Consider the following 72,089-nt stretch of genomic DNA (forward strand, 5'->3'; position numbering starts at 1 on the left):
CAAGTAACATGTAAAATATTTTTTATATTCAAAATTTAATAATAAAATAAAATATTCAAATGTCAATGTAGTAGTAAATAAATAAGGGTATTTTTATTAGTTTAGTTTCTTTTAAACTCATGCTTATATATATATATTAATATTATAAATAATATTAATAAGTGTTTTTGCAGCATAAAACACATTGTATTCTCATATAAAGAATATGGGTTTGAACTTTGGAAACGACATTGTAAAGAGGCTCAATCACAAACTTGAACATGAATTATAAAACGAACATAAAAGATAAAAATAAATATAAATATAAACGTATCATATGATGATATTAACAATGTTTATAAACATAAAGTATCATAAACATTACATATAATATCATTTAATGTAATATGATAGGTTTTCTATAAAAAAATTTTATGAAATGAATTTGGATTGTGTTATCATTATGTACAAATAAAATTAATTATTAAATTCAAATAAAAATATTTCTAACGTATAAAAATTTAAGAATTGAATTAGACTAAATCAATCCGATTAAAATATGTCATAAGTCTATGTATTTTTCATAAATTTAAAATTTAGTCATTGTATTTTTATTTCTAGGATTTAGTCCTCTACATTTCAAATCTCAAATCTAAATGTTAATATTTTTAAACTTATTTTGTCAAATTCAAACTCATTATAACATTTTTTAGTTATATTACTGCCAAGTGAGTATTTTTTTAATTTTAAAATATCACACCAATCAATTTAACAGTGCTAATAGCTAGATTTGAATTTAAAATTTGAAAAAGTAGAGAAATTAAATTTATGAAAATAAAACTATATAGACTAAATTTCAAATTTGTAAAAAGTATAAGTAACTATTACGTATTTTAGCCATCAATCCATCCCAAATTTATTTGAAGCGAAAATAATTCGAGCTCCAAAAAACTGATCCCGAAAAGGTTATTCAAATTTGAGAAGATTCAAGTCAAGAAAACTAAGCCCAAAAAATCCGAACACAAACTAGCTAAAATAAAAATAATCCAAAAACATCACCATCTGAACTCGCTGACCTGTCTGTTTGCCACAAAAAATTTCAGTTAAGAACATAAAAATCACAATCGCCAATCATTGCATGAACATCCACGATAAAGCAAATCGAAATCGTTGGCAGCTAGCAACCGATAAATGTTTGGTGTTAAAAGAAATACGCACTATACCTCTGGCTCCAATTCGTAAAAATGGTTGAAAAGCACCCAATCAGCTTCGTCAATGTTGGAGAACTGATCCACAAGCACATCAAGCCAAGCCCGATGCAATCCATAAATAGCAACAAAAGATGGTAACTCCGAAACATGAAGCGGAGGCATTGCTGGAAGAGAAACATGAGATCCTTGGAGTGGCAGCTGAAGGTGTCCCTTATAAACATGGTAATACACGCTGTTAACGGCACAAGATTGCGTAAAAAACGCGGCCGATAATATCCCAAACTGCTTCGCGACATCAAGTGCCCACGGTAACACAGTATCGTAGACAAGGGCATCAACAGGATGAGCAGTATGGCGAAGTTTCTTGATTAAAGCTGCTAAGCTCTTGGGGCCTACGTTCCAGAAAGTTGAGAGATAGGCATAAGGGGTATCCGCCTGCTCAAACCCGCCTTCATCGAAGCCGTCAGATATGGTGCAGAGATCGATGGAGGCGGATGAATCGAAAAACAAGGACTTAGAGAGGAAGACGGTGGGTACCAGGGTAGCTTTGACGCCTTTGGAGTGTAAGCGTTTAGCGAATTGGAGCATGGGGTTAATGTGACCTTGACCAGGGAATGGAAAGATCAAAACATGAGGCTTTTTGGCGTTGTTTTGCATCCCCATTTAATCTCTTTTTCGGTATCAAATTGCTCACTACCACTATCAGCTGCTATGCTCCTCAAAGCAAGAAGTATGTTCTTATTTATATAGCGATACCGAACATAGATCATAATCCCTCATTAATTTTTGTTAAAAGAAGAAAAGGAAAGAAATTGAGTGGCAAAAGCAAAATACAGGCTCCTCGGTTAAATTTGCAGGTGCCTGCGTCCACAAGCAATATTACGTTCTCCTCTTTGCATGGGCCACCAGGTGAAGGTCCCCCAACACGAATAGATTTCCCTCACCCCGATTGCGTGGCACTTTTGGTGTCTTCCGAATGTTTTTCGTCCACAAGCCTGCCTCTTAATTGAGTCCCAATTCCCTGCCCACTCTAAATTTTGACACTTTAATTTTTTTTTTTCTTATTTTGTGTTGTTTAATTTTGTTAACCAAAAATTTTAGACAAATAGTACTGGACATATTGAGTGGAGAAGATAGATCCAGAGAAGAAATTAAATTAAACAGTAGACTTTGAGACATGGGTGACGCTTTCCAAAAAGAACTATTTGCCTCAACACAAAGTTGCTAAAGGGTTAAGACAAAGGTCTTCCCGGGATACAATGAAACTTTTGAATTTCCTTTAATAAGCAAAATTGGGGTATTCCCTAACTCTTACTTTAATTTCTGAAAATAAGATTGATTATAATAATATTTGTGAGTACCATAGACCCTCTATTTATATGCAGTGAATGGATCTTATTTTGAAGAGTCACAATCCTTCATGTTAGACATACGTCTTAGAAGAAATATATCTCATGGAAATGTATTCATTGAATGATAAATCATCACTTTCTAAATTTGAATAAGTGCTCATCCATAATTAAATTTGCAATCTACAATTTTCAATAATCCCCCACTAAATTGCTAATTCTAGAAAATAAGTACACAACGATTATGCATAAAGAAGAGTGTCCGTAGATTGAACCTTCCTTTAGTGCAAACTGTCAAAGTATCAACAAAGTGAATGGTGGTTAGTTGCTTGAACCATCACTCTTAAAGTCAATACCGAAAAAATTTCACACATAGCCATTAAGTACTAGAGTAAGAGTTTAATTTGCTTTAGCACCGTTATGGCCATATGCTCATCCCGTTTCATGAACATGTACGAGAGAAAACCATAAAGAAAATCTCGTTGATGCAACACCACTTCATGTCAATATAGGTGGATTTCATGACAATTAATGTCCATCCATTAAGAGTAAAACTCATCCTCTTAAAATATAAACACTAAATCCTGATCCTTAGTGTATGTTGTCATTCGATAACTTGTTTTTACCCTTTGAACCTCGAAACTAACTTTTTGCTAGAATAAGATAGGATTTCCATTATCAATGACACGATTGGAATGGTTTTAATCCCATTTTAGTGATGGTACTCTTAACCAAAGCCCTTGACAAACCTTTTGTCAATGGATTCGCTAAATTGTCAATTGACTTAACATAAGTAACAATTATCACACCGTCCCAAGTTAATTTCTCACATATTCATGTCTCAAACTTATATGTCTAAACTTTTTTTATTTTACGTCTTATTGTACGCTCGAGACATGGTGGATTCACTATCGTAATATATGGAAATGGTGAACCTACATTGTGGCCACAACTTTATATCTAGAAAGAGATCTCTTAGCCATTTCGCTTCCTTACTAGTAGCCGCCAAGGCTATAAATTCAGCCTCCACAGTTGAATGTGAGATGCAAGTTTGTTTTTTAGAGGCCCAACTAATGGCTCCATCTCTGATCGTAAAAATCCATCTCGATGTGGACTTATTGTCATTTAGACTTGTAATCCAACTTGCATTCGAGTAGCTTTCTAGTACCGCAGGATAATCACTATAGAATAATCCCAATTTTTTTGTTTTCTTTAGATAGCCAAAAATCCTACAAATTCTTTTCCAATGATCGGTACTAGGAAAATTTGCAAATCTCGCCAATTTGTACACAAAAATGCGATATTAGATCTAGTGCAATGCATTGCATACATTAGGCTTTCAATTGCGCTAGCATACTCAAGTTGCACTATAGCCCTGCCATTATTCTCACTTAACTTGAAGTTCGAATCGTATGGAGTGTTTCAATCCTTGATATTCAAGTGTTTAAACTTTTCCAATACTTTCTCGATGTAGTAAGATTGGCTTAGTGCAAAATTCCTTTCATGCTATTTCACCTTTATACCTAGAATTGTGTCTACCTCGTTGAGATCCTTCATCTTAAAATTCAAGGCTAGATATTATTTGGTCTCACAAACACCTTTCATATTCGTCCCAAAAATTAACAAATCATATACATAAAAATAAATAATTACACCATACCTATCGGCGAATTTAATATAAATACATTTATCTGCACTATTACTTAAAAAACCATATGATAAGATAACCGAGTCAAATTTTTCATGCCACTGTTTAGGTGCTTGTTTTAAACCATATAATGACTAGATCAACTTACACACTTTATGTCCATTCCCAAGAAGCACAAAACCTTCTGATTGCTCCATGTAGACTTCCTCTTAGAGATCACCATTCAAAAAAGTCATCTTAACATCCATTTGATGTACATGTAACTTATGAATAGATGCAAGTGCTATAAGAATTCGAATGGAGGTCATTCTAGCCATTGGTGCATAGGTGTCAAAATAATCTAGGCCTTCCTTTTTGCTTAAATCCTTTAGCCACAAACTAGCCTTAAAGGTTAGATAACCCCTATTGGAGTATTCTTCCTTTTAAACACTCATTTACACCCAATAGGCTTCAATCCTCAAGGAAGATCAACTAGAATCCAAGTATTGTTGGACAATATTGAACTCATTTCATCATTGATCGCCTCTTTCCAAAATGCCGCATCCCTAGAAATCATGACTTCACCATAGGATTGCAGATCACCATTCACATTAAAGATTATGAGGATTTTCCTAATTACTAATTCTATACTTCCCTCAACAAGGAATGCTAGAGATTGCGAGGAAATGAAATCGAGACCAAAGTCCTTTACTTTTCTCACTCTTTGACTTTTCCTCGGCTCCGTATCCTTATTGTCACAAAGACTTCTTTTGGTTTGATCACTCATTGGTTGATATTTTTTTCTGAATCCATTAAATTATCGAAAACCTTATTTTCAATGAATAAAACATCTCTTATTTCAATTATCGTATTTGACACTAAGTGAAGAACATGATAAGCTTTAGAGTGTTGGGCATATCCAACAAATGCACCTTTAAAGGCTCTTAGTCCTAACTTTGTTCTCTGTTGGTCAAGAACTCTATAATAAGCCAAACACTCCCACACTTTGAAATAATCTAAGTTTGGCATCTTACCCTTCCATAACTCATATTGAGATACTTTAAATTTTCTCGATGATATTCTGTTTAATGCTTCACCCCATAAATTATATGGAATTATAGCATTTAACAATATCGAGTTAACCATATCCACTAAAGTACAGTTCTTTCTTTCTGCCAAACAATTTTGTTGCGGAGTATAATGTAACACCCTAAAAATTTATTTTTCGGCTTTTGTAAATTTTTGGCACAACTTGTATTTGCTTTAGTGGTTAAGTGTTCAAGGTGTGTGTGTGAGATCCCAAGTTCAAGCCTTGCATTTGGCAAATTTTGGTTATTTTTGGAAGTAAGCCTTAACTGTGTTCAATGGGCTTATATTAATTCTTTTTACTTTATATTAATTCTTTTTACTTTCACATCAGAATGAGGCTACTGGTTTGAGTGGTAAGGGGTTGATGTGTTGGAGGTCTTGTGTTCAAATCCCTGAGCGAGCAAGGATGTTATTTTTGCTCGTTTGACAGAGAGAGTTTCGGGCAAACAGAAATTCTGGGTAGTGGGTTGAGTGGAGAGATTTGAGGGATATGGGGAGTTGGGAATTATCATGATTAATTTCTTTTTGTAAAATTCCCCTTTCTTCTCTGCCATTTTTCCTTTGACTCTCTTTCGCTTCTTGTTCACTTCTGTCGACTATTGCACCTTCATTCTTGCTATATTGGTTTCCTATGTGTGTTTGGGTAGGTAAGGCTTTATTTTGTCTATAACTCACTTTTTTCAATTTTGATTTGGGGGCTCCTGACGTTTGGCAGCAACATCTCACATGGATTAAGGTTTTTCTCGTACCATTGTGTAATCAACTGTTTCGAGGCTTTGAGGTAAGCTTTTCATCGTTTAAAGGATATATTTCTCGTTTCGGACTCAGTTTTAGTTCGATTGATTAAATGATAAATTTAGTGAAATTGGTCAATTATAGGTTCTGGAGTGCTCGAGGACCATTTTAGCTTCAATCGAAACTAGGTGTGTACCCAAAATGCAGAAAACGAGATTTGGAAAAAAGCCGAAAAAGCATTCTGTCGACGCCACACTGGTGTGTGGTCGCCCGTGTGGTAGGCCGTATAATGGAACACGGCGTGTAATCGACAAGCCAAGCCATGCACGCATGAAACAGTCGTGTGACGGCCAGGTAGGCCATTTACGACACACGGGCTATACCGATTTGGGCCATGTGGGCCACACGAGCTTGTGAGACCACATAGGCATGTGGGACCACACGGGTAAAACCACATAGACGTGTGAGATTCTGGGCTAGGCCGTGTGTGCCACACAGGCGTGTGGGCCCACACGGGCAAGCCACATGGGCATGTGAGCCCATGTTTTTAAAAATTTTCTTAAGGTTAACGGGTCGACCAAGTTGACTGTGAACCTACTATAGGGTTGGTAAGCATTACTTAGACCCTTAATTACGTAAACTGTCTGTATGAAATCTGAACTGAGCATGTATGCTGATCTGGATGTATGGACTGTAACTGCATAATAGCATGACATCTTTTGTATATTGCATTGCATCGGGTTGGGTTATTGTTATTTGGAGGAAGTATCCGAAAGGCTATCAAGCTCATTATCCGGCGACTCTCTCGCAAATTTCGACTATGTGCAACATTTGATGACAAAGATAGTGTGTAGGGATAAGTGAGTTGATTTAATCCCCATATGGAGTGTAAGGATAAACGAATATGGTGTGTAGAGGCTAGTAGGTAGGATTCTGATTTTCTGTTATTGCATATTGTATCTAATTGGGCTAAGGCCCAAACTGAACCTATAATGGGCTCAGGCCCAGCCTATGTCTGACTGTATTCTGATGTGTATCTTATGCATATTTTTATGGAGATTACACATTGAGTTTACAAAAACTTACCCTTTCAGTTTAATCTGTACAGGTAATGCCCGGACTTGACGTATCAGCGCAACGGAGGACTCAACGGTGGCCACACGTAAATTTTAGACTATTTTTTATAAATTTTCAGATTTTATTACTTATTTGGGGTTTTGATGTAACTTATGGACTTTGGACTGTCTAGCTTTAAGTTTTCAATTTCTCAATTGTTTTACGATTTATTACTGTTAAGCATGATAAAACTCAGTTTTCACTAAGATTAAGTGGTATGTTTTAAAATAAGTGTTTTTCAAAGCTTCCGCTAAAAAGATATGATTTTAGACATAACGAATAACATGTATTTTACTTCAAACTAAGATGAAGGCTATTTTAACTGGAACGGTTTAACTCGACAAACTCATTTTCAACTTCCATTTCATGCGACATCGCCAGATTCGGCCATAACGTCTAGGCCGGGTTTGGGGTGTTACATATAAGGCACAGAACACTCATGTACCACACATTATTCCTTACAAAATACATTAAATTCATTTGAAAAATATTTACCACCTCTATCACTACGAAGCACTTTAATTTTCTTACTAAACAACCTTGCTAAAAACCTTTTGATTTGTGTATCATCTCATTTATAGTGGTGGAGATTTGATTTTCATGCAAGCCTATGGTAATAACTTTTCATGTTTGACTATTGAGTACTTAATTGTTGAACCTTAAACACTTTGAGTGATTTGAGTGAATCTTTAGTAAAGATGTCAACTCTTGTTGATTTGGAATTAAAGGTAATTATTTAAATAAAGGGAAATACCTATCATTTTATGATTAAAATGCTCAACTTGGATTGTTTGAAACCTTGATATTTTTTTAGTTGAATTCTCAATGTATGATTATTTTTAGATTTTTTTCAAAGCATTATTTGATAAGAATTATAAGTTGAGAAGAATTAATTTTAATTGTGAGTTGAGGATTTTGCTTGAGGACAAGCAAATGCTTAAGTGTGGGGATATTTGATAAACCTCAAAAGTAACATATTTTAATCCCATGCTTGGCATATTTTTGGATGATTTATCGTAAGATTTAGTAGATTTGATGCTCATAATTCTTTAATTTCATGTTTTATATCCAGATGAGCATAGGAAAGCAAAAAGTGAAAGAAAAAGGACAAAAATGGACAAAATGGGTTTATTTCAATGTTTCACATGGCCTAGACACTTTCACACGAGTAATCCACACGGTGTGAGACACATGGGTAGGCTACACTCCCGTGTGTCATAGTCATGTCGACTTACAACCATGTCAGAATTACACACGGCCTGAGCACCATCACATGGGCGTGCCACATGGTCGTGTCCCTGTCGAGACCTATTTTAATTCTACTCGAAAAAGGCTAATTTAGGGCTATTTTGGGCATTCCAAAGTCTATTTAAACACACGAGAAGAGGATCAAAGGGGAGACACAGAGTAGAAGGCAGAAAATACTCGAAGACAGCCATTGGAATCAGCTCGGAAGCAGGATTTACTTCAAGACTAAAGATCTCCATTCAATTTCTACCAAATTTTTGGGTTTCTTTATGTTTTGTTGTTTTCCTAATTTTGAGATGTTTTCCCCCATCGTTATAAACTAAATTCCTTAAATACCTAGGGAAGATGAAACCTAAGACGAATCTTATTATCTTTTGAATTATATAATAAATACTTGTTCTTATTCTTAATTATGAGTTTTAATCATTGCTTTAATATTTCAGGAAATTAATTCGGGTTTTGATATGCTTATTCAGTGGAGCAAAAGTCCCAGTTTAAGAGTAGAGTAGATCTTCCATAATTAAGTGGAGTTAATTGCAATACTAGAGATAGGACGACATAAATCTACCGGATTAGAGTCAAATCTAATAAGGGAATGCATAGATCGAGTTAATGCGACAATAGGGGTTTTAATTAGAAAGAGATTTCAATTAATCAACCTAGAGTCAGTTGTTTTTAGTCTCCAGAGAGATATTAACATAAGCTAGGGATTTCTACGGATTAAGTCAAGTGAATAAATCGTCTAATTCAAAAGTGATAAGTGAAGTCTAGGTGGATTCTTCCTTGGGTATTGTCTTCCCCATTGGTTTTCCAAAAGTATTTTCCAACTTTTATCTCTGTCGTATTCTTAGTTAATTAGATAGTTAATCTTAGTTTAAAAACATCCCTTTAATTCTTGGCTAGATAATAAAAAGATAGTAATTACTAGTACTTTTAGTCTTTGTGGATACGATATTTCCGGTCTTACCATAACTATACTATTGTTCGATAGGTGCGCTTGTCTTAGTCAAATTTTTAGTCAGTTTAGCGATCATCAATCACTTTCTAAATTTGAATAAGTATTCATCAATAATTAAATTTACAAGCTATAATTTCCAACAAATAAAAATTTAAAAAACAAATTTTGTTTTATAGAGCTTAAGGCTTCGTTTAGGGCGGCGGTGCGGTGCGGTGCGGTACGTTCAGCTTACTTTTTGTTTCACGCTACAGTATCGTTACAGTATCTAATCTCATCGCCACCGCTATTTTTACACTAACCGCAGGGAAACGCACTGCCTATCCAAACTCACCCTAAAAGGTAATTGAGGTTTACTAATTCTCTTTTACCCAAATTTACGACTCTTTTATAATTTTTATATTTAAATAAAATTAACTTTTTTGATAAAAAATAAAACTTTCTTTATGAAAGAAAAAAATAAAATATTTTTAAAAGGTTAGAAATAAGGAATATTTTTATTAATAATTTGACCCTTCTTATTTTTTTCAAATTACCCCATTTTATTTCTTTAATGTTTTGGTTAAAGTTGTAAACTTATGTAGAAAGATTAAAATTATAAATGCAAAGAAAATAAAAATAAAATCTATCCATAATTTTAATTTATAGTACATAAATAAGTTGAGTTTTACTATGATTCTTCAATTAAGTAATGAAACTTTACAAAATTTCATTGCTTTGAGTTCTGAATGCATAAAAAAAAAAAAAGTTTGTTGCTTATTTATCATGCATATGGGGTTGTAATCAAGAGCCAAGTTCAAATATTGGTAAGTTTGACTTTAAGCTTAACCAAAAATCTATTTTTAAGCTTTGATTCGATTAAAGATATAATCAAGCTATTTGAATTCGAGCTCCAACTCAATTAAGTTTGCATATATTTAAGTTTGAAGTCAATAATTAAGCTTAGCGGAAATAATATAATAAGGGTAACAACGTAATTTAATAATATAAAATATTTAATATATATATATATATGAAAAATGAAAAGCTCGCTAAGGGTTGCGAGCTGTTAGAACTAAGTATTACGCAGCTTGAATTCAACTTGATCAATAGCTAGAGTTTGACTCAATAATTATCTAATTAAGTTTGAATTTTTTTTCAAGTCAAAACTTTAGTAGCTTGCGAGTGCTATTGTCTCATTTATACCTTAGTTGTAGATTTAATTTAAGAATTGTCTTGTCAAAATCTAACTTATTAGATTATTTAATTTTTTTCTATAAATTAAATTAAATTAAATTCTGTGTTATTTATTTAGTATTGTAATTTTTATTTTTGGTTCTATCCATTTTAATTCTTCTGGTATTAATAAAAAATTTGAAAATTGAATTATAATTTAAATCAAATAAAGTGAAAAAGAATAAAAGAAGATGTACCTGACCATTTTTCCGGACATTAACAGTTATATTTTCCACAAAACTTGATTTTCATGGTTTGGTAGTATTTCATTTGAATTATAGATCCATCTGAAAATTCTTGAATCTCCAAACTATTGTTCAACTGATTTGTTTTTTTTTTTTCTGAAATGTTTTCATTGATTTGGGTGTTATGATTTTTGGAAATTTAATCTGTAGTATTTTTTTGGTGAAATAAAAACATTATTATATTTAATTACATAGAATAAGACTGAGAAATATTGATACTCCTTTCCTTGTCTGTTTCAGAAAATTCTAGTATTTCCTTTGGAGGGGCCTTAAATAATTGTAGATCTTTTCTTTTTTTTTTCTTTTTTTTTGTTAAGGTTAATTTAACTAAATGGCCTGTGCTTTGATTGTGAGCCTTAAAATATATCTTAATATTTATTTATTTTTTAGATAACATATAATAATTTTTTCTGATCAGAACAGAATTTGAGGAAATATTTTAATCCCTCGTGAAATATATAATTAAGCAAAACCTACTGTTTCAAAGAAAAGAAATTGACATTAAAATGAATGAAGTAGATGACTAATAGAAAGTCAAAAAAGGAAATTCAAGAGCTACAATGAGACACGCAACGGGAAATCTAGTGCCGGCAACACGTATTTTCCTTATTTTTAATAATGGCTTTTTGGACTTCTGATTTAGTATAGTATACATAGGGTACATCCTAAAAATAAATTAAATTTAAAAAATAATTATTTTTATTTATTTCATATTATATTTTAGTTTTTTATATTTGAAATATTACGTTTTAGTCACTTACGTTATTATTTTGTTACGAAGCAGTTACTCTGCCGTTAAGCTCTGTTACCTCCTTAACGGTAATTCTACATGACAGTCCAAATGAGTTTTAGATGTTAACTTGGATATCCAATTGAGATGAAAACAATTTTTTCAGTCAAAATGGGAAAGAAAACTAAAACAAAAAGGAGACTAATGATTTTTCTTTTCCAGTTCAAAGTGTAATTAATTTAAAATATTTGATTAATTAAATTTATTTAATTAAAAATCTATTCTCGTCCTTGGGCATCCAAATTGGCATTTAAAACTCTTTTGGACTACTACGTAGGATTGTTGTTAGGGAGATAACGGAGCTTAACGGTAGAGTGACCACTTCGTAATAAAACGATAACATAAATAATTAAAACGTAACATTTTAAACATAAATGAGTAAAATGTAATATGAGACAAACAAAATTGGCTATTTTTATAGAACACATGTTGTACCATGTTTTGATAATAGTTTAGTAGGTAAAAATAATTTATTGGTCAATAAAACTTTTTTAATTGATTTTTATTTTGATAACCATAAGTTATTTTTGAAAAAAATTTCATGAATAAATTAATTTTAATATTAAATTAACATGAAATAAGTCAAATATTATTATATTAAAATATTTTATTTTTATTTTTAAAATATTTTAATTTATAAATGTTCTATATAAAGTATGAATATAGTTTAATAATATAAATAATAATATTTGTTCAAATTCTATTTAGCTTCATTTATCCCTTTTAACTCTAATTTATCATTGTCTACTTATTTATTTGACTAAATTAGGTAAAAATGTCAATTTAAAAAAAAAAAGGAGGGAATAGGTCAATTTTTGTGATATTTACCAGAATATGCAGATTTTGGACGTGTTTTCATTTTCTATCTCTTCAGCCAGGTTTAGGGGTTTTTTAAGGGGTTTTTTAGGGTTTTTAGGGTTTTTAATGTATTTTAGGGTTTTGTTAAGGTATTCTTTGGTTTGTAGGGTTGGAAATATGGGGAGATCAATTTATTTGTGTTTGTGTTTGAGGTGGACATTATGAAAGTTCAAAGGTATATTTCAGTTGACGGTGATGCGATAACGTTAGGAGACTTATACATTTCTTCTGTCTTGCTGGGATGGATCCATTGCCTTAGAAGCCCATTGCATTGCAACTCAAGCTTCAAGTTCACGGTGTGCATAAAACACCAAATTTATAAAATAATTTTTAAAGCACGGTTTTACTACAAACGTATAGATCAATTGTAATATTTATAGTGTTACAATGGAACACTGGAGTATTCCAAGGATCGAACACAAAAGAGATGACGATTAAGTGATAAATAGCATACATGATAGAGTCTAAGCGGCTACTGATATGATTTTGTACTACGACAATTCATAACTAGAAAATATTGCAAAAAAATTAAATATGTTTATCTAAGGATTAAATTGCAAAGAGTATAAAACTAAGGAGTTATCCAATAAATAGCTAATGGTAGTTGGTTGATTTTGATGTGGTTCATCGGTCCTCGAATAAGGGACTTAAATCGTTTAAATTATTAAGTGACTTCCATTTTATCTTCCAATCTCAATTTTATCGACTTAAATGAATTAGCTTCGATTTATCTTCTGATCTCAACGATTAATCCGAGACTAATGAACGGGTGCGTAACAAGATTACCTTCCAATCTCATTTGCCTATATATTCCTTTAAGGGCGTCACTTCCTCTAAATTTTTAAATCTATTCGATTTAGTCCAATTTATTACGATTTAGTCCTTTATCTAAAAATTTCAGCTTACTCACATCCCCATTAACCAATCCCCTAAGGTTTAGTTACCTATTACTATATTAAAGCTAACAAACATGAAAGAAACAGCTATGAAAGCCATTAATATAAACTTGAACAAAAAGATGAAAGCTTTGGTTTTTAAACTTAATAAACTTAAATGAAAAGCAACTAACACAAAGATAAAGAAATAAGAACATTAAAGATCTACCGAATAGATCAAACTTAACATTTCAAAGTAATCTGACAAACCCTAAGTGCATGTCACATATAATCGAGTTCAAATGATAAAGATAAATAATGTGAAGTCCATGAAGATCCGAACGACACATTCCAAAAATTAAAATCTACAAAAACAAAATAACAAGATAAACAAAATGCTTAAGCTCATATAAAAATAACAATCAACTTACCTCAAATAACAAATAAATATGTAAAACTAACATGAATAATCATATTACCTAATACATGATTTACATTGACATTAAAATAACAGGGTAAGCATTACAAAATGCTCAGTAATCATTACGAAATTGACATAAAAATGTATGAATGTGGATGAATACAATTCAAGGGGTACCGAATGAGACACGCAACGGGAGTAGGCATGCAACACGTTTTTCTCTTATTTTTAATAAAAACCTTCTTTGATGTTGAAAGACAAACAAATAATGGCCTGTATAGAGCGAAAATAATTTATTCATCGATAAAATTATTTTTTAAAATTAATTTTTTTTTAAAACATAAATTATATTTTGAAAAAATTCATCATTAAATTAATTTTTATATAAAATTAATTTGAATTAATCCAAATATTATTTATATTAAAATAAATTTTAATTTTAATTTATAAATGTTTTGTAATATAAATTACAAATAATTTAATAGTATAAATATTAGTATTTATTCAAAATTTATTTAGTTTTATTTATCCTTTTCAACTCCAATTTATCATTATCTATTCTCATTTATGTAATAAAGATAACTTAAAATTGAACTTTTATTATTATTAAGCCTATATAAAATATTAATTATTATAAAATGAATTTTGATTGTTAAAATAAATGTTCCTATAATAATTTCTAACATATATAATTTATGTTCTTTTATTAAAATAACTTTCAAAAATTAATTAAAAAAATATCAAACAACATATAATATTTAATCAAAATTTTCAAACAATTTTTAGAGAATCGTTTTAAGTGACAAAATATAACCTAATTCTTTTATCACTTTCAATTATAGTTAAATCGATTTGTCTTTTTACTTTTGTATTGTGATCATATTCAAAGCAATATAAGATATTACATGATAGTTAATTATTTGTATTATATATAGGAGATCCAGTCTTATCCACTTTAACATGATAAGCCAATAAAGTCTGGTATATTAAAATAGCAAACATAGTCATTAGATCAGCACAATTATAACACCCTAAACTCTGCTTAAACGTTATGACCGTAATTTGCAATGTTACATGATACTGTTTTTGAAACCTTGTTGTTATGATGAAAACATTCCATATTATTATCTTTAGTAAACCTTTGTTAGAATTTAGGAAGTTGTCTTTATTCATTTAAAACATTTGTTTTGAAACATCCCTCGTTGCGGAAGCTTTAATAAAACAGTCTAAGTGATCACGCGTTTAGAAAATATTTTAACTTTTGAAAACCGAATTTCCTACGAACAGTAGGTACAAATCCATAAAGTAAAAATAAAAATAAAAACCCAAATTTAAAACCAAAGTCCCAGAGGGTCCTTAAATTACAACCCAAATAAACAATAATAATCAAATTATAAATTGTAAATTGAAAACCATAAAGTCCAAAAATTACTGTGGTGACCGCTGAGTCCTCCGTCACACTAATCCGTCTAAGTCTGGGGATTACCTGTGCATATTAAACAAAAAGGGTGAGTTTATGTAAACTCAATGTGTAATCCCACAAAAACAAACAAACAATCAATATTCATAATGCACAGTTGAATAGTCTTGGGCCTAAGCCTTTTTTAGTATCAGTGACAGTTTGGGCCTTAGCCCATCTCAGTACAGTGTCAAAAATGCAGTAGGGCCTTAGCCCATCAAAGTATCAGTAGCAGTAACAGTTATGCAGTAGCAAAATCCTACTCAACCAACCTCTACACACCATCTCCGTTCAACCCTATACTCTATGTGGGGATATAATCAACCCACCCATCCTTACACTCCAAGTAGTACCGAATGCGGCACAAAACAGTAGTTTGCAGCTGAGTTGCCAGTAAATTAGGCTTAAAGTCTTTCAGTACACTTCCTTCGAATAACAACCCCCAACCCAATGCAATGTAACATACAATTGATGATATGCTGTTATGCAATTTCAATACATATATTCAATTCAGATATTAACATGCTCAGTACCAATATCATTCAGTCAATTTTACACATTTAGGGGTCTAAGTAGCGCTTACCGACCTTACAGTAGGTTCACAGTCGACTTGGGCGACCCGTGCAACCTTAGAAACATTTCGGTAAAAATGGGCTCACACGTTCATGTGATCTGCCCGTGTGGGCCGACACACCCATGTGGCCCACTCGGTCCAAATTGACCTTGGCCGTGTAATCCATTTTTAATGTAACCCATGCTAGCTAAATATTCATGTATGTTTTCACTATTTACTTATATGCTCATTCAAAGCTGTCTACTTATGTCATTGTCGCTAAATTATTTATATCTTGTGCTATAGAATTCCAAATTAAGATTCGCTTAATATTTTTGAAACTAGACTCAAATACCTTTCTACCATAAAATTTTCAGAATTTATAATTTATCATATAAGTATAGTAAAATCTTCAAATTTATCCCTATTCTACTGTTTGACAGCTTCAACCTTTACTTATTAAAAATTGTTTATCTCTTAGAACGAAATTTGGATGATGTTTCCGTTTGTTTCTCTTGAAAATAGACTCATTAAGGATCTTAAACCCCTAATTAATTTTTTTACAATTTTTGATGATTTTCCAAATTCAGAACAAGGGAACCTGAAATCATTCTGACCTTGTCTCACAAAATTTATTATATCTCATAATTTACAATTTCATTGCATACATTGTTTCTTCCATGAAAAACTAGACTCAATAAAATTTAAGTTCATATTTTATTCAACCTCTAACTCAATTTTCACTATTTTTGATGATTTTTCAAAGTTAGATTACTGCTGCTATCAATACTATTTTAGAGCAAAATGTTGATTTCCAAGTGTATAACACTCTTATTTCCTTTCTCTACATTTTTTTTTCGCATCATTTTTTCGTATTTCTCTTATTTCTCGATAGCAAGCAATTTTGACTTTTCACCGAATCTCATTTTCTGCGTTTGGGGTACACACCTGGTATTGTTTCTGATGCGTAAGCACTCTTAAGCCTCCAGAACCTAAAAATTGACCAACATATCTCCAGATTAATCGCTTAATTCATTTTTAATCAGCCAATTTTGGAAGGAACTTGACTAAAAACCTAACAAAACCCTTACCTCGCTTGAGCAATAAATTCGCACAATCACAGCGTCGATTCAAAACCACCAGCCCCTTGATTAACTCCTAAAAACCAAAAAGGAATCCCCCTTTTAGAGATTAACCAAGAATAATTAACAATAGACAAAACTGTTACTTACCGAACACGCGCAACCAAAGATGAACAACCAAATCAATTGGAAAAAAAGAAAGAAACGGAAGGGGAAAAAATAATGGAAATTTCAGCAGCAACTAGGGAGAGAGAATCGGCAGAAGAGAGAAAAAAATGAAGAAGAAGAAAACGTCAGGAAAAATCTGAGGAATTGGAGAGAAAACTGAAACTCAATTATTATTATTTTTTTGCAACAAAAAGATAATCAGATTATTTTCTGATAAACTCTCCCCAATTATCTCCTAAAATCACTCCCTCTTAACCCACTAAAACACAACTACTTAGAATTTTGCCTTAACACAACTCTAGCTGAAATTGGAGCAAAAATACTGTCTCCACGCCATTATAGAGAATTAAACACAGGACCTTTAACACTGCAACACTCCACTTAACCACCAGACTACTAGGCCGATTCTAATATAAATTTACTAACAATTAAACTTAAGCCCTTTGCACAAGGTTAAGGTTTTATTTATAAAAATACCAAAATTTGCCCAAGTAAGGTTTAAATTTGGGACTTCTCACACACACCCAAAATAGTTAACCACTGAAGCAGATACACACTTATGTGTCACACATATATGAAATCAAAAATTAAAATTTTGGGGCGTTATAACAACAGTTTCCTTGACAAAAAGTATGAACCAAATGACGGGGAATAAAATCTTACAATCAGCCACCAAAGGAAGATTCAAATCATTTGAATTCTTAACTAAGCTGATAGCATAAGAAATGTCAACTTCAACAATCAGATTTTCAACATTTAAATTTTGTGCAAGTTGAAGTCCATCTCATAAAGCCCATATTTCAGTAACGGAATTTGTAGAAAAGCCGATAAACCTATGGCAACCAGCAACCCAATTCCCATCCGAATAGAAGAACTTGGGGCGAAGCCAGAAAGTTTTTTTAGGGGGGGCGGATGAAATTTTAATTTTTTATAGTTTATATCTTTATAATTTGTAAAGGATTAAATTGAATTTTTATAATTTTAGGGAGGCCAAAGTGTAATTTTACCTTTACTAATTTAAAATTTTTAAAAAAAAATTAAGGGCCAAAATAATAATTTTACATTTTAGGTGGGCTGGGACAAAAGTCATGAAAAAGAGAGTTAAAAGTGTAGAGCAACTGTGATGGAACCCTTAAACTGAACCAAAGTCCCTTAATCAAATCACATTCTTTAAGTAAATGTTCAAGAGCATCCCAGCTGGAAGAGCAGAAAGGGCAATGATGAAGGAGATTCATTCCTCTTTTATTAAGGAAGGGTATGGTCAGAAGGATGGATCTCATAAGCTCCCAAAGGAAAAAAAAAAGAAGAAAATAATTTCAGAATAAGATTTAGTTTCCAAATCCACTTCCAATCATTTGAAGGATTTAAACTCAGATTTCTAGCCATAAGGCAATCAGATTTAAGAGTGAAGATTCTCGAAGAAGAACCATTCCATCCGATAATAATTTTTTGATTCAATGGAAAGAGAAACTGGAGTAGCCAAAAGAATGCTTCCAGTATGGGAGGGCAACTCAAAGGATAAAATAGAAAAGAAAGTTTCTTACTGTCAAGAATTCCTTATTTCAATTTAAAGGACCTTTAATGAGATTTCTAATGAGGCCAAGCCCTGACCAACTTTCAGACCAAATATTCATGTTGGAACCATTGCTAACAAACCATCTAATGCCCTTAGACAGAAGGTGTTGCGTGATCTTAAGGCCATTCCAAGTGGGAGAGCACTGGGAACGACTGGTATCATTACATAGGCATTTCGAAACAAGCACAGCAGCCCAGGGAGTTTTTGGGTCATGGGTGTAAATGGGCCAATTTGCCTGGGCCCACGTTAGAACCAAAACCCAAAATAAATACCCAGTTATTAAACCAAAAGTCCAAAGAATAATACCAAACTAATAGTCTATCATAAAAGTCCAAATATTACAACCAATATTAACAGTTTATTGGCCCAAAAATATCTATCCCTAACATAACCTGATACCCAGAACGGGCCCAAACGGCCCAAATACCAAACCAATTTCGGCAAACCCTAGGTCACCCCTTTTCTCCTACGCCACAATAGCAACTAGATAGTAGCCCCAGCCCTCGTACGCCCACGCCAAGTGCCAGCACAACCCCCGTACACACGCCTTGCACCCGTACCTGCAAAAGAATACAAAACCACAATAGCAAATAGGAAAAGAAGAATTTTGTATTGGTATTTTTTATCTTTTTGATTTTGTTTCTGCTATAAAGCTAGAGTCCTTGTCCATTTTTTTTTTGTTACGCACATTTACGCATACAAAAACAATAGAAAACAAAAAACAGAGGAATATACCAAAAAAAGCAATGAGTATTCGAATGTGATTTCGATTCAAATCTCTGAGACTCTTCTTTTCTTCTTTGTTCAGTTTGTTCTTGTTATTTTTATTTTCATTTGTTCCTTCGCAATTTGAGTGTGCAAAAAAAAATGAAACCTTACCTTGAAATTAGGCCATCGGTTCTCCTTTTCTTCGCCAAAATCGGAGACTTAAGGGGAACTACAAGGCCATAAAAACAGTCGCGCACAGCCTGAGGATGTTGGTCATCCACATGACGGCGACTTGGCATTTGAGGAGAGGGATCTGGGGGCTGCTGGAGAGAAAGGAGTGAGGCTAGGGTTAGGGTTCGGCTTAATCTACTGATTTAGCTTTTTTATAGGACCTCAAACGGCACCATTTTAGGTTTTGCCCAATGACCTCCCAAACGGCGTCGTATTGGTACACTCGACCCGATCCGACTCCTAACCCAAGGACGCACGCGTTTTCGTGGTGAGGGGTTATTTGCCATATCAGTCCCTCCCTTTCGCGCCATATTCAAGTCAGCCCGTATTCTTGTTTTGTTTTTTATTAATTTACCCCTATGATTTACAACCGTTTGCAAATGGACCCGCGCCCAAACGCAGCATTTTGGGACCTGGTATATGACCAGTTTTAGTCCCTAGCTATTTTTGCGCGTTAATTATTGGTCCTTTTATTGCTATTGTTTTATTTTCGAATTGTCCCTGCTGTTTTAGTTTAATTTTAATTAAGTTTTTCTTTGTTTTATCCTTTTTTTTTATTCTTAATCAATTATTTTTGCATATTCAATCACTTTGATCATTGTTTCTCCATTTTTATAAATTTTTTGTTCGTTTGTAATGTTATTATCACGTTTTGTATGTTTTAAATGTTTATTTCCTTTGTATTCTGTACACACACATATTTTATAATAAAACTTATGTATCTTGTACAAATGTTTTACGCATTATCATATATATATATATATATATATATATATATATACTTTATAATAAGTTAACATCATTCCATGTATATATATCTATATATGTAACTATATATATTCATCTATTTATTTTTCTTTAAATTTGTTTGTTTAAAACGTTCTTTTAGATACATATATGTATATTTTAAAATAAAGTTAATATTATTTCATGCACCTAATGATTTGTTGACTCTATCCATGCATTTTAACCTATATTTTTGTATTTTAATATGTTTTTATATATTTTGTGTAAAGTTTAAATTATTTTATACTTACTTATATTTGTACATATCTTTGGTTTATATACATTATCAAAACCATGCATTTTACACATATAGTTTTCTTCATACATATGTAAGCATATTCTTCAATCCATTATATAATTTATAATAAAATTAATTTAAGCTCGTAGGTATTTCAATATTTTTACAAATATTAATTTTAAAAGTTATATATATATATATATATATATATACGTATAATTATACACGTATAATTTGTAGAACCATTATGTTTTTAAAGATTATATGGTATTATACATTTTTATTATTATTATTTTTAATATATTTTACACATATTTTAAATTTTTCATACTATAAATCCTCATTTTTAAAACCAATATTATTTAATGTTTTGGTATGATGTCCGATTAAAACATTCATTTTATAATATGTATTAAGTATATATCCCTAGGTTTTTTTTTCTTTTACAAATAGATTTAAAATGCATCAATTCATTAATTCGCATGTCGTATAAATTATTGGTTCATTAGATCGCCTTTGTTTCGACATCGTTTTATACTACTTTGACTTTTGAATTCTATTTTGTTTTGCATATATTTTGTAGGTTTTTCTATATTGTAGCATATACATTACCATTGCATGGTATTCATCTTGTTGATATGTCAATTATTATTCATACGCAGTTGAAATTAGGTTATAACTTAGGTTAATTATATTTAATTGCTTATTCTGGTAGTTGATTAATATTCTCATTCATCAAGTATGGCATTTCATATGTGTACATCACCCCATATCATCGTTTTCCACGTGATTTTTGAAATGTGGTTTTATAAAATCCCAATTCTTAAGATCGACTCCGTTTTACTTCAAGTCGAATTAATATGTTTTAAGCTAGTTTTATAAGTATCCATTTAAAAATTCTTTAAGACGAAGATGAGATTTTATATTTGGCAATTCGCGAAATAGTGCCCTAATGTGCTGGGTTGCAATTTTGTGTTTGCTCAAAATAATCGAATATCCCTTCAAAATTTCACTCACGCCTTTTAAAAATTCTTTAAAACGAAGGAAAAGTTTGATATTTAGCAATTCGCGGAATCGTGCACTAACGTGTTGGGTTGTAATTTCTCGTTCACTCAAAATAATCAAATATCCCTTCGAAATTTCACTCAGATCTTCTAAAAGTCCTTTAAAACGAAGGCAATACTCGGTGTTCGACCATTCGAGAATCATGCCCTATCGTGTTGGGTTGTGATTTCTCGTTTTTTCAAAATAATCGAATGTTCCTTTAGGTTTTCACTTATGTTTTTTAAGAAAACCCTTCAAAACAAAGGCGATGTTCGATGTTTGGCAATTCGAGAATCATCCCCTATCGTGCTGGGTTGTGCTTTTTCATTTGTTCAAAACGATCGAAGATCTCTTCGGAATTCCACTCACGTTTTCTAAAAACTCTTTAAAACTGAAGAAATGTTCGATGTTTGGCAATTCGAGGAATAGTACCCTATCGTGCTGGGTTGCAATCCCCATTTGTTTAAAATAATCGAATATCTCTTTTGGAATTTCACTCGTATTTTCTAAGGTGAGGCAATGGTCAATGTTTGGGAAATTCGAGGAATCGTACCCTACTGTGCTGGGTTTCGGTTTTCTGTTGGACTAAATAGTTGAGCATCCTTTTTTGATTTTCGAATTATAAATTTTCGGACGTCAAAGCAAGAAGATTTTTGGCAACCAACTCGGGTTATTCAAATATTATTAAAAAAAAAACCACGTTTCAAAAACATTTTTAATTTTAGGCATAAGGACAGTATTTAATCGATTTGGTACCAATTTTGGGCGTAGTGAGGGTGCTAATCCTTCCTCATACGTAACCGACTCCCGAGCCCATTTTCTCATATTTTCGTAGACCAGAATCGTTGTTTTACTAAACCAAAAATATTTTAATTCTTAGGCGATCCGATCACACTAAAACAAAAGATCGGTGGCGACTCCGTTTCCATGTCTTATTTTCAAAAAGTCGATCTCTGTCCATTTTTCATTAACCTAAAAATTTTTTTGAAAAAAGGATGGTTTCGACAACTTGGCGACTCCGCTGGGGATGAGATTGAGAGTCGAGCCATAAAATCGATTTCTTTGCTGTCTTTTTGTCAAAAATCGAAAACTTGTTTTGAAAATCATAATTGCATTTGTTTGTATGATTGTTATGGTTCAAATCTCGTAGAATAGTACTGTATTTCATTGCGTGACCGCTGTGGTCACACCTTCTAGGTGGGAGTAAGAAACTACGCTTTCGTGAGGTTTTCACCTCCGCATGGGCTAGTGGATTACTTCCGGGGTACATCCATACCTATGATTTCGTGAGATTTTCATCTCCGCATGGTCATAGGAAAATGTATCCCCCCGAACCGAACTCGATCTATATGAGCCTATAATATGTGAGGATTGAGGAATCTGCTGGTTCGGGTACCTTATCTTTAGAACAGAACCACATATAATGAACCTTAGGAGCTATCCTTGGGTGAAGCCGCGTCGAGCCTTAGTACTTACCCATATATGCGTTGTAATTATCGTTTATGTGCTTGCATTTTATCATTATTATGTGGTACTAACCTGTGTTTTGTTTTGATTGTTTTTTTTTGCATGACATTGCATACTAAAGGAGGTGTTAATCCGTATTCAATTACTAAGTTAGAAAGTTTGACATGGAGAATGAATTTCTTAGTAAAGTCGAGGATAATGCAACCGTTCGTGCATGGTCGGAGAGGCTACAATCTGAGAGAGGGGATAGCTTGGCAGAAGGGTATATATCGGAGTTGCAAGATTTCACTCGCGTCAACGTAGCACAGAATGAGCTGCAAGAGTTGAGAGACATTTGGGCTAGTTGGGATGAAGGGACCAAGCAGTTATTTTATCAAAGCTACGGTGATATATCCTACTTGCTAGACATTAGAGTGGACAAGCATCTATTTCAGGTTATAGTTCAGTTTTGGAATTCTGCGTACAAGTGTTTCACTTTTGGAGAAATGGATTTAGTACCTACTGTAACGCCCCAATTTTCGAGAATTCTGTGAATGTTGGCATAGGTTTAATTATGTTAGTGGGCCTCTAGAAGGCCCAAGCTTAAGATAGAACCCGGCAATTTTAGTTAATTTTTGTTCCATAAGAAAAAGGGGGTGAAATTATGAAATAAAACCTATGTGAAAATGTTTGAAAATGCTATAGGCTAAATTAAAGTGGCCAAATAAATAGGAGTGCAAAATAGGAGGATTTGCATGACAAACCTCCCATTTTACATGAAGTGGCTAGCCATCATGTTGTTGTAGACAATATGAGCACTTGATATCCATAATTTATGGTACAAATTGATACAAATTGATAATGGGTTAGGTAAATGTTCCATGACAATGGATTAGGTAAATATTCCATGATAATGGGTTAGGTAAATGTTCCATGATAATGGTTTAGGTAAATGTTCCATGATGGGAATTTCATGTCTTTTGTATTAAAGAATTAAATGGATGAAATATGAAATTTTATTAAAAGAAAAAGGGGTGAAAAGAACAAAGTTTTGTCCATCTTTGTTCATCATAGCCTAAAGTTAGAGAAGAGAAAGGAGAGGAGAAAGCTCTTAAATGTTTGGTCACTTGGGGAAGAAAATTGAAGGTAAGTTCATGGTAGTTTGCTTCTATTTGATGTTCATGAGTTCTTGATTCTACCTTAACTCTTGAAGCATATTTTGGTTTTTGGTTGTATTGTGAGCATTTGGTCATGAATTAAAATGAAGGAAATGGTTGTTGTTTCATGTTCTTTTGATGAAAAATGGAAGATAGGTGAAGTTGAGCCAAACAAATGAACATGCATGTGCCTTAGATGCTAAAGGGAAAAATTGGCTAACATGTTGTGCTTTAAAATGATGAAATGGAGATTATACTTAAGTAAAATCATAGATATGTGATGATTGATTGGTGATATACATGTTTAAATAACATGCATGCAAGTTATGTGTGAAAGAGTGAATTTGGTAATAAATCTGCTTGGGACAGCAGCAGTAACGTGACTTTGGAAAATCACCATAAATTGTGGGAGATGAATTAGAAGCTGAATAAATTATGTAATTAAAGTTTGTTGAGTCTAGTTTCAAATGAAATAAACAAGAACATATTTTGAATTCTCTACAATGAGAAATTTGATTCGTAATGAAGAGTGGTCAGATTAGTCAAACAGTGAAACATGCGAAACTTTGAGAAAAATCTGGTATTGATTGGCCAAACCAAAAATTCTGAAAAGTTTATGGATATAAGATATATGAGTCTATTTTCAGGGAAAATTAACGGCACTTGATTTGGAGTTTCGTAGCTCTAGTTATAAATGATTTAGTGACTGTTGCTCAGGAAGACAACTTGCAGTGAAATTGTGAGTATGTGGTAAACATTGACAAAAATTTGTTAATGAGTTGTTTATTGATTTCTTATAAGCTTACTATAATCTGTAGGTGGGGTTGGCCGAATATTGTAAGGGGTTAATACGTAGTTTGTATTTGAATAGTTAGATTAACGTGTTAGTAATCCAATTGTAGGCGGTTCGTGTGTGGATCTCGTCAGCATATCATCGCAAACAGATGTGTAACTAACACCCTCTTTCTTAGTCTGGATCGGCAAAAGTCGAAAAGCCAAAATGCCGAAAACTGATATTTTGTAGATTTGCGAGTGTGCGAATGCTCGTGAGGTAAATCGATTAATGTTTTTGGTAAACTGCAAAATTTGGATTGCAAAGTGCATGATTTCTGTGCCCTCGATATTTTATAATGGGCCAAAATTGGAATGATGAGCCAACGGGCCCAATTCGGTAAGAACCTTCGGTAGTGATTCTGTTAGTACGTGAAAGGTAGGAATATGCATGAAAAACTCTAAAATAGATAAATTACTGAAATATCTTTAAAAGTGGAAAATTTATAGTTTTACCCCTAGGAGATAAATTATCGAAATACCCCTAGGGTTAAATTGACCTAAATGCATGTTTGACTGTTGTTATTTACTGCATGCCATATTGTTATTATCTGATGCATGGGACTGGGATATTGACGGAGGAAGTACTGAAAGTGGCTTGTCCACGTCTTGGAGGCTTTGCCTCAATTCTTTGATAATCGAGCAAAAGGTCAAGAATCGTGGAGTGTTGGGTGGGTGGGTTGAGCTATTCCCACATGGAGTGTATGGTGGTACGGATGGAGTGTAGTGGTTGGTGGGTTGAGTAGTCTCCCCAAATGGGCTTGCATATGTTTACTTGATGTTGCATGTATTTTGAAATGGGCCTATGGGCCATACTATTATCTGAATAAGGGCTAAGGCCCGGTTTATTGTAATTTGAAAGGGCTCGCCCAAGACCACTATTACCTAAATGGGCTTAGGCCCAATAGGCTTGAGTGACTTGGGCTTTGAATGGGTTTTCCTTACACATTGAGTTTCCCAAACTCACCCTTTTATTTTCATCCACGTAGGAAATCCCCAACCATAGTGGGCTTGGAGTCGTGAGGGAATTGAGTGGCCACCCGCTCGAAAGTTTGATTTTCTTCGTGAACTAGACATCCTTTTATTTACATTTGAAGTTTTGGGTTTTTAAATATAATAAGGCCGCTTAATTATTTTTAATGGTTTTAATATGTATTACTAAGATAGGTATTACTTATTTTAACTGTTGAAATTGGATAGCTTTAGGGCGCGTTTTCAAAAACAACAGTTGATTTCAAAATAACACGACAACAAGCAAAGCTTCCGCAATGAAAGTATTTTCCAAAATTAATCACTTTTCCTAAAATGGCTTAATCAAATCGGTTTCCTAGAAATATCCATGACGTTAAGGTGTGGCAATGGCGGTATGCATGTCTAGGATTGGATCCGAAGGAGCTTGGTATAGCGATCCGATGGACTCACCACCTCTTTTCGGTTTCCTACCTAGTGCACACTTCCATTCACTTTAACCTATAATGAAATTATCTTTTAAAACACTAAGTAAGTTTTTCTGGACCAATAATATAAAATGTTTTGAACGCATGTCGGATCCGGTCATAACATCTGGGCCGGGTTTGGGGTGTTACACCTACCATAGAGGAATACACTACTCTGCTCAGGTGCCTAAAAATTCAGGTTAGAAAGACTTATGCCCGGGTTTCTAATAGTCAGGCTTTCGTGAAGAAATTGATGAGCATTTCAGGGATGAGCGAGCCTTGGGTCGCTGCTCGGATTCAACAAAAAGCAGATAGTAAATGTATCCCTTGGGAGAATTTGCGAGATTTGATTTTGACACATCCAGATGAAAGAAAGAGGGTCGATATCTTCGCCTTAAGCATCTATGGATTAGTAATCTTTCCTAAGGCTTTGAGGCACGTGGACGAGGCAGTCATTGACTTATTCGATCGCTTTGAAAAGGGAATCACACCGGTACCGACAATATTGGCTGAGACGTTTAGATCTTTGAGCTCGTGCCGGAAGACGGGCGTGAGACGATTTATTGGATGTGCACAATTGTTAATGGTATGGTTTCTTTGGCACTTTTAGAAAGTAGACAAAGTTTCTTACCGGGTCTTTTCCGAAGGTTATTCCCCGTTAAAAGAAGAGGCAGCTGTACAAATGAGAGAGGATATCTCAGAGGAGAAGTGGATGGAAATTCTTCAAAACCTCAAGAAAGGAGATATCGAGTGGAGAGCGTATTGGATGGTTCCTGATGAGATCATGTACCGATGTGGTAACTTTGATTGGGTGCCGTTGTTAGGAATTTGGGGAGCTACCGGGTATACTCCATTACTTGCGTTGAGGCAATATAAGTCGAGGCAGTTTGTACCCACGACCTATGAACTTGCTCAGGGTGAATTCTCGTTTAAAGGTGCTTACTATAAGAAGAAAGTTCGGGAGCTATCGGATGCTTGGAAGCAAACTTGTTGGATGAAGAGATTGGCTATCGGTTCTATGGTAACACCCGAGTATGAGGGATGGTTTAAAAAGAGGGTTAATGATAACATTCTTAGGCCAAGCTCGGAGAATGCTCGACCTATGAGAGAACAATTACAAGTCGCCTCGTTAGAATTGGAAATTATAAGGCAAGATTTTGAGAAGAAGAATTCGGAGCTTGGGAAGAAGATCGAACAATTGGAAGAAGAAAAGATGCACATAAGATTAGACGCTGATGTTTAGAGGTCAGAGGCTGAAAAGTGGAGAAAAGGGAAAACTAAGGCTGAAGAAGATCTAGACAGCTTGAAGACTGACTATAAGAAGCTGCGCCTATCTATGAGGACTGCGGGGTTAGGTAAGACTTCCAAACAATGGCGCCATAAAATTCGAGAAGAAAAGACCAATGCCGATCGATGGGAAAGGAAATTCTGAGAAGCTCAGGCACGAAACAAGGATTTAGAGAAGAATCTGTCGGAAAGTAGAAATGATCGAGGTGAATTAAAGGCTAGGGTGGCAGAACTCGAGAAGTCTCTGCATCAGTACCAAAACTGCAACACCGCAATGGAATTGAGGGCAAGCTTGAGCAAGATAGGAAAAATAGAATAGTTTGATGCGTCACTGCAAAACTGTGAGATGCGGATCCAGTTTTTCGAGGCAAATGAGGATCGTTGGAAAGAGCAGCTTCACCATGTGCAAGACCAAGTCAGAAACAGAGATTACCTTATGGGGGAAGCCATAACCCAGATTCGGAAGGTAGCTGACTACTTACAAACTTTAGCGGTTCAGGCGGACACACTGAGCGTGAAGTATGAGTTGGAGTCAGATCATGGACAAGAGTTGGCCTCGTTGCTTAGAAAAATTAGGACTTTGAGTGTTAGAGCGTTTTATTTTCAAGTGAAATTTTCTAAAGGCAATTGAATCAAAATTGATGCCTCCTTTGCATTCATGCATTTGCATTACATCATATCATTATGCATTAAAGGCCATAAGAGTTTTCTAATTAATTAATTAAAAATTATTTCAGTAACCTGGAAACCAATGAAAACTAACCAACCACGCACCCCTACAGTACAAGGAAAAAATCAATGGATAAGAGACTCGAGAAATTGGAGCAAATGCAAAAGGACATGCAAGAACAAATGCAGTCTCAGATGCAAGAGTAGCTAGCCAAGATTCAGCGAGAAATGAAAGAGCAAATGATGGAGTCCCAGAGAGAAATGATGACCCAGTTATCCCAATTGCTGTTGGGAGGTACAGATAAGGGAAAGGGCCCCATGGACAAAGTTGAGGAAACTAATGAAGATCTTCAGTACCCCCTGGCTTCACTCCGACACATATACCGATAAAGCCCGAGATTAATCTACCAAAACCATCTATCACAATCATGCCCCAGCAGGTTCAGGCCAGAGCTTTAATACCAATGAACTTCTAAACTGGCTCAGGCTCTAACTTTGTCAACAACCCAAACCATCCGCCCGTTCCCGATTTGGATAAAGTTGCTGATGAAGAAAAGGCGAGGATAGATTCGCAAAAACATTTAGAAGAACAATGTAGATGGCTCGAGGAGAAATTCAAAGCGATGAAAGCTCAGATCATCATCTAGGGATTGATGCCAAGGACCTGAGTTTGGTCCCAGATTTAGTCCTTCTCCCTAAATTCAAAATTCCCGAATTCGAGAAATACAATGGAACAAGCTGCCCTGAAGCCCACATCACTATGTTCTGCATACGAATGACAGGATACGTTAACAATGACCAGCTATTAATCCACTGCTTTCAAGATAGTCTGGTCGGAGCGGCATCAAAGTGGTACAACAAATTAAGCCGCTCTAAAATTAACTCGTGGAAGGACCTGGTTCAGGCCTTTATGAAGCAATACAATCACATGACGGACATGACCCCCGACAGAATCACTTTCCAGAATAGGGAGAAAAAGTCAAATGAAAGCTTCAGACAGTATGCACAAAGGTGGAGAGAAGTGGCCATACAAGTTCAGCCGCCGCTTCTGGAAAGAGAAACGACAATGCTCTTTATCAACACCTTGAAGGCCCCTTTTATCACTCATATGTTGGGAAGCGCCACCAAGAGCTTATCCAACATAGTGATGAAGGGGAAATGATAGAAAATTCTGTGAGAAGCGGTAAGATAGAATCGGGGGAGGGTACCAGGAAGTCGGCCCCGAGGAAAAGAGATAATGAAGTGAACAACACGAGCACATTCAACAAAGGTCAGTCCAAGTCACTTACCGTAAATCAGCCAAAGATGGTAGCCGCCAATCAACGTAGCTCCGTAAGACAAGAATCCAACGCGAGGGAGAACACAAAAAGGCCACAATTCACCCCTATACCCATGACGTATAGGGAGCTCTACCAGAACCTGTTCAATGCTCACGTAGTGTATCCTTTCTACCTGAAGCCACTGCAGCCCCCGTATCCCAAATGGTATGACACAAACGCCCAATGTGAATACCACGCGGAAATCACCGGGTACTCAATTGAAAACTGCACTGCGTTTAAAAAAGTAGTCGAAAGACTCATTAAGTTGGGGATCGTGAGATTTGACGACCCAGCCACACCCAATGTAGCAGGAAACCCACTCCCCAATCATACCGACCAAGGAGTGAATGGGATAAGTGAAGGTAGGAACAAGAAGATCAAGTATGAGGTGGCAGAAGTCAAGACCCCATTGAGACAGGTATGGAAGGAGATGGTCAAGAGAGGTTTGATCGTGTTGGATTCAAGAAAAGCATCTGAAGGAGAGAGGAACTGCTGCGAGTTCCACAATGAGGTGGGGCATGAAATCCAAGAGTGTGTAGGGTTCAGGGCCCTCGTGCAGAACATGATAGATAATAAAGAAATGGAGTTTTATCAAGAAGCTAAAAACCCCGTAGAGGGAGATATATGTGCGTCGGAAGGAGAATCGACGGTACAGAATCAAACAGCTAACTATCCCGTAGTTATCATAAAAAGACCCAAAAAAAAAGAAGCTGGAGTACAAATGCCACCAAGGGTCATAATCCAAAGACCTGCTGTCTTCCTCTACAAAGACAGCAAAAAAGTCCCATGGAATTATGATTGCAACGTGACGATTCCGGGGAAGGAAAGCCTGGTGGACGCTTCAAAAGAGGGTCAAGATAGGGGCCCCTACACACGTAGCGGGAGATGTTACGATATAGCAAATGAGGAGGTACAACCCGTAAAAGGAAAAGCCCCAGTGGTCGAGGAAATGAAAGAAAAAGCAACCAAACCTATTAACGAGCCAGTTAACGAAGAGGAGGCCAAGGAATTTTTAAAATTCCTAAAGCATAGCGAATACAGTATGGTGGAAAAACTACTTAAACAACCGGCTCGTATCCCGGTGTTAGCCTTACTTCTAAGCTTGGAAGTCTATCGCAGCGCGCTAATGAAGGTCTTGAATGAAACATATATTGCCAATGATATCTCTGTTAACAAGTTGGACCGTTTGGTTAGCAACATCAGTGCCGACAACTATATTTTCTTCAATGACGATGAGATACCACCCGGGGGCATGGGGTCGACTAAAGCTTTGCATATCACCACGCGCTGTAAAGGGTATATGCTGCCAGGCATACTGATTGAAAATGGATCGGCTTTGAACGTCCTACCATTGACCATGCTAAACAGGTTACCTATAGACAGCTATCACATGAAGGAGTGCTAGAACATCGTGAAGGCATTCGATGGCATGAAGAGGAAGGTGATTGGCAAAATCGAGGTACCTCTTCAGATCGGTCCAAACACATACTAGGTGGATTTCCTTGTGATGGATATCAAGCCCTCATATAATTGCTTATTGGAGAGGCCCTGGATACATTTAGCTGGGGCAGTGCCTTCCTCGTTGCATTAAAAATTGAAGCTGGTATCGGAGGGGAGGTTGATAACGATTAAGTCTGAAGAGGATATTATTGTAACTATGAGCAATAATGCACCCTATACTTGCAGACAGATGATGAGGCAATCGAATGTTCATTTCGATCTTTGGAATTTGTTAATGCAACCTTCATCGCCGAGGGAAGCAAGATTTTGGTGCCAAAATTGTCCAAAACCATGAGGATGAGCCTACAGTTGACGATTGGAAAAGGGGCCCTACCCGGAAGAGGACTTAGGAGGCATCTACAAGGAGGGATGGAAATGCCAACGCTGAAGGACAAGAGAGACCACTTCGGCTTCGGATTTAAGCCGGATGCGAAACAAAGGAAAAGAAAACTGGAAAAGAAGCAAGAGAGAAGGAGGGCACGGTTAACGGGGGAGGAAATCAAGTAGGGACCAATGATATTCCCCCATATATCGAAAACGTTTGTGTCCGGGGGAATCATTCACCTCGAGAGAGACACGCCAATAACGGGAGCCATAGAAGAAAGGCTAGAAAGCTTGGACATTAACGCCACATACGACGAAGAGGCTGGAGGAGAAAATTTGTCGGGCATTTGCCCCTATACACCTGGAAGTGTTTTGGATAACTGGACTGTAGAAGAGATTCCTGTAGTGTTTAGAACTGATTCAGAGTAATGTCCAAAACACACTTATTGCTCTAGGCCTAGGAGTAATAAGAATCTTTTTTGAAATAGGTTGAGGTTTAAAAACGTTATTTCAATAAAATGCACGGTTATTATCATTTTTGAGCAAATGTTCTCTCATCCTTTCAATCCCATTCATAACCATACAAATGATTACTTTCGGATTCTTTTATTCTTTAAACATTCTAAATATTCTTTCATTCATCATTCATAATCATACCACAAATAAATGTTTCGAATTCTTTTGATTCTTTGTATCTGCCGTCATCCTCATAACAGGTCCCCAAATATTAATGATACGAGTGACACTGCTAGCGACTCAGAATTTCCTTTTGAGCGAGATGTGTGTATGGAGGATCCTCAGGATTTTGAGGATGACCAAGGCTATAACCTATTTCCTGATTTGTTGAGAACGGTAGAACAAGACGAGAAACAGATCCTACCTCACAAAGAATCAGTTGAAATTGTGAGCTTAGGAGAAGGACAAGAGGTGAAGATCGGAACATGTATCACTATGGAGATGAAGCGAGACCTCATTGAATTACTTTAAGAATTCAAAGATGTCTTCGCATGGTCATACCAAGATATGCCCGGGTTGGACACTGACATCGTGGTGCATCGACTCCCCATAAAAGAAGAATGTAAGCCAGTTCAGCAAAAACTCCGAAGAATAAGGCCTGATGTCTTGCTAAAAATAAAAGAAGAGGTTCGAAAGCAGTTCAACGCCGGATTCCTGAAGGTGGTAAAATACTCAGATTGGGTAGCCAATATCGTCCCCGTCCCTAAGAAAGATAGAAAAGTACGAATGTGTGTGGACTACAGAGATTTGAATAAGGCCAGCCCGAAAGACAATTTCCCACTGCCTCATATCGACACCCTAGTGGACAACACGGCAGGACACTCACTGTTTTCATTCATGGACGATTTTTTCGGATATAACCAAATCAAGATGCATCCTGAAGATATGGAGAAGACCACATTTGTAACCATGTGGGGCACGTTCTACTACAAAGTGATGCCGTTTGGGCTGAAGAATGCTGGGGCAACTTATCAAAAAGCCATGGTAACCCTTTTTCACGACATGATGCATAAAGAAATCGAGGTTTATGTCGATGATATGATCACAAAGTCTCGAACAGAGAAGGAGCACATACAAGTCCTAAGAAAATTGTTCTTGAGGTTGAGGAAGTTTCAGTTAAAACCCAACCCAGCCAAATGTACCTTCGGAGCCAAGTCTGGAAAGTTGCTTGAATTCGTGGTCAATGAGAAAGGGATCGAGATCGATCTAGACAAAGTCAAAGCCATACAAGAGCTATCTCCGCCCCGCACTCAGAAAGAAGTTCGAGGCTTTCTATGAAGATTAAATTACATTGCTTGGTTCATTTCACAACTAACCGAGAAATGTGACCCTGTCTTTCGCCTCCTCAAGAAACATAACCCAGGTGAATGGGATGAAAAATGCCAAAAGGCTTTCGACAAGGTCAAACAGTACTTGTCCAACACTCCGGTGCTGATGCCACCTAACCCCGATAAGTTATTGATACTGTATCTGGCAGTATTTGATAATTCTATGGGATGTGTACTGGGTCAGCATGATGAGTCAGGAAGGAAAGAAAAAGCTATTTACTATCTCAGTAAAAAGTTCACTTAATGTGAGACAAGGTACCCGCCGATAGAAAAGTTGTGTTGTGCCCTAATTTGGACAACCCGAAGGCTGAGGCAGTATATGTTGTATCACACCACTTGGCTCATCTCAAAATTAGACCCTTTAAAGTACATGATGGAGTCAACAGCTTTGAATGGAAGGATGGCCCGATGGCAGATTCTGCTCTCTGAATTTGACATAGTCTATGTGAACCAGAAAGCCGTAAAAGGGAGTGCAATAGCAGATTTTCTGGCTAGTAGAGCTTTGGAAGACTACGAGCCTTTGAACTTTGACTTCCCGAACGAAGACCTGATGTGTGTTGCGACCACTGAAGAAGGTGCTCTAGAAGAACTTCCCTGGAAACTAAACTTCGATGGGGCATCAAATGTCGTGGGTAATGGAATCGGGGCAGTCTTGGTATCCCCAAACGGAGATCATTATCCATTTACTAGCAAATTAGATTTTGATTGTACGAATAACATGGCAGAATATGAGGCGTGCATCATGGGTATCCGTGCAGCCATAGAATGCAAGATTAAAGCGCTAGAGGTATATGGGGATTCCGCGCTAGTAATTTATCAACTCAAGGGAGCATGGGAGACCAGAGACCCCAAGTTGATTGACTATCGAAAACTGGTCCTTGAATTGGTTAAAGAGTTCGATGACATTACCTTCTGCTACCTTCCACGAGACGAAAATCAAATGGCTGACGCTTTGGCTACCTTAGCTTCCATGATCAAGGTGAACAAACAAGAAGACGTCAAACCCATCCAGATGAGCATTTATGAAACTCCGCCTCACTGTTACAATATTGAAGAAGATGAGGAAAAAGACGATCACCCTTAGTATCACGATATATTGCAATACGTGATGACTCGTGAATACTCGGACCAGGCAAGTGAGAATGACAAAAGGACGCTGAGAAGATTGGCCATCGACTATGTCTTAGATGGGGAGATCCTATACAAAAAAAGGAAGGATCAAGTGCTATTAAGATGCGTGGACGCTGTAGAGGCTAAGAAAATCTTGGAAGAGGTCCATGAAGGCGTCTGTGGGACACACGCTAATGGCTTTACAATGGCCAGGTAAATTATGAGATTCGGGTACTATTGGTCCACTATGAAAGGAGACTGTGTCAATTACGCCAAGAGATGTCATAAATACCAAATCTACGGAGACAAAATTCATGTGCTTCCTTCACCGCTGCATGTCATGACTTCCCCGTAGCCTTTCTCTATGTAGGGAATGGATGTGATTGGACCGATATCGCCTAAGGCTTCCAATGGGCATCGATTTATTTTTGTGGTTATTAACTACTTTACCAAGTGGGTAGAAGCCGCTTCGTATGCCATTGTTACAAAATCAGCAGTGAGCAAATTTCTAAAAAAGGGGGATCATATGTCGATATGGAATGCCGGAAAGGATCATATCTGACAATGCATTAAACCTGAATAATAGTACGATAGCGGAAGTCTGCAGTCAATTCAATATCAGACACCACAACTCGTCACCATATCGTCCGAAGATGAACGGGGCAGTGGAAACAGCCAATAAAAACATCAAAAAGATTGTGGGGAAGATGACTGAGACCTACAAAGATTGGCATGAGAAGTTACCATTCGCCCTCTTTGCTTATCGAACATCAGTCAGAACCTCAACTGGGGCAACGCCTTTCTCTTTAGTTTATGGAATGGAAGAGGTTTTGCCAATCGAAGTCGAGATCCCATCCCTTCGAGTGTTGTCAGAACTAAAGTTGGATGAAGCAGAATGGATCCAGTCTCGATATGATCAATTGAACTTAATTGAGGAAAAGAGGCTAAGAGCTATCCGTCATGGTCAGATGTACCAAAAACGAATGATGCGGGGTTATGACAAAAAGGTTCACCCTAGAGAATTCCACGAGGGAGACCTAGTTTTGAAAAAGATCCTTCTCTTACAGAAAGATTTTTGAGGAAAATGGATGCCTAATTGGGAGGGGCCCTACGTGGTAAAAAAAGCTTTCTCCGGAGGAGCATTAATTCTAGTCGAGATGGATGGTAAAAACCTGCCCCATCCCATAAATTTAGATGCCGTCAAGAAGTATTTTACTTAAAAAGGAAAGTCCAAGGCCAAAACCCGCAAAGGGCACTTTGAGACCAAAAAAAAAAAGATGGAGAGGCCAAGGTGAAAACCCGCAAAGGGCATTTTGAGACCAAAGAGGCTTTTGAGTTGAAAACCCGAAAACGGGTAGCTCAAATTTTGAATATGGGGCATATGGTAGTCTTGTCCTCCTGAAATCAGCAAGAAAGAAGAACAGTACACGTTGCAGCATTAACAAAATACGTAGGATCTCCTGAATACACATTTGGTTCAAAGGAACCTTTGAGAAATTGGAATAGTGAAACTCGTGCTGCGATAACTGGGGTACCTCTTTTCTCATTTTTATTTTGTGCCTTAGTAGATTTTCTATCCTATTTGATGTATTCACTTCGAGTTTTACTCAATAAAATTCCATTTTGTCTATTATGATAATCTCTTTCGAGCATTTTTGTTGAAATCGCAATTTTTGGACATGTAATATTCACACAAAAGATGTTATGCATATTACTCTGGAAAGTCTCTAAATAGTACAAGGACCTGAAATAGGGCCACTATTCAGAACTAACCAGACTCAAAAGTGGAAAACATTGGAAAAAGAGTAGTCCAAATTATGGCTATTTCTGTAAATTTTCTGTCAGAGATAGCGGCTAAGCAAGAAGACGCGACAACGCATCAATGATAGAACCCTGATGAATTATGAGCAATGATAACTTAAGCGTTAAAAAAGGAATTACTCTCATGACATTTCTACATTCATAATCACTCATTTAGTTAGGAGCACTTGATTCATTTCAATCATAGCACTCTAATTATTTGACATAAACACCACATCTAGTTAGGGACATTTGATTCATCTCGATCATACTATCCTAATTATTTGACATACACAGATACAAGAAACCAATTCTACAAATCATGTCTTTAGAAGACAGTGTAGTGACATTGGCAAAATTTCAGATCCTGTTTCCCTGAAGTTGCACTGAAGCAGACCGAAGACGGTGAATCTTAGCTTCTTGAAGTTGCAGTGAAGCAGATTTAAGCCACCAACCTAGCTCCCTAAAGTTGTAGTGGAGTAGGCTAAAATTTTAGATCCTGCTTCCCTGGAGTTGTAGTGAAGCAGATCGAAGACGGTGAATCTTGGCTTCCTGAAATTGCAGTGAAGCAGATTTAAGCCACCAACATAGCTCCTTAAAGTTGTAATGGAGTAGGCTGAAATTTTAGATCTTGTTTCCCTGAAGTTGCAGTGAAGCAAATCGAAATCGATGAATCTTGGCTTCCTGAAGTTGCAGTGAAGAAGATTTAAGCCACCAACCTAGCTCCCTAAAGTTGTAGTAGAGTAGGCTGAAATTTTAGATCTTGTTTCCCTGAAGTTGCAGTAGAGTATATCGAAGACGGCGAATCTTGGCTTCCTGAAGTTGCAGTGAAGCAGATTTACACCACCAACCTAACTCCCTAAAGATGTAGTGGAGTAGGCTGAAGATTGCAGATCTTGTCTCCCTGAAGTTGCAGTGAAGCAGATCGAAGTCATAATCCTTATCTCTCTGAAGTTGCAGTAGAGCAGGATAAAAACACACGGACCATGTCTCCCTGAAGTTGCGATGGGGTGTATTGAAGTTACTTGAAGAAAAGAAGCACTAAAAAGAGCCAAGGCTCAGCCTGCCCGGGCAAAATTGGCCTTCTTATAATCTTTGCTCTATTCTCATTGTACGACAATGAGCAAAGAGGGGCAGTTGTAAATGGGCCAATTTGCCCAGGCCCACGTTAGAACCAAAACCCAAAATAAATATCAAGTTATTAAACCAAAAGTCCAAAGAATAATACCAAACTAATAGTCTATCATAAAAGTCCAAATATTACAACCAATATTAACAGTTTATTGGCCCAAAAATATCTATCCCTAACATAACCCGATACCCATAACAGGCCCAAACGGCCCAAATACCAAACAAATTTCGGCAAACCCTAGGTCACCTCCTTTCTCCTGCGCTGCAACAGCAACTAGACAGCAGCCCCAGCCCTCGTACGCCCAAGCCAAGCTCCAGCACGACCCCCGTACACGCACCTTGCACCCGTACCTGCAAAAGAATACAAAACCACAACAGCAAATAGGAAAAGAGGAATTTTGTATTGGTATTTTTTATCTTTCTGATTCTGTTTCGGCTATAAAGCCAGAGTCGTCCATTTTTTTTTGTTACGCACATTTACACATACAAAAACAATAGAAAACGAAAAACAGAGGAATATACCAAAAAAAGCAACGAGTATTCGAAGGTGATTTCGATTTCAAATCTCTGAGACTCTTCTTTTCTTCTTTGTTCAGTTTGTTCTTGTTATTTTTATTTTCATTTGTTCCTTCGCAATTTGAGTGTGCAAAAAAAAAACGAAACCTTACCTTGAAATTAGGCCATCGGTTCTCCTTTACTTTGCCAAAATCGGAGACTTAAGGGGAACTACAAGGCCATAAAAACAGTCGCGCACAGCCTGAGGATGCTGGTCATCCACATGACGGCGGCTTGGCATTTGAAGAGAGGGATCTGGGGGCTGCTGGAGAGAAAGGAGTGAGGCTAGAGTTAGGGTTCGGCTTAATCTACTGATTTAGCCTTTTTATAGGACCTCAAACGGTACCGTTTTAGGTTTTGCCCAATGACCTCCCAAACGGCGCCGTATTGGTACACTCGACCCGATCCGACTCCTAACCCCCAGGACCCGCGCGTTTTCGTGGTGAGGGGTTATTTGCCATATCAATCCTTCCCTTTCGCGTCATATTCAAATCAGCCTGTATTCTTGTTTCATTTTTTTATTAATTTACCCCTATGATTTACACCCGTTTGCAAATGGACCCGCGCCCAAACGCAGCATTTTGGGATCTGGTATATTACCAGTTTTAGTCCCTAGCTGTTTTCGCGCGTTGATTATTGGTCCTTTTATTGCTATTGTTTTATTTTTGAATTGTCCCTACTGTTCTAGTTTAATTTTAATTAAGTTTTTCTTTGTTTTATCCTTTTTTTTATTCTTAATCAATTATTTTTGCATATTCAATCACTTTGATAATTGTTTCTCCATTTTTATAAATTTTTTGTTCGTTTGTAATGTTATTATCACGTTTTGTATGTTTTAAATGTTTATTTCCTTTGTATTATTGTACACACACATATTTTATAATAAAACTTATGTATCTTGTACAAATGTTTTACGCATTATCATATATATATATATATGTATATGTATATATATACACTTTATAATAAGTTAACATCATTCCATGTATATATATCTATATATGTAACTATATATATCCATCTATTTATTTTTCTTTAAATTTGTTTGTTTAAAACGTTCTTTTAGATACATATATGTATATTTTAAAATAAAGTTAATATTATTTCATGCACCTAATGATTTGTTGACTCTATCCATGCATTTTAACCTATATTTTTGTATTTTAATATGTTTTTATATATTTTATGTAAAGTTTAAATTATTTTATACTTACTTATATTTGTACATATCTTTGGTTTATATACATTATCAAAACCATACATTTTACACATATAGTTTTCTTTATACATATGTAAGCATATTCTTCAATCCATTATATAGTTTATAATAAAATTAATTTAAGCTCGTAGGTATTTCAATGTTTTTTACAAATAATAATTTTTAAAAGTTATATATATATACGTATAATTTGTAGAACCATTATGTTTTTAAAGATTATATGGTATTATACATTTTATTATTATTTTTTAATATATTTTACCCATATTTTAAATTTTTCATACTATAAATCCTCATTTTAAAACCAATATTATTTAATGTTTTGGTATGATGTCCGATTAAAACATTCATTTTATAATATGTATTAAGTATATATCCTAGATTTTTTTTTTACAAATAGATTTAAAATGCATCAATTCATTAATTCACATGTTGTATAAATTATTGGTTCATTAGATCGCCTTTGTTTCAACATCGTTTTATACTACTTTGACTTTTGAATTCTATTTTGTTTTGCATATATTTTGTTGGTTGTTCTATATTGTAGCATATACATTACCATTGCATGGTATTCATCTTGTTGATATGTCAATTATTATTCATACGCGATTGAAATTAGGTTATAACTTAGGTTAATTATATTTAATTGCTTATTCTGCTAGTTGATTAATATTCTCATTCATCAAGTATGGCATTTCATATGTGTACATCACCCCATATCATCGTTTTCCACGTGATTTTTGAAATGTGGTTTTATAAAATCCCAATTCTTAAGATCGACTCCGTTTTACTTCAAGTCGAATTAATACGTTTTAAGCTAGTTTTATAAGTATCCATTTAAAAATTCTTTAAGACGAAGATGAGATTTGATATTTGGCAATTCGCGGAATAGTGCCCTAATGTGCTGGGTTGCAATTTCGTGTTTTCTCAAAATAATCGAATATCCCTTCAAAATTTCACTCACGCCTTTTAAAAATTCTTTAAAACGAAGGCAAAGTTTGATATTTAGCAATTCACGGAATCGTGCACTAACGTGTAGGGTTGTAATTTCTCGTTCGCTCAAAATAATCAAATATCCCTTCAAAATTTCACTCAGGTCTTCTAAAAGTCCTTTAAAACGAAGGCAATACTCGGTGTTTGACCATTCGGGAATCATGCCCTATCGTGTTGGGTTGTGATTTCTCGTTTGTTCAAAATAATCGAATGTTCCTTTAGGTTTTCACTCATGTTTTTTAAGAAAACCCTTCAAAACAAAGGCGATGTTCGATGTTTGGCAATTCGAGAATCGTGCCCTATCGTGCTGGGTTGTGCTTTTTCATTTGTTCAAAACGATCGAAGATCCCTTCGGAATTCCACTCACGTTTTCTAAAAACTCTTTAAAACAGAAGAAATGTTCGATGTTTGGCAATTCGAGGAACAGTGCCCTATCGTGCTGGGTTGCAATCCCCATTTGTTTAAAATAATCGAATATCTCTTTCAGAATTTCACTCGTATTTTCTAAGGTGAGGCAATGGTCAATGTTTGGGAAATTCGAGGAATCGAATTATAAATTTTCGGACGTCAAAACAAGAAGATTTTTGGCAACCAACTCGGGTTATTCAAATATTTTTAAAAAAGAACCATGCTTCAAAAACACTTTTAATTTTAGGCATAAGGACAGTATTTAATCGATTTGGTACCAAGTTTGGGCGTAGTGAGGGTGCTAATCCTTCCTCATACGTAACCAACTCCCGAGCCCATTTTCTCATATTTTCGTAGACCAGAATCGTTGTTTTAGTAAACCAAAAATATTTTAATTCTTAGACTATCCGATCACACTAAAACAAAAGATCGGTGGCGACTCCGTTTCCATGTCTTATTTTCAAAAAGTCGATCTCTGTCTGTTTTTCATTAACCTAAAAATTTTTTTGAAAAAAGGATGGTTTCGACAATGGGTAAGTCTCCAACAAAGCTTTAAGGAGTTGTGCCTTATTCTGAGCGCTCAGTTGTTGAATACCGAGACCACCAAGGTCCTTTGGCTCCGTAACCGAATCCCATCCCAACCTGTGAATTCTGCTACGGCAGTCGTATTACCCCAAAGGAAGTCTCGGCTAATTTTGTCATCATAGAGCAAATGTTGCTAGGAAGATTTTGGCACCGCATGTAATAAGAGGGAATTGCAATGGTGGTGGAGTTGATTAGAGTTATGTTTGTTTAGCCTTGAAAACTAGGGGAAGAGGTTATTGTCTTAGCCTAAGTAAAAGATAAAAAAGGCTCGTAGGTTTAAGGTAAGCAATTGAGTCTGAATCAGTACAAATTAATTGTGCTTATTTATTTTTAATTTCTATTTTCTTCCTTTGTACATTTTAAATACCAATTCACCTCTTTTTTTAGTATTTTTTTAACTAACACGATGTCTTAAACTCAAACTAAGTAATTTTTACCAAATTTTTAAATTGTTCTAAATCAGGAAAAAACTAGAGAATCACTCGGAAAAGAAAGAAACTTTGCAGCGAATTATGTTTCACTCGAGTTGGATGTCTTAACTCAAAATTGAAACCTTTATATATAGTGCACAGAAAGGTGCCTATATGCCTCTTTAGAACAGTTGTAACTTTTCAGAATATAGGAGTCCATCCATGTCGCACACATTCGAAAAAATTTCAAAAAAAAAAAAACTTAGAATCAAAATTTTAATTTTAGTCGTGTGATGTGAACACTTAAATTGGATTTGAATATGAGCAGCTTGATTACAACGACTAACAAGGTTTTGATTATTTACTGAACTAACCCCTCTTGAAGTTTATTTATTTATTTTTATATTTTATATTATATATTATATATTATATATAAACTCTAACTATAAGCTCTTTTCCGTGAATTTCCTCAAATGAATTCACTTCAAATAGCTTATGAAAATAATGAGAAAATTGACATTTGTTTATGGTGAAAGTACTGAGTAAAAGTATCATTAAGGCTCAAGTATTAAAAGTTAAATTGTATTTTGTCGTCTCTACTTTAAAAATGGGAAAATTAGTCTTTGTATATTAGATTAAAGAGAAGATTGGTCCTTTTTGTTAAAAATTTCATTCATTTATACTGTTAAAAAGTAATATGACTGATGGAATAACCAAACAGTGACACATCGCACGCCATGCATACCTCATGCTAATGAATGTCAATGTTATGAAAATAAAATAGATTGTTAGTAGTAGATTGAAATTAATAATGATACCAATAAGTTGGCATGCAACACATTCACAATACTATGGTATTGGTTTAAATATGTTTACGAATTATTTTGTCAAAAAATAATGATAATGAATTCGATACTCTTTAAATAAAATTTTGTATTCAAGTTTTATGATGTTTATGGGTCTGATTTATCTCAAGTTCGGATTTAATCAAAACCCAATTTAACTACCAAATACTAAAGAGACTTAGACCAAAAATATATTTACTAGTTCAGTTGAATTATTATTTTAAATTTTATTTTCGGTCCCATTAAATTTCAAAATTCAAATTTAATGTTCATAATTATAAATATGTAATATTTATTCACATATTTTCAAATTCTATATTTATAAACATGTACATTAACATCCTCACCATAAAGTATTTAGAGTTGTTCTGCTAATGGACACCAATTTTTAAAGATTGCACAAGAAGAAAAACATTAGGAAAACATAATTGTTTTTTTGGTGAATTACAATAATAAGATAAAGCTCGAACAATAAACGCGACTAGCGCGATTCAAATTCAGGTCACACCTAGGACGATAAACACCCTGACTATCATGTTGTAATGACCTGATAGTTAGGGGTGTTGGAAAGTGTATTTCTGGGACTCCATTTTCGTAAACTGGAGTTGTAAATATTTTATTAAATATTTATGGAGTCATATTAGAAACTAACTAAATTTTGGATAAATAATTTGCATGAATTAAGAGCTATTAAGGAATAGGGACAAAATCATATAAGGGTTAAAAGTTGGATTATAGATTTAAATGAATTAAGGGACTAAAATGGTAAATATATATTTATTTTGTTGAAGTGGACAACATTAATGATAAATATATATGTTAACTTATTATATATATGTTATAATAAAATTAACAAGGTGAAAACTTAATGTATGTATATATATTATATAATAATAATAATAATAATAATAATAATAATAATAATAATAATAATAATAATAATAATAATAATAATAGAAAACATAATAAAAGAATAATAAGAAATTGAAAGAGATGATAGCATGCAAAAGAAAAGAAAGAAAAAGTAGAAAGGAAGAAGAAGCTACAACACATGAGGGTTTTAACATTCAAACTTCAATTGGTTAGTTAATTTAGTCTCATTTTCTTGAAAATTTTATGTTTTTAGAATCCCGGTATTTAGAACTACCAGACACATGTTGTAATTTTTAGTATTGTTCAAGATTTTGGATGTTTTCACCATTGAAAAGTTTAAGTACTAGGGGTTCAATTGATAGATTTTAAAGTTAGGAGTGAAAAATGACTAAATTGTAGAATGAATTGTTAATTTTAAGCAATAGGGACTAAATTGTGAAAAAATCAAAATTAAGGGGTAGAATTGAAAATAGGGAGCTCAAATTTAGTTTAGGGTGAAATTAGTATAAAATTTGAGGTTAAATATGGATATTAAATTTAGTCTTGATTTAGGGACACAATTGAGGATTAAGCTAAATATAGTAGAAAAATTAAATTTGTCTGTGATTTGAGTGGCATGATATTAATTCATTGTAATTATTTTATTTCGTAGTAAATGTCGTTCTGGAATCCTCAAGTAAAAAGGGGAAAGACAAGGTCGACGTCGAATAACTAGGAATTCACGGTTTGTGTTTCTATAATCCAAATTAAATAGTAGATTGTTACATATTTAATTGTTTGCATATGGTAAGAATTTGAGGTGAGTACTTTGGTACTTTGGGATTGAATTGAATTCATAGTTGATTTGAAATGGATTGATTTTGTCTATTATGAAATATGTTGATTATATGAATATTGAATTGAATATATGTGATAATGTATATCTACGAGATTGGGACATTGATGTATTGAAAAGTGAAATGAAACCATATTAATTGTTTTGAGCTAAGTCAGATATAGATGGCATGTCATAAGATAGAAAGAGTTCAGAGATTTTTTTTACCTCGACTTGATGAGGCACCAGGTGCCAACTTGCTTTGGTTTAACCGATGAGACACTGGGTGTCAACTTATATAGCGCTAGTTGCAGTTATTACTCTGGATTTATCCGATGAGGCATTGAGTGCCAAACCAGTGCGTTCGTTGGATCCAAGTATTCGTCCAAGTCCGAGTCATGTTAATAGGGAAAATAAACGATAAAAATCGATGTGCTTGATATTGAAATGTCAATGGATGAGAATGGAAACAAGATGTAAAATGGATTATGAAATGAAATGTGAATCTTGAAATGAATTCAAGTATTGATAAAAAAGATGAATCATGGCATTGCATGAGTTGAATTACCAAATGATATATGTATGGAATACCATTGATTTGTGTTTAAACATGTGAAATCTTATGGATGAGAATAGAGAATCAGCAAATTTATATTATTGATTTAAAACTTATGTTCATAACATTACTTATTGCATTTTTACAATTCAATTACTTATACTAAGTTAAATCGTTCGGATTATAGGAATATCACTAAGTTTTACTCAATGTGCGGTTTTGTTTTTCATGAGCAGATTATGTATTTCTCAATTGATTGTCAACTCAGCATCCAACAACAAATCCCAAACTCAAGTGTAGTGATGTTCTAAATTGTAATGGCATGTACCTAGGAAGTCATTAGTTTGATGTTGTTGATATTTGATAATATTTTGGTTTTAGGTGCAATGATGGTCAATTGTATATTTGTTGGTTATTGAATTTGTATTTTGGTATGTTGCATAGTCTAATGTGATGGTATGCCTTTTAGCTTAAAGCTTGTAGCCTAAATAACTAAAATTTAGTTCTATATTGGTAAATTTGGTATGGATGAAAGTCTTGAATGGATGATTCCTTGTTAATATGTTTTGAAGATATAAAATGTGGTACCAATGAGGGTACATTAGTTAGGCATTTAAGATGGTTGTTTTGGTATGAAGTGAATATGTTTAATTGTGTCTTAAATAGGTTAAATGACTGGTGCAATGATTACTTAGTGCCCAAGTAATCATGATTTGGTAAACTTAAATTTTAAGGTACATTTAGGTGCACATGACCTGAGACATGGTCTGTCACACACGGGTAATACACATGGGCGTGTACCCTGAACGTGTAGAATAATTGCATAAGTGTAGTTTCCACAGGGGTTGACACACGGCCATGTGACCCAAGTCAATGAGTTAATGGGCTAGGACACGGTCGTGTGTCCAAACTTTGAAAGTCACACGATCTGAGGCATTCCACATGGCCTGGCCATACGGCCGTATGTCCCCTATTTTTAAGCATTTTGAGATTTCACCCTAAACTTCTAGAATTATTTCAAATTGGCCCTTATTAGTTCTTAAATCATTTTTAAGGACCTATAAACTCGTATTTAGGACTGTATGGGTAATTTTTACTGTGCTTTGAATGAAATGGCCTACATTTTATTTATGATTAATTAATTGATTGATTTGTTAGTAATGCATGTGACCCTAATCTTCGACGAATAGGGGTTAGGGTGTTACATTTAGTGATATCAGGGCTACAAGTTTAATCGATTCTCGAACTAAATTGAGCTCAAAATTAAGTTTAGAGGTAAATGCCAAAGTTAAGTCGGGATTTGGATGCTGAATGTACTTGTTTTTGTTTTATAGTTGAACGATGTCAGATGACTAAAATAATGAAGTAGACCAAGAGATGTATATTGGTGATAATGTTTCTAATGAGCTAGATGGAACCAAATCGATGACACCAAGTGCTAAGCCAGCTGAGCTCAACAACCCAATGTTAAGCAAGGTAATAATGAGGGAGTAGGTGATTCACAATTATTTAAAGCTATCATTGATACACTTCAGCGTGTTACGGGAACTACGTCTGCTACAGTGTCTGCACCTACTGTTTAACGGGCTCTAATAAAAGAATTTTGGAGATATGGTGCGGCTGAGTTCTTAAGGTTGAAAGGGGTTGATCCCTCAGCGACTGAAGTTTAGATCCAATCTACTAAATCCGTCTTACAACAACTTGAATGCAATATGCGCAAAAGCATAATTTGTATTATTTTTCTACTGCAAGAAGAAGCGTATACCTGGTGGCAGTCAGTGACACGTCACGTACCGACCGAAGGGCCCAATTAGGAGTTCTTCCAAAATGAATTCCAAAATAAATATGTCAGAGAGTTGTATCTTGAAGATAGAAGGCAAGAGTTTTTTTTGTTAAAGTAGAGTGAGATGTCAATGGCTGATTATGAACATGAGTTCTTACGACTCAATAAGTATACTTCTGAATTTGTGCTATTTAGAATTGAAAGTTGTAAGCGATTTCTGCATGGGCTACGTGATGAACTTCTAGTACAGTTGGTATTGCACCAAATCATAGAATTTGCCAATCTAGTTGAACGGGCAAAGATGGTGGAGCAAGCTTTGGGTCTTGATAAAAGGTTGAAGTGACTTGCACTACTAAAAAGTGGTTTGGAGCTGCTAGCTCACATCCATAATTGAAGCGAACTAAAAAAATTTGTGGTAGTTGGAAGTCAACTTTTAAGTCTGACTGATCTGATAGAAATTGTGATCGACAACCGACTGTGTCTACGGGTAGTGTGCGAGGTTCATCCAAGGATACTGACATTCTGAATTGTGAGCACTGTGGGAAAAAGTATCACAGTGAATGTTGGAAATTAATTCGAGCTTTTTTTTTTGTCAATCTATGGAGCATTTTGCTTAAAAATGTCTGAAAAATAAGAATGCTACTTTTGTTTCTTCTCAGAGGTCTGTGCTTGCTAGAGGCGGTGCTAAAAAAGGAAATGATATTGTTACTCACCAGGTAGAGGCCAAAGCCCCAGCATGAGCTTATGTTGTATGGATACGTGAGGATGGTAGTGCTACCGACATTGTAACATGTACCTTTTTATTGCATTCAAAACTTGTTTATGCTTTAATAGACTTGGGATCTTCACACTTATATGTTAATGCTGAGTTAGTTAAATCGGGAAGTTTGAAAAAAGAGACGTCTAGGGTATTAATAGTTGTATCAAGTCCTTTAAGGTAGTCTGTAATAGTGGATCAAGTGTGTAAGAGATGTCCATTAGAGATACAGAATATAACTTTCCTTGTTGATTTGTTGATAATGTCATTTGGCAATTTTGATCTGATTTTGGGTATAGATTGGCTTACTGAACATGGAGTGATTATTAATTGTTGTAAAAAGAAATTTGTGGTTCAGAGTGAAGACGGTAACATGATTGAAATGAATAGTGTTCGGGCAAGTGGTTTAATTCATACCATTTCAGTAATTCGAGCTAATAAACTTCTCAACCAAGGTTGTGAAGTTTTTCTGGCCTATGTTATTAACTTGAATTCTGGTGATAGTTAGAGCAGTAAGATTCATGTTGTTTGTGAATTTCCTAATGTGTTTCCCAATGAATTATCGGGATTACCACCAGATTGGGAGGTTGAGTTTGCAATTGAAGTGTTTCCAAGTAAAGTTCTGGTGTCCATGTCCCCTTATCGTATGGCAGCAACAAAGGTGAAAGAATTGAAGGTGCAATTGCAAGATTTACTGGATCGTGGCTTTATGCATCCTACTATATTGCCTTGGGGAGCTCTAATGTTATTCGTCAAAAAGAAAAATAGTGCAATGGGACTCTGTATAGATTATCAATTGAATAAGTTAACGATTAAGAATTAGTACCCCCTACCTCGTATTGATGACTTGTTTGATCAACTAAAAAGAATTTGTCTTTTCTAATATTGATTTGAGATCTGGCTACTATCAGTTGAAAATGAAATATGGTGGCATTCTTAAGACGACATTTCGTACGTGTTATGGCTATTATGAAATCTTGGTGATGCCTTTTGGGTTCACTAATGCTTCGGTGGCATTCATGGATCCTATCAACCGTATTTTCCAATCGTATTTGGATCAATTTGTAGTAATTTTCATTGATGACATTTTGATCTATTAGAAATTTGAATCCCAGCATGAGCAACACCTTAGAATTGTTTACAAGTATTATGAGAAATAGTTATATGGAAAGCTTAGCAAGGGCGAATGCTGGTTATCAGAAGTTGTGTTTTTGGGGCATGTTATATTGGTAGATGGAGTTAGAGTTGATTCAAAAAAAATTGAGGGCATTGTTCAGTGGAAAGCACCGAAGAATGTGTCAGAGGTTCGCAGTTTTCTTGGGTTAGCTGGTTATTACCAAAGATTCGTAAACGAATTTTAAAAGATAGCTTTGCCGATGACAAAACTGTTGCATAAGAATGTTCAGTTCGTTTGGAACAATGAATGCTAAGAAAGTTTCAAGAAATTGAAATAGATGTTGATGGAAGCGCTAGTTCTAACTTTATGAAAATCAGGAAAGGATTTTATGGTCTACAGTGATACTTCATTGAGCGACCTAGGTTGTGTTTTGATGTAAAACGAAAAAGTGATCACTTAAGCGTCTCATCAACTAAAAACACAAGAATGCAATTATCTAACACACGATTTAGAGCTAGATGTCGTGATTTTTGCTCTAAAGATCTGGAGACATTATCTATATGTTCACGTTTATACCGATCATAAGAGTCTTAAATACATCCTATCTCAAAAGGAGTTGAATTTGAGACAACGACATTAGGTTGAACTTCTAAAAGATTTAGATTGTGTTATTGATTACTATCATGGTAAAGCTAATGTCGTAGCTTTTGCCTTGAATTGAGAGGCAGTAATTGAATTGTGAGTGATGTTTTCTCAACTTAGTATCAATGATTATAGAAGTTTGTTGGCTGAGTTGAAGATCAAACCGATGTTGTTTGATCAGATCAAGGTAGCACAGTTAGATGATGCCAAGTTAGTGAAGAAAAGAGAAATGGTTCAAAATGGCATAATAGAAAATTTTAGCATTGATGATTGTGATTGTTTGAGGTTTTATAACCAAATCTGTGTTTCAGATGTTGCGGAATTAAAAGAGTTAATACTTCGCAAAACTCATGATAGTCATTTTGCTTTGCATCCTAAAGGAACAAAAATGTGCCGCGATCTGCGAAAATCCTATTGGTGGCCGGGAATGAAAAGAGATGTAGTTGAATACGTAGCTAAATGTTTAACTTGTCAATGAGTTAAGGCAGAACATCATGTTCCTACAGGATTATTTCAGCCTATTTCTATTCCCGAGTGAAAATAGGAACGCATTAAAATGGATTTTGTAACGGGGTTACCTTTATCGTCAAGTAAGAAAATTGTTATTTGGGTAATTGTTGATCAACTTACAAAATCGACTCATTTTATTGCAACCAGAATTGATTGGTCACTTCAAAAACTTGCTGAAGTTTACATTTAGGAAATTGTGAGATTGCACAGTGTCCCTATGTCGATTATCTCTGATCGAGATCCGTGTTTCACTTTGAAATTTTGGAAACAGTTGCATGAATCTCTTGGTACGAGACTCAATTTCAGCACAGCTTTTCACCCACAGACAAATGGACAAATTGAATGTGTTATTCAGATTTTAGAAGATATGCTTCGTACTTGTGTAATTGATTTTGAATCAAGTTGGGAACGTTATTTACCTTTGGAAAAATCTGTATACAACAATAGTTTCCAATTGAGTATTTAAATGGCCTTGTACGAAGCTTTATATGGTCATAGGTGTCGAACACCTGTTTGCTGGATACAATTATGTGAAAGAAAACTTTTTGGGCAGAATTGATTCAAGAAATGGAAGATATTGTTAAGATAATCAATGATTGATTGAAAACAGCCTTTGATAGACAGAAACCGTATGCAAACTTGAAACATTGAGAAATTGAGTTTACTGAGGGTGACAAGATGTTTTTAAAAGTTTCACCCTAGAAGAAAGTTCTGCGACTTGGCAAAAAGGGGAAACTAAGTCGTCGTTTTATTGGACCATATTTAACTACTGAAAGGATTGGACCAGTGGCATATCGGTTGGCATTACCTGCGAAATTACAGAAAATGCACGATGTTTTCCATGTGTCAATGCTTAGAAGGTATCGATCAGACTTGTCTCACGTTATTTCGACGAATTATATACAAATTCAACCTGACTTGATTTATGAAGAAGAATTGGTTGAAATTTTAGCTCGAGAGGTGAAAAAATTGCGTAATAAGCGTGTTCCATTAGTGCAAGTTTTATGGCGTAGTCATAATGTCGAGGAAGCGAATTGGTAGCCAAAAGATACGTTTGTCTTAATATCCCCCGCCTCTTTTCAAGTAAAAAAAATTGAGAACGAAATTTATTTAGGGGGAGAATTGTAACGACTCGATAGTGAAGGGTGTCGGAAAGTGTATTTTTGAGACTTCATTTTCATAAACTGAATTAAATATTTATATAGTCATATTAGAAACGAATTAAATTTTGGATAAGTAATTTGCATGAATTATGAGCTATTAAGGAATAGGGATTAAATCGTAAGGGTTAAAAGTTGGATTATAGATTTAAATAAATTAAAGGGACTAAAATGGTAAATATACATTTATTTTGTTAAACCGGATAGCATTAATGATAAATATAAATATAAATATATGTTAACTTATTATATATATGTTATAATAAAATTAATAAGGTGAAAACTTAATGTATGTATATATATATTATATAATAATAATAATAATAATAGAAAACATAATAAAAGAATAATAAGAAAGTTGAAAGAGATGATAGCATGCAAAGAAAAGAAAAAGAAAAAGAAGTGATGAAGAAGAAGCTACAGCACCTAAGGGATTTAACATTCAAACTTCAATTGGTTAATCAATTTAGTTTCATTTTCTTGAAAATTTTACGTTTTTGGAATCTCGGTATTTAGAACTACCAGACTCATGTTGTAATTTTTAGTATTGTTCAAGATTTTAGATGTTTCCATTGTTGAATAGTTTAAGTACTATGGGTTAAATTAATAGATTTTTAAGTTAGAAGTAAAAAATGACTACACTATAGAATAAATTGTTAATTTTGAGCAATAGGAACTAAATTGTGAAAAATTCAGAATTAAGGGGTAGAATTGAAAATAGGGAGCTAAAATTTAGTTTAGAGTGAAATTAGTATAAAATTTGAGGTTAAATATGGATATTAAATTTAGTCTCGATTGAGGGACTAAATTGAGGATTAAACAAAATATAGTAGAAAAATTTAATTTTTTGTGATTTGAGTGATATGTTATTAATTAATTGTAATTATTTTATTCCGTAGCAAACGTCGTTCCGGAGAAAGAAGGGAAAAGACAAGGTCGATGTCGAATAGCTCGGAATTCATGGTTAGTGTTTATATAATCCGAATTAAATAATAGATTGTTGCATATTTAATTGTTTGCATATGGTAAGCATTTGAGGTGAGTACTTTGGTACTTTGGGATTTAATTGAATTCATAGTTGATTTGAAATGGATTGATTTTGTATATTATAAAATATGTTGATTATATGAATATTGAATTGAATATATGTGATAATGTATATATACGAGATTGGGACATTGATGTATTAAAAAATGAAATGAAACTCTATTAACTGTTTCGAGCTAAGTCGGATATAAATGGCATGCCATAGGATAGGAAAAGTTCAGGGATTTTTCGACCTTAAGTCGATGAGGCACCGGGTGCCAACTTGCTTTGGTTTAATCGATGAAACACTAGGTGTCAACTTATATAGCGCTAGGCACAGTTATTACTTCGAATTTATCCGATGAGGCATTAAGTGTCAAACCGGTGTGTTGGTTGGATTCGTGTATCCGTCTAAGTTCGAGTCGTGTTAATAGGGAAAATAAACGATAAAAATCGATGTGTTTAATATTGAAATGTCAATGGATGAGAATGGAAACAAGATGTAAAATGGATTATGAAATGAAATGTGAATCTTCAAATGAAGTCAAGTATTGATTAAAAAAAGATGAATCATGCCATTGCATGAGTTGAATTACCAAATGCTATATATATGGAATACCATTGATATGTTTTTAAACATGTGAAATCCTGTGGATGAGAATAGAGAATGTGTAACACTCCTTACCCATATTCTTCGCTGGAATAGAGTACGAGGCATTACCAGAGTTTACCAAATTAATTTTCCGTTATTACAAGTTGAATACTATTCATTTACCGAAACATGTCATGACGTCCTTTAGATGGGCCTCTAAAGCCCAAAACATACTTCGGGACCAAACCGAAATTAAATCGAAACCATAGGGAATTTTTCTCAAAATCCCAAAGTTTTTTTTTTAAATTTTATAAGCTTAATATAACCCCTTTATAAATATCTAACATTCCCTGCAATTTTAAAACCAAGACCAATCCAAACCAACCAATCCATTTCAACCAATTTGGTACCAAATCATACTTCTATTATAATTATACCATTTAGAATATTCATCACTCTTTACTTTAATACATATTCATTAAACAAGTCTTAGCATTTATTTAATCCTCAAATCATATACATGCCATATAAATCAAAAAGGAAATTTACAAAAGCTACCGGAGATAATCTGGATAGTGTGATCCTCAGTGTTGATCCGATCCTCTGTATATTTTCACGTCAATCTACAAGAGACATTGAATACACTAAAGTAAGCTTATAAAAGCTTAGTAATTTCAAAGGCATAAAATATAAATCTTACCAAATATTTATACACTTATACAATATACACAATTATTAAGTTCACCTGTCAACCACAATCATTGGTGAGTTCCCTTGTATAAACTCACAACCACTTATCCATTTACTTTAATTATTTTGGGCCCATTTGTCACATACCATTCTTAATCAAATTAGGGAACGGTTATGGAAAATTGAGTACTTCACTTCCACTTTGCCATAGTATAACTACAATCTTGCGTATGATCTCTTATCATTTTCCGAAGCCATAGCCCTGCCACGGTCTTACACGGATCACATTTATCACTTGTCACTTGTCACTGATCAGATAAGTGTAGCTGAGGCTACCACTTATCACTTGTCACTAATCAGAAGTACTCAAATCCGACATTCCGCTCAATTTGATCATTTATTCAGTTTTCGCATTGTTATTTTATTCTCAATTCATCAATAAATATATCTCATCATACATTATATAATTCATAAAATTAACATTTAATCATTAAATTTTCAGCCATATGAATTTACCTGGGTCGATTTGCAAAATTTGTGAAAGTTCAGGGACAAATCAGCTACTTTTTATTTTCCTTGACTTGCTTCGGGTTCTTGATCTATCATTGTAAAATCATTCACTTATCAGTATTGACTTCACCTTCACTCTATTTCACATCCTTAATGTTTATAACACGCTTATAAGTAACATTATCTATAAGTTTACTATTTACTTATGTATATTCAATGTTGTTCATCCGTGTCATAGCCACTAAATTATTTTTATCTTGAGCTACAGAAGTAAAAATTAGGATCCGATAATTTTCCCTAATACTATACTCACATATCTTCTTATCATAAAATTTTCAGAATTTTTGATTTAGCCAATAAGTACAGTTTATTCTTTAAAGTCACCCCTGTTCTACTGTCGGACAATTCCGACCCTTCTTCACTAAAAGTTAATTATCTCCTTGTACAGAATTCGGATGATGTTCTCATTTATTTCTATTGAAAATAGACTCATTCAGGATTTTAAAGATAAAAATTTAAGCCCCTAATTATTTTTCTCCAATTTTTTATGATTTTCCGAAGTCAGAATAGGGGAACCAACAATCATTCGGACCTTGTCTCACAAAATTTATTATATCTCATGATTTACAATTCCTTCACTTACACTATTTCTTCTATAAGAAACTAGACTCAATAAGATTTAATTTCATATTTGATTCATTCTCTAATTTCATTTCTAAAATTTTTGGTGATTTTTTCAAAGTTAGACTATTGCTGCTGTCCAAAACTGTTTTAGTGCAAAATGTTGATTTCCATTTTACCCCAAATTTTACAGTTCATAAAATTCAGTCCTTGCTCAATTAACCCCTCAATTAAGCTAATTTTTCTAAATTAATACTTTACCTAGACATTATAAGTTATTTCACAACTATTAAAATTTAGAATTTCCATATAAAACCCTAACTTCAAACTCTTTTACAATTAGGTCCCAAACATTCACTTTCTATTCAATTCTTCCAATAAAATAAGCATATAAGCAATTTAAAGCATTAATTCCATGCTAAATCATCATATAATTTCAGCACATATTCATAGCAACTTTCAATTTCTTTCATAGAATCAAAAACTAATGAATTCAACAAGTGGACCTAGTTGTAAAAGTCACAAAAACACAAAAATTTCAAGAAATAATCAAGAATTGAACTTACTTGAAGTAAAAATATGAAAAACAAGCTTAAGGAAACCCTTCTATGGTGTTTTTGCTGATGAGAATGCAGAAAAATAAAGAGAAATCTAGATAATTCCACTTTAGTCCTAGCTTTATTAAGTAAATTTTGCAATATTTCAATTTTTCCCTTAATTCTCCTTATTTTCTTGTTGATTTCATGCCCTTTCCGTCCAACCTATTTTCCTTTTAAACCCTCTTTTTTTTATCATTTAAGTTATTTAATCATTTCCCATAATTTTACATTTGTTACAATTTAGTCTTTTTTGTTCAATTAACTATCGGAATTTTAAAATTTCTTGACGAAACTTTAATACTAACTTATTAACACTCTATAAATATTTATAAAAATATTTATGGCTCGATTTAAAATTTCCAAAGTCTCGATACCTCGCTTTTTATTCTAATTATTTTAATATTTATTTCTAGTACACTATTCACAATTTTAAAAATTTTCCTAACTTCACATTTAACTTATACTCACTAAATTAATAATATTTTCTACTCATTTTTCGGATTTAGTGATCTCAAATCACTGTTCCGACACCACTGAAAATTCAAGCTATTACAGAATGAGCAAATTTATATTATTGATTTAAAACTTATTCATAACATTGTTTATTGCATTTTTTTTACATTTCAATTACTTATACTAAGTTAAATCATTCGGATTATAGGAATATCACTGAGTTTTACTCAACATTCGGTTTTGTTTTCCATGTGTAGATTATGTATTGATCGTCGACTCAACATCCAACAACAAATCCCAGACTCAAGTGTGGTGATGTTCTAAATTGTAATGGCATGTACCTAGGAAGTCCTTAGTTTGATGTTGTTAATATTTGATAATATTTTGGTTTTAGGTAAAATGGTGGTCAATTGTATATTTGGTGGTGATTGAAGTTGTATTTTGGTATGTTGCGTAGTTTAATGTGATGGTATGTCTTTTAGCTTAAAGCTTGATAGCCTAAATAACTAGAAGTTAGTTCTATATTGGTAATTTGGTATGGATGAAAGTCTTGAATGGATAATACTTTGTTGATGTGTTTTGAAAATATAAAATGTGGTACCAATGAGAGTACATTGGTTAGGGACTTAATATGGTTGTTTTGGTATGAATTGAGTATGTTTAATTGTCTTAAACAGGTTAAATGACTGGTGAAATGATTACTTAGTGCCCAAGTAATCATGATTTGGTAAACTTGAGTTTTAAGGTACATTTAGGTGCACACAGCCTGAGATACGGTCTGTCACAAAACCGCATGTCACACACGGGTAACACACATGGGCGTGTGCCCTGAACGTGTAGAATAATTGCATAAGTGTAGTTTCCACACAGGCACGGCCGTGTAACCCAAGTCAGGGAGTTGCACGGGCTGGGACATGGCCATGTGTCTCAAGTCAGTGAGTTACACAGGCAAGGACACAGGCTGGTACACAGCCGTGTGTCCCAACTTCGAAAGTCACATGGTTGGGGGCATTCTACACAGCCGTGTGTTCCTTGTTTTTAAGCATTTTGAGATTTCACCCTAAACTTCTAGAATTTTTTCAAATTAGCCCCTATTAGTTCTTAAATCATTTTTAGAGACCTGTAAACTTGTATTTAGGACTGTATGGGTAATTTCTATTGTGATTTGAATGAAATAGTTTGTATTTTAATTATGATTGATTAATTGATTGATTTATTAGTAATGTCCGTGACCCTAATCCGTCGACGGAGAAAGATTAGGGGTGTTACACAGGTCATCACATGGAGTTCAAAACATGATTTTTTTCAATCTCTTCATATGACCTTGTTGGAACTTTTTTATTTAAAGATGGGCCATATATTTATTGTTGTAATACATTATGTCATTTTCTATTACCAACATATATTATGATATTGTTGGACCAATTAAGATATAGTGATTCTAGACCAAGAATTTTTTTCATGCATGTTATTGACATTAATTTGAGGTTAAAGGTTTGTGGGGTCGATATTAAATAGGGTCCATTTCATAGACTATTTCTCGATTATTAGTGTGTTGGCATCTCTAATTTCCTCATCTTCACTAAGAGGAAATAATCTTCAGGTAAAAGTATTACGAATTTTTTTATTAGGAGTCAAATTTTATTTTACATTTTTTATTTAAAAATAAATTAGTCATTGTATATAAAATAAAGAGCAAATTAATCATGACTAACTGTTTATGTTTTTAGAGAGCATTTGCAATGGAAGGATTGATTACTACTATGAAGATATTTTATAAACATTAATTTGAGACTAAATGATCGGTGAAAAGTTATATTAAGTTGTTTGCTATTACCAACATATATTATGATACTGATGGACCAACTAAAATACAATAAATTTAGACTAAGAATTTTTTTATACATATTATCAACATAAATTTGACATTAAATGATTGTTGGAATGTTATACTAGGTCGTTTGCTTTTACCTACATACACTATGATATTGTTGGACCAACTAAAATATTGTGAATTTAGACTAAGAAATTTTTAATGATTGTAAGATAACAAAGGTCCCCTTCACACTATTCCATAATTATTGGTGCATGTTATCAAAAATATTTGAGATGACTTTCTGTTCTTTAATAGGATTAAGTTTTATGACTTAAAAAGAAAATAATCCCATTGCTTTTAATCGAATAACATTTTTGCTATTATGTTAACATTATATTCCTTGGATGAATGATGAATATTGTTCTATTAATTTTACTAACTATTAGTATTAGTATGTCTTTTTAAAAATATATATTAATTCTGAGATTATATAATTCGGGGAAAATAATAAATACCCGTTATACGCGTTGAAGGACAAGCTCCATGTAACACCCCTAACCCGTATCCGCTGCCAGAACAGGGTTTCGGAGCATTACTACCATTTGCAGATCACTTAAAAAAAATTTAAGTACTTACTGATTCAATGCATCATATAAATAAATATATTACCATTCAATCAACAGTTTGGCACTTGTATAAGCATCAGACAGCAACATTGTTTGTATACTTACACATATCTCATATAAATTTAACATTGATATATCTATTTTCTCGACATATCGGATTTGAGTTTAATAATAGTCTCAACTTACATAATTTCCTTGTATCAGCATATCAAAGATAATCATATATGTACATGTTATGAAACATATCATGCTCTTACCGTTTCTTCATAAGCATATATCATTCATTTCATTATATCAATATTTCATGCTCCATCATTTCCATATATTTTATGTATATTTATTCCGGTAATAGCTTATATCTTAACATAAATTATATTCTATGTACTTATACTTATTTCGTTTATCTATCTTCATAATTATTTCATACAACTATTTTGTACATATATTTCCATATGACCAGTTCTTGTAAACATTTCACACAACCATTTCATATAATCATTCTTCATCTGATACATATTACCTGAATATCAATTGTTCAACAGATGTCATAGCGTCTCCCATCCACAGTCTTATTTATCTTTGACATGATGCCATAGTGTCTTTCAACTATGGTCTTACTCACTTTCTATCATGTTGCCATGGTATCTTTCAACCATGGTCTTGTTCATTTCATATCACGTTGCCATGGTATCTTTCAACCATGGTCTTACGCATTTCATATCAGGTTGCCATGGTATCTTTCAACCATGGTCTTACGCATTTCATATCAAAAAGCACACTCCCGCGAACCTCATCCTTACAGTGGGATTACCAGTCCAGGCTAAATCCCCTTTAATATAAGCTTATAGAGTATTGTCGGGATTACCAGTCCAGGCTAAATCCCCTTTAATATAAGCTTATAGAGTATTGTCGGGATTACCAGTCCAGACTAAATCCCCTGCAACAACAATTACTCTAATGAGCTTGGATCTGAATTACCAGTCTAGGCTAAATTCAGACCTAATTGGATTACCCGTCCGGCTAAATCCATTTTCCACATATTCTTCGGAGGGCTATATCAAGATAGGATCACCCGTCCTGCTAGATCCTTTTTACCGTCAATTCCTTTTCGAGATCCATCGAATTTTCCTTTCATTCAACCAGATTTCTTCCCTTTATCAAATATATCAATGTTTCATAAATTTCCATATAATGAACATTCAAATCATATTCATATCAAAAACATGCATTTCAAGCACTTAAGAATATAATTCAAGTTACACGAACTTACCTAATTGCTTGTTTGTGTTTATAATTTCATTAATCCAATATCTTTTCTTTTCCACGATCAAGTCTCATATTTGAGTCGTCCTAATCTTTATAAATAAATTTGATCATCAATTTCATTCATTTCATATTTTAATGCATTTAATTAATGCTCTAGGCAAAATTATCATTTTGCCCCTGAACTTTTAATTAATAACGATTTCATCCTTAGGGTCAGGAAAATAAAATTCTTGCAATTTAATCCTTATTTCCAGCTATTATTCTCATATGTATTGATAACAGTCCATGAATTCTATAAAATATCGAATTTTCCATAATTTCAACACTTTTCAATTTAATCCTAAAACATGTTTTCCCGATCTTGAACTAAATTAATAATTTCATTCAATTCTGTAATTTAAATAATAAAATAATTCATTTAATGCAATTTGGTCATTTCTGACATTTTTTTTAAATTTTCCATAAAGTTTTACTTTTATTCAATTTAGTCCCTGAGCCTAAAATATACAAATTAGCCATGCTAGATGAATATTCATACATATTTTTCCTCCTCCTCCTCTCCATTCCACATCCTTAATGTAGATAACACACTTGTAAGTAACATTATCCATAATTTTTATTATTTACTTTTATGAATATTCAAGATGTCTATCTGCGTCATAGTCACTAAATTATTTATATCTGGAGCTATAGAACTCCAAATTAAGATCCGCTAATTTTACATGAAACTAGACTTATATATATTCTTACCATAAATTTTTTAGAATTTTTAGTTTAGCAAATAAGTACAGTTTATTCTTTAAAGTTACCCTGTTCTGCTGTCTGACAGTTCTGGACCTTCTTCACTAGAAATTAATTACCTCCTTGTACAGAATTTGAATGATGTTACCGTTTGTTTCTATTGAAAATAGACTCATTCAGGATTCTAAAAATATAAATTTAAGCCCCTAATTATTTTTATCCAATTTTTTATGATTTTACAAAGTCAGAACAGGGGAACCCGAAATCATTCTGACCTTGTCTCACAAAATTCATCATATCTCATGATTTACAGTTACATTGCTTACATAATTTCTTCTATAAGAAACTATACTTAATAATATTTAATTTTATATTTTATTCATCCTATAATTAGATTTCTATCATTTTTTATGATTTTTCAAAGTTAGACTACTGCTGCTGTCCAAAACTGTTTTAGTACAAGATATTAATTACCATGTTATAACACCCTTATTTTCTTTTTCTACACCATTTCTCATCACTTTCTCTTATTTTCTCTTCACTAACATATCAAGAACATAGGACCTTATGTAAGAAAACTCTACTAGAACATTATTTCCATGCTTTGTCAATAATAACAAACTTAAAAACATATTGAAATCTTGATATACTTACCTTGTTCTATTGATACTAACCTTTAACTTAATTTTCTCTCTCCTCCAGCTTCTATTTCTTGAACCCAACTTGATATTCTAACTCCCCATGGTCTCCTTAACATTTTTCTCTCTTAGTAGCTATGAAAATTCTTTTGATTTCTAGGTGAAAATGGTGAATTTTTTGTGGAAGGACCAAATTGTAAAGAAAGGAAAATTTCTTTCTTTTCCTTCTCTTCTAACGTTGGTTGCATGCATGGAAAGATGATGAAAATTCTTCATCTTTCCTTCCTTTTATACTAAATAATTAATAATAAAATAATAATGAAATAATAATAAAATAATAAAATATCTCATTAAAATAATATATATCTAATTAAATAATCATAAAATATCATCAACATCATCATTACTTTCTAAATTTCTCCCTCTTCCAATTGACCATTTTGCCCTTTATTATCTTTTAAAATTCCATCCTTAAGTCATCATTTAATTTGGCTAAATTGCAATTTAGTCCCTCATAGTTCTTCACCTATTCAATTTGGTCCTAATTCATCCATTTTCCTTAGTTTCTAGATCATTCCACTCTAAAAATATTTACACTATTGGTCCTTCAACTTTTTCATATTTACACTTTAACCCCTCAAATTTTGAGTATTTACTCTTGTGCAACAAAACTTTTCTCACTTTTACAATTTAGTCCTTTCTTGAATTAATATATCATAATATACTTCTCAATATTGACATAACTCAAAATTTTCCTTTTTGTCACTTTATTTCCTTATTTTACTATATCAAGGATAATATCTTACTGTAAAAATTTTCAGGGTATTACACTCCATCAACACAACAAAAGCACATTATGACACGTTGACAATTGGCTTTATCACAACTCAACCACAACATATCAAGAGTGACTGTAAACACTTAATACAATAAAGAAATCAGCCCTGGATGGTCCAAAACGGCAGGCAAAAATCAATAAAAGAATCGAGCATCCACCAAACTAGAGAGGACAATGACAAAACCAACCATAAAATTACTCACAAAAGTAAGACTACATGCATAAGCAAAACTAAAAAGTGTACTACAAGAGTATACAAAAAAACTCCTAAAAGTGAACACTTATTAAACAATGGGAAAAGAAAAACATATAAAACTTAAAACAACATGAGTCCAAACTGACTTATGAAATAATTTATTATTCTGAAACTTTCAAAACAAAAATAGATTAAAAAGTCAACTAAGAGCTACCCATTTTCTAAAAGAAACTGTCGGTAGTCTGTAGTCGATGGTGTTTCAACGATGATAAGCAACATCATCTATCCATCACAACTTGTAAAGAAACAAAGATACCCAAAAAATAGATCTACAAACTGAAAAGAGAGAAAATAAATGGAATGAATGAGAAGATGAAAGAAAAAAAATGGTTGATGAATAGGACGGTAGCTAGCCCAGAGGCTAACACCGTCGTTAGACAAAAACAAAAACTTGAAAAGTGTATTAATATGTTTTAGTCTACTGTTCCAAATTTATCAATATTTTAAAAATATATTTAATAATGTATATGAAAAATAGATATAAATATCAAATAAATGAAATAAAAAGTTTAAACATAAAATGTTGATCAATAAACTTCTTAATTACTATTCAAAATAAAAAGTTAATCACTAAAGACTAAACACAAAAGTTAATATTTGTACAGCACAAAAAAAAAAAAAAAACCACTAACAACATATAACTTGTAAAAACTACTAGATAGTGATTGGTATATTTTAAAAAAAAATTAATGAATTAAATTAAACGAGTTTGGTTAATCATTTATAAATAATAATAAATTTAAATAGAATTTTAACTTGTATTTTAAACTAAATCAATCTTCAACAATTATATATAACATTATACCTAAACATAATCCAAACTCAATCCATTCCCATCATCAACACCCCAATTTGTGTGGGCAACCAAGTAAAGGTCTTACGACATGTCTTTTCTATTTATAATAAAAGCTTCGATGGTGGAAGGTAAATAAATAATGGCCAGAATTTGTATGGTACAAATCGATGTATACGAAGCTTGATTACATCATGTGGAACATGTGTTGAGTCCTGTTTTAGTAATTTTTTATGTTTTTTTTTCATTTTTAAAATAGCCAGACTTAGGGACCCAATTTGTATTGGTGCCGACTCAACATAAAATTTGCATCACTTGTGATTTAATCAATCAATTATGATGATATATTATCGTGTTCCACCAACCTTATGGAAATGAAATAAATTGTTGGTAGTTGGCTGAAATTAATAGAGATACAATATGAAAGTGGACATGCAACACATTCACGCTATAGCATTTGAGCTAGCTAGCTAAGTGGCGTCATATTTAGTTTAGCAGTCAGTTTGGTCCACGGTCTTTTTTTTAAAGTTGGGAGATAAAATTTTAAGTAAATTATATTAATATTTATTCAATTATGTTATTTTTTAATTATTCAATTATAAAGAGTTACAAAATGATCATCTAATTATAAGTAAATTATTTTTTGGTCACCTAAATATCTTAAATTTTTGAGTTTCGATTTTTAAATTAGTTAGCTGGTGACCAAAAAAAGACGAAATTAAATAGTTGAGTGATTATTTTATAAATTTTCATATTTGGGTGATCAAAAAGTAATTTACTAATAATTAAGTAATCATTTTATAACTTTTAGTAGTTGAATGAAAAATAAAAATATATAATTAAATGAGGATAAAAATTTTTAAGGTGTCATTCTTCAGTGATCAATTTTATTGCAATGACATTTAAGAAAAAAAAACAATTCTTAATTTGTGTGATATTTCGTATATCAATAATTATAATCAAAACAGAAACCCGCTAGACAATAAAGTACTTTATTCTATACCTTGAGCAAAATACTCTTGCGAAAACTGTTCTTTTATGTTCATATGCTTCTACAATAGATATCTCTAAAATCGAGAGGTCTATCCCATTATTTTTAATTTTGATAGGTTTAAATATGTTAGAGGTTGTTTTTTTTTTATATTTAAATTTATTCATTTTATTTTAATTTTAAGATATTGGGTCTACCTTTTTATTTTGTAATTATAAAAAGAGTAGAATAATTTTTAGCCCTCAACATTTGTTTTTTGTCAATTTAACCTTTATTCTTTAAAAGTGGAATGAAATTTATAGAAAAAATAAATTTTTATATCTTTTAATAAAAATACCTAATAAAATTAAATTTAAAATAAATTTTCAAAATTATGGAAGATAAAACTGTTCAAATTTTAAAAAATATTTTTTTAAAATCATTCAAAATTCTAAAATTATTTTAAAAATTGTTATGTACTTTTGAATAGCAATATAATGTTTCCAAATTTTGAGTTTTTCATTTAATTTATATTAAAATATGATCTGAACAAGTTTTTAATTTAATTTAATTTAATTTAATTTCAATCAATCATATTAAAATCCAATTTAATATTAATTGAACAAATAACTCAAATTTTGAAGAGAACTTATTATCATTCAATAAGTAAATAACATTTTTAAAATTTTGAAACTTTTTATATTTTTATATTTTTTAAATCTCAAATTTATTTTTAAAATTAAAAATATATTTTTTAGGATTTCTTATTAAAAATATAAAAATTATAAAAAAACATTTTGTTTTTATATACTTTTAAAAGTAAGGACTAAGTTGACAAAAATTGTGATTGTTGAGGACCTGTTATACCACCTCCGCTGGCAACTACATGTGTCACCATTGTACGAACCTCACACTGAGTGGACCTCCAACATCGAATTACCTCGATTAGACCCATGTCTAATGAACCTAGACTATCATTGTTATGAATGCATAGAACATTGCGCCCATTGATTGCTAAGTCATTCTAATATGTCACATCATTGACCAATAAGATCACGTCGTCTTCTCTGCAAAAAGACAAGATATGACTTTCCCTCCATTGAGAACTCAATACATGGCGCGCCCTCCTTTTCATGTATATAAACCCTCACACATACAGAGAATACAAAAAAAAGGACCATAACCATCTCATTTTTCCTTCTTCCTCCTAGCCATTCTCACCACCATTCTAGCCACCAAGGTACAACAGCTTTCTGCCCTACCAGAGTGAACTGTCACATTTCCTTCTTCTCCTTGTTGATTCTTACTATCAATAAGGCTAAAAAAGTTAATTTAGCTCCTTCATATCTATAAAATGGGATGAAAGAATCAAGATTTTAAATAAAAAGTAAAAAGACTCAATGTTTCAAAATTAAATTATAGAAACTAAACTTTAAATTTTAAAAGATTACAACATGTTTAAACCTTTTGAATCTATCAATTTCAAATCCCTATGCTTAAAAATAGAATAAATTCATACATAGAATAGATAAATAAAATTCAAATATGTTGTGATTAGGGTTAAGTGGTGCCCACAACTTGAAAAAAATCTACAATAAAAGAATGGTTTTAGATCTTGTAAAAATAATAAAATAAATATAAATAAAAGGGAAAATTAAATGTAATTAACAGTAATCCGAAATAATAAAGAATAAATCAATACATTAAGATTTCTAGCCTCAGGTATGATGTCAGCTTTGGTATCAAAATTGATTACAAATTCTAAATGTTTCTTTACTCAAAAATAAGATGGTTAGAGCGATGATAGGACGGATTCAAACCACCAATCTTTTCTTAATTTGTAAATTAATTACAAAAATAGCTCCACCATTAACTCTTGTCAGTCGAATAACTCTAAGTGACTGCTCCTAAAATTTAATTCACCACTACCCTTATGGATAAAGACTTGACTCTAATTAATAAAATTTAATGTACAATTCATTTAAATTAGATCATTTATTCTTACAATATAATTTAACTGTTCTCTTAATTGAATATTAATTTGTTCTATTTATTAAAATAAAGAGATAATTGTGGATCTAAATATACTATTTATTTATTTATTATCTTAAAAAAAAACAAGAGATCCTTCTTAAAATGATATTAAAAACAATAATAAAATAAGGTCCTATCATTTTCATAAAACATAAAATGATCAAATATCAATGAAACACTTTAAATCTCACAGTTCTAATAAAACCTAGTTTCAATTTACCCTTGGTTAGAAAATAAAATAAAGCTAGCTACTCATAACTAAGATAATGTCGAAAATATTATTAAACAATAAAAAATTACTGAAAATTACCTCAATAAGATTTATCTTGAATTCTCTTCTATAAAAATAATACAAAATAATCTTAAATTAACTAAATCACCTAATATAAAAAAATATCCTTTAAAGGAAATTTTCTAATACAAAATATCTACTAATCTTATGGTAGTTAACTTTGATAATAATAAAAATGTATCCTTTTTTACTTCCCAAATTTCATCAAGTGCGCCAATGAAATATAGTGCTGTACCGGGCAATTGAGTCCAATCCCATAACTCTATGCGGCTCAAAACCAATCCCAGCAAGTTATGAGCCAATTTAGACTCCACTTGGAAAATGAGTCCAATCCAAACCACCCTATCATCCAATCTAGTAATGGCTATAGCCACCTTCATGATTCCATTTAGCTCCTCTTTTAGAGACTCGGCCCAAAGTTTCCTCTCATCCAATTTAAAAAAATGTTATAAACTTATAAAATTTGATTCAATCAATTCATATCCTATCACAAGTTAATGAAATATTTATCTTGTTCTAGATTAATGAACCTATCAATTTTTTATTCAACCAATCGATCTGATTTAATTTTAAAAACACAAATTCTGATTGTATTTAGCTTTGTCTTCTTGGATAAATTCAGAAACCTTTGCATTTAACAACAAAGTCCCGCTTCTAGAGAATGGACTATGGTGATTAAGGATGTGCATGATTCAGTTAAAACTAAATTAATCAACCAAATTAAATTAGTTTGATTAATCAGTTTGTCACTGAAATTAATTAGATAAAAAATAGGGCTAAAGTTTTGTGAAAGTTTGGTTATCTATTACTTCCATTCAAAAACAAGTAATTAACTTAAATTTATAATATATATAAGCCCAGAATATTGTATAAGCCCAATATATATCATATATCTATAAGCCCGTGTATATAAACAAGATGGACGTATAACTATTGATATAATGGATTAAAGAAAATATATTTTGAAAAATAAAAAGGTAAATTATACTCAAAGTCACTAAACTATTAGTAAGTTTATATTTTGATCATTCAACTTCAAAAATTTATAAAATGATCACTAAACTATTCTAAAATTTTTATTTAAGTCATTGAATTGTCAAAATCATTAATATATGGCCTTCTATGTTTGTATCACCTGCACCAATCAAAAGCTCTCATTCTCCTTCTTTTCTATAATTCATTTTTTTTATGAAACAACTTTCAACATCACAAATTTACAAACTAAAATCCAAACAACTTTCTTCTTTGATCTTTAACACTAACTGTCAGATCGACTTGGATCTAAGATATGTTCTTCTACTCATCGATAGGTACCGATTCACTGTACTGATCATCGAACTATTGCTTGGAGTCCGCCAGCCAGACTATTTTTCAAAAAAACTTAATAGATTAGTGACTTAAATAAAAACTTTTAAATAGTTCGGTCACTTAAGTGAAAAGCTTTGAATAATTTAGTGATCATTTTGTAACTTTTTGAAGTTGAGTGGCCTAAATATAAACATACTAATGATTAAGTGATATTAAATGTAGTTTACCCAAAATAAAATTAAAATAGAAACCAAACCTAACGAAAAAAAAAACTAAAATTCTAGAACCTACATCCGTTTTGTTTTTGTACGTAATGATTTTTTTTTTTATTTTGTGTGTTCATTTTGTTATTAATTGTTTTCTCTTCTTCGTTTTTAACTTATTTGAGCTAAAAGAAAAGAAAAGAATATTGTCATTGTATTTTTTTTTGGGTTATGTTTTAAATTTGTTTGAACTAAAAGAAAAAAAATTAATTAATTGATTGAATTAGTCGAAATTAATTCGATTCGATTAATAAATTTTGAAAAAGAAATCAGTTCAAAAATAATTAAAAGTTTTAATATCTTAATTAATTTAAATAATGATAATTTAATTTAAATAATATCCCAACTTATTGTTTGAACACCTCTTAAGAAAACATTCCATATACTAATGATGCACATTATCAGTTCTCAAATTAAAATCCAATATAATTTGTTTCAGAGCTGTATATACAATATTCCACACATGGGACAAATTGTCAACATTTCTACCCTAGAGGATATTACCATTGGAGAAATACTTTGCGTGTAGAACTTTGAAGCATAAAGTATAAGAGTAATGCAAAAGTGGCCACATTTGTGTTCCCAAAAGAGCAAGCAAGACCAAAGCTAAATATCTCAGAAACCCATTCCTTCAGGGAATTGAATAGCCCTCCCTACCTTCTTTTTTTTTGGAACCATGATGAAAGTAATATTGAAGTCATGTACAAGTCCTGCTTATTCTATTAAAAATTAGGTAAGTTAAACTTTGTATCTTAAATAATTGGTCTTTTATGTTAAAATTTTTATTTATTTATACTGTTACAAATAGTTAATTGGTATAATAATTAGACAGTGACACGCGACATGCTTTGCGTACTTCATCTAACATATATGGACTAATTTTTAATAGTAAAAATAAATGATATTTTTAATAAAAGGACTAGTTTATTCATTGATCTAACATATAGGGACAAATTTATCCTCTTTTGAATAAAGAGAGCAAAATAGAATCTGACTCTTAATATAAGACCTCCACGATATTTTTACCCCAATAGCTTTTGATAAGCAAAACAATATCTTCTGATGGTAGTGTTATATAAATATAAAATAAGTATGTATATTAATAAGAATAAGGGTAAGTTATAGTCATGATCACTCTAAAATAGAGTTTGTCCTATTTTAGTCATTCTATTTTTTTTCTCAATTTGATATTTTAATTAAGATAATTGTTTGAACTAATTACTATTGTTAAAAATTTTGTTAATCCACTAACAGATTATTAATGTGCACCTTAAAGAATTAAATGACGACATGTGATTTTTTTTTTTATTTTTGACTAAAGCTTGGAGACCTCTATGTAATTATTTCAAAATATTTTTTTTCCTTTCTCTTCTTTCTATGCATTAAAAATGGAGAAACAGATTATTAATCTCAATGCATGCAAACAAACTCTCAAATGTTGATTTCACTATCAAAGAAGACAGCAATAGGCAAATGAATCCTTAAAAACAAGGTTCTTTTCCTTACAAATCTATTGATTTCCCCTTTTCCCTTATTTTCTTGGCAACCAAACAGAAAAGAGCCATGTAATCAAAGAAACCATACTGTAAATGTGTCGAATTTTCTTCGCAACCAAACAAAAAAAAAAGCCATGTAATTAAAGAAACCATATTGTAAACGCATTAAAAAATAAACTCTTTCAAATCACATAAACTTAAAATCCAAAAAATTGATTCATATGAGATATTTTAAAATTCAAATTATCAATCAAATAAAAGATACACGGTTCCATATGTAATCTTCAAACTCGATCGATTTTTTTCTTCAATCATTATATATTTACAAAGATCAAAACAAAGAATAATGATAACTATTGAAAAAAAATGGCATAGATCCGAAAATGGTGAGTTCTAGTTTTTTTCATTTTTTGAGGTGCAAAAAGAAGAGAAAGAAAAAAATGTGTTTTGAAATAATTACATAGAGGTCTGTAAATTTTATTCAAAAATAAAAAGAAAAAAAAAGTGCCACATGTTGTCATTCTGTTAGTGAATTAACGAAAATTTTAACGGCGGTAACTAATTCAAACAAATATCTTAATTAAAGAAACTAAATAGAGAAAATAATTTAGAGGATCAAAATAAGATAAAATTTATTTTAAAATGACTTTGGGTATAATTTACTCTAAAATTAATAATAATTTTTTTTCATTTTAACTTGTAGAAGTGTAACAATAGAATTATAGAATGATATTTAAAAAAAAAGGGAAGAATTGTGTATTTTTTATTTTTCCTTTTATATTTTAATCATATTAAGCAATTTACGAAGAAAATTATTTCTCAATATAAATTATTCCTTCCAAACAAAGCTTTAATGACAATTAAAAAAATCTTAAATGTCAAAAATATTTCTTAACAAAATATAAAAAAATCAATTAAACCCTTATTAATTTTATATCTAATCAAGCCTTTACCATTAATTAAAATATTCAATTAATTTATATCTAATCAAGCCTTTACCATTAATTAAAATATTCAATTAAGTTCATATAATAGCGGTTTCATTATTAACTACGTTGACATTTAAAATAAATTGATGAACTAATCAAATAGTGACACGTGATAGCTTCTAATTTAATCTATTATTTTCCCGTAAAAATTAAAAAAAATATTAAAAATATAAAAATATTAAATATTAAAAATATGAAATTAATATAAACTTATAAATATTATAAAATCTGATAAATTATAAAAATTATAAAAACATTTTTAAAGTATTATAAAGATGTATTAAAATTCTATAAAAATCATAAAAATTATTTTAAAAAATCATAAAAATTGAACTAGACCAGATTAGTAGGTTGGACCGATTAGACTGGAATCAACAAGAGCAACAGTCAGGAAAAAGTCATTAGATTAGTTGACTTGGGAACCAATTTTTATTTTTTAATGTTTTGTTTAATTGAACTGGAGAATCAATTGAATTGGCAAATCAAAGGCCTAATTGGTTCAATCATCGATTTAATTATGAAAATATTGGTTAGAGTATTTCATTCTGGCATATGCTAATAGTTGGATATCAAATTTTTGTTTGATAAAAATATTAAAAAAATAAAAAAAAATCAATTCAATTGCCTAGTTCTCAAGTCAACAATCTAATGTTTTTCCCTATTTCGGTACCCTTGTAGATTTTAGGCTAATCATTTTTGTTCAAGTTTTTATGATTTTTTAGTACGTTTTATAAGTTTTATCAATTTTAATATTTTTTTATAAATTTTACAAATTTTATTATTTTTAAGAATTTTAATTCTATTTTTATAATTTAAATATTTTTATTAATTTTTATAATTTTTATGATTTATTAGATTTTTCTATTTTATAATATTTATAAGTTTTATATATTTTTATAATTTTAATAAGTTTATATTAATTTTAATATTTTTATATTTGTTTTGATTTTTATAAAATTTTTATGATTTTTAATAATTTTTATGGAAAATTATTAGATCAAACTAGAAGTTGCCATGTGTCACATCATCGATTAGTTCATCAATTTATTTGACCAGTCAATAACAATAACTGTTAAGGAAAGAGGTTAATTAATTATTTTAATTAATGATAAAGACTTATTTTAATTAAGTGCAAATGACGGGTACAGTACCAAAAAAGGTCAATTTTTGAAATTATTTATGGAAATGGGCTAACGAGTTTAGACCGAAAATATTAAAATGCACTGACGTAGACGCGTTTCAAGGGATAACGCAGAAAAACGCGTTGACAAGGACGCGTTTTTCCTCGTATCAGGCAAAAGCGCTAACAGGGACAAGTTTTTCCCCGTGTTTTTCCCCAACAGTCACCTCCAACGGCAGTTTAAAAATTTGACCGTTGGACCCAACGGTCAGGAAAAAATTTTTTATAACCCCCCCGCCCATTTTTTTCACACCAAATTTCTTCCAAATTATAATTCTTCCAAATTTCTCAAAAAAGCTCTCAAACCTCTCTAAATTTTTAATTTTTGCTTGAATTAGTATTATTTTTTTTATAATTTCTAAGAAACTTGATCGTGTTAGCAATGGCCTAACAATTAATCGTCTCGATGATAAACATATCTTCGTCGACCAAATGAAATGGTAAGGGTTAATTTCATTTCTTAATATTATTTAATATTTTTATTTCATTTTTTTAAATTTAATTAATATTTTTTTATAATTTTTTTATAACAACCAGTAGATTGAGTGCTACAATGTTTTATTCATAATATACCTGGTCCTCCATCAATGTTGATTGAAAATTACTTGAGCGAAGCAGGTTTTTGGCACGTGGCCAATATAGGCCGAGGGTGCAAGTTGGACTCAAAACTCATCAATGTTTGTGGAAAGGTGGAGACCCAAGACGCATACATTCCATCTTCTGGTTGGGGTTACAGTTGGGGTTACCAATAGATAGGTTCGTATTCATCGAGTCTGCTCAATCTACTAATTAGGGAGCCATATGTTACAATCTTTTGGGTGCAATTTCGAATATTATTTACGGAGGTCAGATCGATATGGGTTGGTTACGAGAGACATTCCTAGTGTCAGGGAATGATTCGACTAAAGTACAAATAGTACGATACGCTCGTGCGTTCATCTTCCAAATCCTCAAAGGTTATCTGATGCCGGACAAGTCACGAAACCTCGTACATCTGAGCTGGCTGTTAAAAATCATTAATTTTAGAGCAACTGGTGAATTTAGTTGGGGGTCTGTCATGTTGTTGACATTGTATCAGAAGATGTTTCAGGCGACACAACCAAATAAAATCAAAATCAAAGGTTGCCTCTTACTGCTACGATCATGGGCTCAGTTTCGCTTTCCATTTTTACGTCCTAGAGTGGACCACCTGTAACACCCCTAACCCGTATCCATCGCTGGAACAGGGTTACAGAGCATTACCAAAATTTAAAGAAATAAATAAACAAATATTTCCTATCATATAACATTAATATCAGAAACCAATCGAAATCAAGCATAATGTCCCTTATGTGAGCCTTCGAGGCCCAAAATACACATTAGAAACAAGTCAAGACTAATTCGGGTACTCAAAGAATCTTTCGGAAAACATTAAAATTTTTCAAAGGTGCAGGGGACACACGCCCGTGTGTCT

At 32.9% G+C, this 72,089-nt stretch overlaps 3 protein-coding genes and 1 long non-coding RNA gene across 4 annotated transcripts in view; 3 read left to right on the forward strand and 1 right to left on the reverse strand.

Moving 5' to 3' along the window:
• LOC108486274 (UDP-glycosyltransferase 74G1-like) overlaps nucleotides 1–2,031 on the reverse strand; it is a 3,318-nt gene extending 1,287 nt beyond the window's left edge. Inside the window, exon 1 of the mRNA XM_017790241.2 lies at nucleotides 1,203–2,031. Within this exon, the coding sequence (XP_017645730.1) occupies nucleotides 1,203–1,853 (651 nt within the window). The 5' untranslated portion in view covers nucleotides 1,854–2,031. The remainder of the gene's footprint in view (nucleotides 1–1,202) is intronic.
• A 21,961-nt stretch (nucleotides 2,032–23,992) lies between these two features.
• LOC128295293 (uncharacterized) lies at nucleotides 23,993–25,238 on the forward strand. The gene is made up of 2 exons (XR_008285644.1): nucleotides 23,993–24,150; nucleotides 25,064–25,238. It is a non-coding gene; the product is annotated as an uncharacterized LOC128295293 (long non-coding RNA).
• Nucleotides 25,239–29,542: 4,304 nt separating this feature from the next.
• On the forward strand, nucleotides 29,543–31,710 carry LOC108479354 (uncharacterized). The gene is made up of 3 exons (XM_017781900.1): nucleotides 29,543–31,071; nucleotides 31,266–31,320; nucleotides 31,390–31,710. The coding sequence occupies exons 1-3, from the start codon at nucleotides 29,543–29,545 to the stop codon at nucleotides 31,708–31,710; spliced, it is 1,905 nt and encodes a 634-aa protein (XP_017637389.1).
• A 14,337-nt stretch (nucleotides 31,711–46,047) lies between these two features.
• Nucleotides 46,048–48,033, forward strand: LOC128295384 (uncharacterized). Its single transcript, XM_053030947.1, has 3 exons — nucleotides 46,048–46,146; nucleotides 47,113–47,169; nucleotides 47,719–48,033. Exons 1-3 carry the CDS (start codon nucleotides 46,048–46,050, stop codon nucleotides 48,031–48,033), a joined length of 471 nt encoding a protein of 156 aa, XP_052886907.1.
• Nucleotides 48,034–72,089: the final 24,056 nt, after the last annotated feature.

Source organism: Gossypium arboreum, chromosome 7, assembly GCF_025698485.1.
Source record: "Gossypium arboreum isolate Shixiya-1 chromosome 7, ASM2569848v2, whole genome shotgun sequence".
Classification (NCBI taxonomy): Eukaryota; Viridiplantae; Streptophyta; class Magnoliopsida; order Malvales; family Malvaceae; genus Gossypium; species Gossypium arboreum.

Bases quoted from the DNA above. Each gene is read 5' to 3' on its own strand.
- LOC108479354 (XM_017781900.1), top strand. From the start codon at position 29,543: ATGATAGAAAATTCTGTGAGAAGCGGTAAGATAGAATCGGGGGAGGGT. The intron at 31,072-31,265 runs GTTACCTATAGA...GGATACATTTAG, and splicing joins CCATTGACCATGCTAAACAG to CTGGGGCAGTGCCTTCCTCG. The intron at 31,321-31,389 runs GTTGATAACGAT...CTATACTTGCAG, and splicing joins AAGCTGGTATCGGAGGGGAG to ACAGATGATGAGGCAATCGA.
- LOC128295384 (XM_053030947.1), top strand. From the start codon at position 46,048: ATGTATATTGGTGATAATGTTTCTAATGAGCTAGATGGAACCAAATCG. The intron at 46,147-47,112 runs GTAATAATGAGG...GTTTCTTCTCAG, and splicing joins ACAACCCAATGTTAAGCAAG to AGGTCTGTGCTTGCTAGAGG. The intron at 47,170-47,718 runs GTAGAGGCCAAA...GGTGATAGTTAG, and splicing joins ATGATATTGTTACTCACCAG to AGCAGTAAGATTCATGTTGT.